The sequence below is a fragment of the Amborella trichopoda genome, chromosome 2 (genome assembly GCF_054954075.1).
Source record: "Amborella trichopoda isolate Santa Cruz 75 chromosome 2, AtrichopodaSantaCruz75HAP2 v2.0, whole genome shotgun sequence".
Taxonomy (NCBI): Eukaryota; Viridiplantae; Streptophyta; class Magnoliopsida; order Amborellales; family Amborellaceae; genus Amborella; species Amborella trichopoda.
Window position 1 is genome coordinate 45,338,334 of NC_142337.1, and position 72,089 is coordinate 45,410,422.

At 39.1% G+C, this 72,089-nt stretch overlaps 2 protein-coding genes and 1 long non-coding RNA gene across 6 annotated transcripts; 1 reads left to right on the top strand and 2 right to left on the bottom strand.

Annotated features, from left to right (window-relative positions):
* Positions 1-7,237: 7,237 nt before the first annotated feature.
* Positions 7,238-48,127, bottom strand: MORF9 (plastid developmental protein DAG). 4 transcript variants are annotated; one of them, XM_088860115.1, is made up of 5 exons: positions 47,683-48,127; positions 43,915-44,012; positions 43,769-43,834; positions 43,474-43,650; positions 7,238-7,458 (listed from the first exon to the last, which is right to left on the bottom strand). In XM_088860115.1, exons 1-4 carry the CDS (start codon positions 48,066-48,068, stop codon positions 43,475-43,477), a joined length of 726 nt encoding a protein of 241 aa, XP_088716241.1. In that variant the 5' UTR covers positions 48,069-48,127; the 3' UTR covers positions 7,238-7,458; position 43,474. The 4 variants fall into 4 exon arrangements, with proteins under 4 accessions (XP_088716241.1, XP_011625879.1, XP_011625878.1 ...); XM_011627577.3 differs by lacking the exon at positions 7,238-7,458 and adding an exon at positions 34,126-34,394; XM_011627576.3 differs by lacking the exon at positions 7,238-7,458 and adding an exon at positions 42,994-43,376.
* A 16,338-nt stretch (positions 48,128-64,465) lies between these two features.
* On the bottom strand, positions 64,466-66,083 carry LOC148783236 (uncharacterized). Its single transcript, XR_016050627.1, has 2 exons — positions 65,199-66,083; positions 64,466-64,970 (listed from the first exon to the last, which is right to left on the bottom strand). It is a non-coding gene; the product is annotated as an uncharacterized LOC148783236 (long non-coding RNA).
* Positions 66,084-70,246: 4,163 nt separating this feature from the next.
* On the top strand, positions 70,247-71,154 carry LOC18441006 (S-adenosyl-L-methionine-dependent methyltransferases superfamily protein). Its single transcript, XM_006851136.4, has one exon. The coding sequence runs from the start codon at positions 70,474-70,476 to the stop codon at positions 71,146-71,148; it is 675 nt and encodes a 224-aa protein (XP_006851199.2). The 5' UTR covers positions 70,247-70,473; the 3' UTR covers positions 71,149-71,154.
* Positions 71,155-72,089: the final 935 nt, after the last annotated feature.

Below are 72,089 nucleotides of genomic sequence, written 5' to 3' on the forward strand. Positions count from 1 at the left end.
GAGGCTAGGAAGGCAAGAATGTTTGAGAGAGGTTTGAGGCCCCATATCAGAGGGAGAATCTTAAGGCGACTCTCAATTGGTGGACTTGGCTAGGAAGGTGAAAAAGGAATGTGATGAATATCGACCAAGAAAAAAGAAGCGAAGGGCAGGACGTCCACCCTCTGGGGGTCCACGAGAAAAGGAAAGTTGAAGGAATGGCAAGGCCCAAAAGAACTCCCAGGGCAACGTCAAGCAGAGTCAGCTTGTGTATTGCACCTCATGCAGGAAGCAAGGCCATGCGGCTTCTGAGTGCTGGCTGAAGACCAAGACATGTTACAACTGTGGCAAGTCGGGCCACCTGATTAGAGACTGGCCAACATTATAGGATGAACCCAAACCTAGGACTCAGGTCGGGCCTTTGTACTCGTCAGGGAAGGAGCTAAAGCCTCGACTTCAAGGAACTAGGAGTGTGTTTTGATTGGAATGTAGAATCTAAAGTTTTGTTAGACCTTGTTTCCTCTCATTGTTATTCTAGTACCATATTTTGGCATATCTAATGAAATTTGGACCTTTACTACTTAATTGTGCTTAAATTGTGTGCAACTGATTTGGGGGATCCTTAGAGATCCTTTTGTATGATAATTATGTGAAACATGGTATGATTGTAGCGAGTGCTACGAGGTTTCTTGGGCATGCTTTGAGTATACTGCATGACCTTAGTTAATATTGTGACTGTGATAGTTAGGTGCCTACTTTGAGCATATTGTAGGGCCTGACCATGTGATAGTTAGGTGCGTGCTTTGAGGGTATTACAGGGCCTGACTTTGTGATTTGTTAGGTACCTACTTTGAACGTATTGTAGGGCCTGACCTTGTGATAGTTAGGTGCCTGCTTTGAGGGTATTGCAGGGCCTGACTTTGTGATTTGTTAGGTGCCTACTTTGAGCATATTGTAGGGCTTGACCTTGTGATAGTTAGGTGCCTGCTCTTAGCGTAATACAGGGCCTAACTTTGTGATTTGTTAGGTGCATGCTTTGAGTATATTGTAGGGCCTGACCTTGTGATAGTTAGGTGCCTTCTTTGAGCGTATTGTAGGGCCTAACTTTGTGATTTGTTAGGTGCCTACTTTGAGTATATTATAGGGCCTGGCCTTGTGATTTGTTAGGTGCCTGCTGTGAGCATATTGCAGGACCTGATATTATGATTGTATCGTGGTGCCTACTTTGGACGTATTGTAGGGCCCGACTTTGTGATTCTGTGGTGCATGCTTTGACTATATTACATGACCACGATCGATATTGTAGGCTGCCTGCTTTGAGCGTATTGCAGGACCTGACATTGTGATTATACTATGGTGCCTACTTTGAGCGTATTGTAGGGCCCGACTTTGTGATTTTATGGTGCATGCTTTGAGCATATTACATGGCCACAACCGAGATTGTAGGGTGCCTGCTTTGAGCGTATTGTAGGACCTAATATTATGATTATACAGTGGTTCCTACTTTGAGCATATTGTTGAGCCCGGCCTTGTGATTCTGTGGTGCATGCTTTGAGCATATTGCATGACCATGACTGAGATTGTAGGGTGCCTGCTTTGAGCGTATTGCACGACCTGATATTGTGATTGTACCATGGTGCTTACTTTGAGTATATTGTTGTGATTTTTTTGTGCATGTTTTGAGCGTATTGCTTGACCACGACCGAGATTGTAGGGTGCCTGCTTTGAGCGTATTGCAGAACCTGATATTATGATTGTAATGGGGTGCCTACTTTGAGCGTGTTGTAGGGCCTAACTTTGTGACTGATATCAATAGAAAGCCTGCTCTGAGCTTATGGCAAGGCTTGATCTTATGATGGATAGTAGTGAGGAGCTTCCTTCGGGCGTATTGCAGAGCCTAGTTTTTTTGCTATGATTCTATGATGTGTGTTTAAAGTGTATTGTATGATCGATGCTTGTAACGTGCCACACTGTGAGTATTGCCAGACCTTATTTACAGACTGATACTGATCGTTAGCTGAAAGTGGCTGAACTGATGAAATTGCTTAAAGCTGAATGGCTTGACCTATGTTTGTGTGTGTGTCAACTTTTTAGCGAGGGTTAATGAATTGATGGAATGTCTGAATGTTACGGCATCTGCATGTTTAGTGCATGACTCTGTGTGTGAAATGTGAAGTATAGACTATGTAATGCTGAGGATAAGACTATAGACAGTTGGATGAGACAGTAGTGGATGTGTGCGTGTCCTCCCCCAGTTGTTGGATTTTATATGTATGATTTTGGGAAAAAATCCTTTTTAAGGGAGGGATGATGTAAGGACCCCAATTTTCCTAGACTTAGATACTCACGGCAGTAGAGTGGAGGAAGCCCATGCCCGGCTCTAAGGAAGAAGGCTATCACCGTGAACGAATGGAAGTATTACCATGAGTGTAAGAGGCAGTGTCGCAAGTGTAGCACTGTGAGGAACATCGTCGTGTGGAGCATCGCTGTGTGGAGCATCGCCGTTTGGAGTAATGCCGCTTGAGCTAATGCCGAGCCTGAAGACGAAGGAGTATCGTCACTTGCGTTGAGGGCGCGAGTTGAGAAGCACGTGGCCACTCGTAGGAGGTGTATAGTAGTCTACGGAGTTTCTTCTCTCTCATATTTCCTCTCTCTCCCCCTGTGTGCCGTGGCAAAGGCTTGTTGTACCCACAATGATGCTTGTCCCCCATGCTTGCCCTTCTTTCTCTCCTCTTGCATACCACTTGTTAATTATGTGATGCCACTTGTTCCATGCTACCACCACTTGTCCATTAAATGCTGCCACCATATGTGATTATTTGTACACCCCCCACCTATGAAATGGGGTTTCTAGCTCTCTCACCCACATTCATCTCTCCTCCATTGGTCATTTGAGCTCTCCAAACCTTGTTCCGTAAGCTTGGACCTTAGCCATTGGAGCTAGGCAGTCAAGGTGAAGTTGGAGGAAGACTTTGGAGTTTCATTTGCAGTAGGTAAGTGGATCTAGCTTTCATTTTTTCTAATTTTTTTTTATTGCATGCTATTTAGATCATCAAAGTGTGAAGTCCAAGCATGAATATGGATGTGATGCTAAATATGTGTGTGAATGTATGACATTATGATCTGGTTGGAATGTGCTCTGTATTTTCCAGAACTGTAACTCTTATTCGTGAGATAGGTAGAGTATTGAAAATATCTATGATGGTTATGAAACTTGGTGGGAAAGAACCCTTGTAAGTCTATCTTAAGATGGAAAGTACTTGTCTTAATATCTATTTTAGTTTGGATGTTATTAGTCATTTTCTGAAGTATGTCAAAACTGTGAAATGGAATTTCAGGGAATTTACATACATTTGTGATGGACGTTTGACTAAGAAAATGATATCCAATTGGTCTCAAATCTCCACCATTTGAAATTTCTATGGGTCTACTTTGGGTTTGTTTCGTATGACCAGATGAAATTCTTGATATGGCTTGTTCTATGCATGTATGTCACAGTTAGCAGACTGTGATAATTTTCAGGAATGTTACGTCTGTTACACTAAGAATTTGAATAAGCAATTAGAGTCCAAATGACAAAAATTAATCTCCATTGGAAACATATGCGAGTCTAATAAAATTTTTGTTTTTTCCCACTACCGAAATTCTTTACGAAAATGAAGTTATGTTTCAAATTGGGAGGGTTTATCATTGTCGACAGTTTTCTTGGATTTTTCACTAATACTACTATGGTCACTGATTTTAAATAACCAAACGAAGTTCATTTTCTGCCAAACCACAGCGATTTGAAATATCTTTGAATAGGCTAAAATTTTCCTACAGAAACAATTTTGAAATTCTTCTTGGATTGAAAGTTATACTTTGTTTTACGAAGATATGTCACTATGGACAGATTTTATAAAACTCAAAATTTATGCCTCTGTCGCCATGGATTTTGAATGACCAAAAGGGATTCATTTTCTTCCAAACCACTTCCATTTGAACGGTTCATGAGTAATATTAAATTAACATGTTGAGCACTTTTTGGAATTTCTTCTTGATTATGAGTTATGAAGTAAATTTTAAAGACATGTCACTGCCTTCATTGCACAGCAGATTTCAGATAAAATATCTTCATTGTTTTGAACTTTTGAGGGGCCAAACAAGGTCCAATTTTTTACAAACTATCCCTATTTGAAAGATAGGTGTGTCTGGTGTAAAATTAGTTTCAGCACTATCTTCAAATTCCAAACGAATCAAACGTTAGGATCCTATTTATGAACAGATATCATAAACAACCAGTCAAAAGTCTCTCTCACCTCACTCCATCTCTCAAGCGTCACACAACAATGGTAAGAAAGAGAAACTTATATTAGGTGAAAACTTTCTCTTGTGTGTGTATGCCTCTGCTCTTCTTTTTTCTGCATACAATGATGGTACGTATATATAGAAGTGTGCCCCAAACATGGGTGGATGATCAAAAGTAACCCTAATCGCTAGAAATTAAGATTGAATTGAATTAAAAGAAATTAGAAAATAGGGTGCAAAATGACAGATTTGCCCCTTCCTAACAAGTTATGGAATTCCAAAATAGTCCTTATGTTGCTCTAGGACTTTCGTGATCTTGCATGGTTGATCTAGGGTTGTTCTGATGCCTAGTTGATCGTAAGATGATTGTTTTCTAGTAGGCCTGGACATGGCAATCGATTTGATACCAACTTTGAGCCATGGATCGTATTTTTGGTACATGATCATGCGACTTGAAATTTGAGTAGATCTTGAAACTTTGGATAGATAGTGTGTTTGTTCCTTGATGTTTTTTTGTGTTTTCTTCACTGAATCACACTGAGCATACCTCTACGATCACGAGGCACCAAACGCAGCTCAATTCCGTGGCCGAACGAAGATCTTGCAAGTTTAGAATTTTGGCCGTAATTAAGGATTCCGATGACAGAATTTGTAGTTTATTTGTTGGCTTTGTGTGCAGAATCCGACCGTTAATCATGTTCGGGGTTTGGGTCAGAGATGGCCCGAGGCCTTACGCCCGCAATGGAATTGGTCTCGCGTCAATTGGGCTTGCAAGCGGCATGATTTGTCCACTCAAGCGAGGCATAATGCTACTGAATTTCCTACACTTTCTTCACGGATCAATAATTTCTCTCTGGCTTTTCTTTGCGCTCGGGCATCGTCACGGGGCATGCCCCATATCAAATTGTTCGTCTTGACTAGACGAACATGCTCACCAAATTTGAACGCGATCTGACTTAAACGAGTGAGATATGAGCATCAAAAATTACTAGTCGTGACTGTCTCTTCAATGGTGTAATGTTACAGGGTGGCCGTACGGGAATAGCATGCGGCTTCTTGTGTTTCACACTTTCCCCCATAACGTCCTCCTGGAATGTCCCTTTGAGCTAAAACTTGATCCCTAGGGGTTTTCAACCATTCCGGATCCAATGGTGGTGATCCCACAGCAATTTGAGATGCTGAAAATGTAGCTCTAGTTATAGGGGTCCGTTTCAGGTTACTAGAGGCCGATTCTGCCGAAACTTTTTCTCAGTCTGCACTGCCTTAGACATCTTAAATGGGACGAAACTTGGCAGGAGACTCTTGAGAGACCTCATGAGTTCTAGGGCTATTATGAGACTGTCGAAATTCCCACTACTTGCTAGGCCTTTATTGAGCCGGGGGCCCCATGTTGATGAAAACTGCCTTTCAACATATAGCACCCTGCTATCCTACATTACCTATCTCCCTTATCCCCTCTTTCCGTCGGCCAGCCCTCGTTTGAGGAAGCCACTATAAAGGAGTACAACCGCGTCCACATTGCAACTTCCAGCGAGGGAGAATGAAGCAGCGAGTTGAAATGCCTGAGGAGAGAGTCTGTGATCCAACCGTGCTGGTAGACAGCTGGAGCGCTTCATAATTGTTTTAAGAGGGTAAACTGCCCGGGTATATCTCAAACCCCAAAACGACGAGGTAAGCGTCGAAACACCCCTTGTCATAAAATCACTCTCTTTCTTAGTTCATATCCGCACGTATGAGAGTATGCACTCAACGCATGCAGACCCTCCACGGTTGTTTGAGAGAGGATTTTTCTCACCATCCGCGCGAAGACAAATCAAGTCCAATCAGGCTCGGTAAAGAGAGGAAGATCAGCCGATGGCTTAGCCACCAGTGCAATCGAGTGGTAGAGGGATAGAGAGAGAGAGAGAGAATAAGATGAAAGGAAGAAAGAGAAAGAGGGAAGAAAGAGAAGAGAGGGACGAGCCGCCAACCCAATCGAGAGGGGGAGAGAGTGAGAGAAAAGGAGAAAGAGAGAGGAAGAGAGACAAATGGAGGAAAAGAGAAGGAAAGAGAATGAGAGAAAAAGGAGAAAGAAAGAGAGAAAGAGAGAGAGAGAGAGAGAGAAGGGAAGAGAGAGAGTGAGAGAAGAAGAAGAGAGGCAGGCCGACAGTTTAGCCACCTGCCCAATTAGGCTTAAGAAAGAAAGAGAAAGGGTGAGAGGGAAAGAGAAAGAGAGGAGAAAAAAGAAAGAGAAGGGTAGGCCGACAAGGTAGCCGTCAGCCCGATTAAGCTTTAGAGAGAAAGAGAGAGAGTGAGAGAAAAAGAGAAAGGGAGAGAAAAAGAGGAAGAAAGAAAGAGAGTAATAAGAGTCGATGGTGCAATTGAGTGGGTGAGAAAGAGGGAGAGAGAAAGAGAGAGAAGAAGAAGATAGGAATAGGGGTGGGCCAGTGGCTACCGATTAGGCTTTTAGAGAGAAAGAGAGAGAGTGAGAGAAAAAGAGAAAGGGAGAGAAAGAGATAGAGAAAGAGAGGAAGAAAGAAAGAGAGAAGGAGAAGGAGAAGGAAAAGGGAGACAAAGAAAGAGAGAGAGTGAGAGAAGAAGAAGAGAGGAAGAGGGATGAGTCGGCAACTAAGGTAGGCTTTAAAGAAAAAGAGAGAGGGTGAGAGGAAAGAGAGAGAGAGAGAGAAGAAGAAAGGGGAGAGGGAGAGCGAGGAGAGAGGAGAGAGAAAAGAGAAAAAGGAGGCTGGGCCGGTGGCTGTTGAACATGACAGAGAGGGAGGGAAAAAGAGAGAGAAAGGGGAGAAGGAGATACCTAGTTGTCACGACCCCGCCCCCTACTGTACCCGTCGGGCACGCCGAAGGACAATAGGGTGTGGGATCACGACCACAGGTAGCAAATGCCACTCAGGTGGGAGTACGCTCAATGCTTTGAAAAGAAGGAATCAAATCCAACCACGAAAGAAAACAAAACACAAAATACTTAACCACAAAAAGCTGAACAAACAAGTCCCAAACTACATATAATACTCCAAAATATTACAAAAGAGTCCAAGGCACAAAAGGCCCAACAACAATACATAGTTCCAATACAAAGTGAACTATATGGCCAAACTGCCATCTAACACATACAATTAAAAAGAAGCTTCCACGAGAAGGGAGTATAGGGCTCCAACTACGATCACCAGAAGGCCCTTCCAAAACCCATTGGCTATCACTCTACATAAAGGAAAGTTAAAAGAATGAATTGTAAAGCCCAGTAAACAGATCAAGGTACCATGCTTTCCTGCCTATGAACATTATCTCTCAATAATAATCAAGATGCCATGTGAGTCTTATAAACATGTAGTCATGTGCCCAAATCATATTTAGCAATGTGTCGTGCATGATTCATTTCATGGTGGAGCAATAACAAATTAGATATCATATCATTCTAGCATGAGCGTCAACATAGATCAACATAATCAGGCACATATATATCAAGCATAAACAAAATCAAGGGATCCTAATATCACCTACTCCCAAAGTAGAAGCCCTATCCATCAAGCCAATCAAATCCCGATGCTTAGAACTTCTACCATCACTCAAGAGGGAAGCACCACCAATGGATGACCCGTTGCGTAGTGCCTCACACACACACAGTCCCCAACGTGCTTTGGGGCTTTTGATTAGTGGTGGCCTTCCAAGACGGGACCCTCTCCTTGGTCTCTAGTTGGAAGGCGTTACACTACCAACTGATGACCCATTGCGTAGTGCCTCACACAGATTTTGGGGGTCACGACCCCCCCAAATTACTTCACATCCTAACTCCTTCTTATCATCGGGAGTCAAGGAAAGATCTCAACTGTCGGCACAACTTTCTTATCATTTCATATCTGTGGCATGTCTTATTACAACCATGCACACATATCATTTCATAGGCATGTCTTACTACAACCATGCACATTCATCATTTCATAAGCATATCTTATTACAACCATGCACATTCATCATTTCATATGCATGTCTTATTACAACCATGCATATTCGTCATTTCATAAGCATGTCTTATTACAATCATGAACATTCATCATTTCATAGGCATGTCTGATTACAACCAAGCACATTCATCATTTTATAACAGAGCATGTCTCATTATCATACATTCATTTCATAACATAGCATGCATTCATTTCATAGCAGAGCATGCCTCATTATCATGCATTCATTTCATAACAAAGCATGCATTCATTTCATAACAGAGCATGCCTCATTATCATGCATTCATTTCATAACAGAACATGCATTCATTTCATAACAGAACATGCATTCATGTCATAATAGAGCATGTCTCACTATCAGGCACAAATTTCTCATTAACAACAGATTATCATGCTCACATGTCAAAACAAGAGCATGTTATGCATATACTCACATGAAGCATCAACATATCCAAAGGATGCTGTACATATGATCGTATCATCAAGCTTATTAACTCAAGAGACATCATCATGTCAATATCATACAATATACCAATGCATTTGACATCATTATTTCATATTATCATGCTCATTAGCTCAAGAGACATCACAACATCACATTTCTAGTCCTTCAATATGAACACATTCCACCTTTAAAGGCATATCATGAGGTTAAAAAATAATTTGGTCTTGAGACCACTTTTATGACAATACAGGCTCATGAAAACACAACTTTTGTAAATGGGGTAACTCCAAACATTGGTCTAAGGTTTGTCAAACTGTTTGATGTTCTTGAAGGAAGTTCCTGTTTTTACAGCAAAAAATCAGGGTGACACCCTCATAGAAAACTGGTCATAACTTTCAAATCACAAAGAATTGCATCATGATTCTAAAGCTATTTTTAAAATAGATTCGTCTATCTATCATTTAGAAGTAGTTTAACCTCATTCTAATATGTCTTGGTTAGTGAAAATATCCACACAAAAATACGTTAAATCCCTTGAATTTTATTTCATAAATATGGCATGGTTCAATAAATGGTTAATAACTCCCAAATCAAATGAGAGATTAATAAGAGGTATTTCCATGATAAAATAGATTCATTGGGCTGCTTTTTCACCAAATTTCATGATCTAAGGAGATATTTAAGATACTCAAATGATCTCTCCAACTGACGCCTAATTTCTGGAAATCAAAACACATTTTACAGGAATTTCAGTTGCACGCACTCTCACTAACATTCACACCCATCTTCATACTTGAGTTTCATACTTTGATTAGGTAAGGGAACATGCATTAACATAAGCATGAAGATATGGAAACTATATTCAATTATCTACACCAATCGAAACTCTAAAGGGATCCACCCGCTTCACCTCTAATGCTAAGCTCCACAAGGATTGGGTTCAAGCTCAAGGGACAAGGCTTGGAGAGGTTTCAAATGCTCAAGGGAGGAGAAGAAGAATGTGGGTGGAAGAGGGTGGTGAGGAGAGAGAGAGAGAGAAAAAAAAAATGTGATGGGTGAGAAGGGGGTATAAATAAGCATTGATGGTGGTAGCATGCAATTGCCACATGGCACACAAGTGGGCATGCATGAGGAGAGAGGGAGCAAGCATGGGAGACATGATGATGGGATGGAAGCATGCATGTGCCACATGGAACTCATGCATGGAGAGAAAAAGCAAGCATGCAAGAGAAGAAGCACCTCTAGACCATCATACACCACCCGCGCCCAGCGGTGCGCTCATCTACCCTTGCTCTTAACGTGCGTCTAGCCATCTGCGCTCTCCAGCACGCTCATCCATCCACTCTCAACGGTGCAATACCTATCTATGCTAAATAGTGCAATATCCATCAGCACCATCGCCTCGTCGGTGCACTACCATTACCCTATAAAAGTCCCGTTCCTTACACTAGTGAAGTCCTTGAATCGGACCGGGGGCTAGGCTGAGAGTGAGGAGTTCCAAGTAGCAAGTGAGGGATTCCAAGTAGGAAGTGAGGAGTTCTAGGGGTAGTGGCTTATAGGGAATGTTTTCTCTCTCCTCTCTTTAAGTGAAAGGAGTAGAGAAAAATATTGCAAACCAAGGAAAAACCAAGCTATTGCACTAATTTTGGCTTTATGAACTTATGATCGCATTAGCCTTTTGAACTTAGGGTTACACATGATTATATACCAACCCCTTGAAATAAGGGTGGATGCTCAAAACTAACCTAAATTATTGAAAAATACATTTTGTATAATTTAAATTTAAATCCCGTTTTTGGGGCAAAATGACCATTTTACCCCTAGCCACAATCTTGGAAATGGCAAGATGGTCCCCAAAAACAGGCCATTGGCTATGGTAGTCATTCGAGACCCATTTCGGGCCTTTCGGGCAACCCTCCAGTGAAAAGAATACCAAGAAAGTGATGGTCTCGGCGATGCGAACGTTTTGACATATTTCTTAATCTTCTAATCAAAGTGTTGAGCTCTTGACAAAATCTGACAAAAGATGAAAATTTTTCGATCTTAGATCTTGTCCATTCCTTGACATTTTGGCCTGATCTTTCCATCATAGAACAACGGGGAAGCCACCATGATCGTTTGGTGACACGAATGGATCGATTTGGTGACTGGACCACCACTTTCGAATGGGGGAAGTTGTCGGAATATGGATTCCGATTGCCGAAAATACCTCTTTTTGCAATCTCAAAATGCAGCCTTTTTGGTCCTTTATCACATATGATATTTACTTTGGATCGAAACCCTCGACATCATGATCACAACGGACCTGTTTTCAAGTCGTTTCGAGGTCGGGTCTTCATGATATGACCGTTTGATCGAAGGGATCTCCTCTTTGAAAAAATCTCCAACACTAGAGTTTTCTTAAGTGACTTTTCTCTAAGATTTCTTCCAACTTGGGTCGTACCATGGGTCATGACACATATCAAACCATGTGTGCCGACAAGACAAAGATCTTCCTGAAATTTGGGCTTAATCCGACATAAGATGAAGAAGATATGGCCTTTTCAAGGTGATCCTAAAATCATATTACACAGTTTTCGTAAATAGAAGCTGGTTCACCGAGGGTGCACCAGAATAGTGTGCAATCATACCCTTTTTGGGTAAGGTTGCCACAGAATGGTCCAGAAGTTCCGAATGAGCTGAAATTTGATATCTGGGGGTTTGTAGATGTTCTGAATCCAATGGAAGTGGTCTATTATTCATTTGAAGCTCTGGTGATAGAGCTGTATTTATAAGGTGTTTTTTCAGCATGTTAGAGGCCGAATCTGAAAATTGGTTTTGCCTCTGATCTACCTTAACGTCATCGGATTGCGACAAAACTTGGCGGGTGTTCTTAGGGAGTCAAGTGCTACCGCCAAATTATTTTTGGAACCCATCCATTACCTCTCAAAAATTCACTCCAGATCAGGGTTTAGTTTAGTAGTGCTTCCGTGGTCCGCAAGCATTTTGGTAACCGCAGGCTTATGTCGCGATTGGCTTCCTTATTATTCGTATCAAGGATACAAATGTCGAAAAATATCCAAAACAGTGAGCCCACGTGCATATAAGCCCCCTAATGAGTAACTAAGAAGAAGATGAACAGAGAAATAAGAGATACGATGCGTATATAAGAAAGAGAAGACCTCTCAAAACTCAGACATCTCTCCGGTGTCCCCTCTCTAATGAGGTAACCGGGAACTTCGTTAAGGTCCCTAGAATTTGAGACCAAAGTCAAGAGAACTCCAAAGGATTCTAGATAGTGAGGTATGGAGCTCTAGATTGTCGAAAAATCACCTCTGAAGATGGAGAGTGAAGTCTGCAGTTCTAGACTATTACGAAATCACTTTCGAAGAGCCTCGTGAGAGCTGCTCAAATTTAGAAAGATAGATAGAGTATGAGAGAATTAGATTTATAAGAGATGAGAGAAATAGAATAGAGAGAAATAAGAGAGAGAAGAACGAGAAATAAGAGACAGAGTGGACCTAGGCCAGCTTGGGTTTGTGCATGCCTTTGAGGATCCCTTTTGAGTGCTCCTTAGAAAGATGTCTTGACCTTTGGGCTTAAGGTTGGGGTCTAGGTCTAAGATGAATAGACCTAAGTGGGTTAGGATAGTGTATGAGATAGAGTGTATGGTAATTTAAGGGGAGGTGTATGGTGTAGGGAGTAGGAAGTTGGGAATGCTAGGCAGTAGGAAGTTGGGAATGCTAGGCAGTAGGAAGTTTACAATTCTAGGTAGAAGCGAGTTTGAGATTCTAGGGAGTTGGGAATTGGAAGTGGGGGATTTGGAAGTTGGGAGTTGGAAGTAGGGAGTTGGAAGTAGGAAGTTTGGAAGTTGGGAATTGGAAGTGGTAAGTTTCGAAGTTAGGTGTTGAAAGTTGTAAGTTTGGAAGTTGGGAATTGGAAGTGGGAAGTTTGGAAGTTGGAAGTTGGAAGTGGTAGGTTTGGAAGTTGGGAGTTGGAAGTGGGAAGTGGGATGGCCAAAGAAAATTACCTAAAGTGGTAAAGCTTTCTCTCTCCTCTCTCTTGAAGTTAGAAGCTATGCACAATCAAAGGCTTGAAGGGAATTTTTTTAGTAAGCTTCTCAACTTAAGTTCACAAATAACTTGCGTTCCTTATATAGAGCAACCACAAAACAAGAGTGGATTGCTCAAAAACAATTAGAATTGTCAAAAATGCATATTTTATGAATTAAAATATTAATCTTGTTTTTAGACCAAATGATCAAAATACCCCTTTGATCTTATGAGAAAATGACGAAACCATCCCTCCCTGAGGGGTCGCTTGCTATTGCTAGACTTCGTGAGCTTTTTCGGACACTTGCGGCGACGATTCGGGTGATCGATCGTCGTAGAATCGATGCTTGGTCTACCATAAACATTTTGATTCCCTTTGATCGTTTTGAAATAGATTTTTCATAAGGGGCAAAAATTCGACCAAGTCCATAAACTTCGACCACCAATCCAATATAGTCCATGATGTTCTGAGTCCTCATTTTGATCACAAATTATAGATGACATTGTCATAATCATTTTGCACCAAATTTCGTCTGATTTCATCTTCGTTTTAGCATATCCCCAATTTGGGAGTCATTGAAAAGTGTGATTCTGACAATCAAAAAATATTGTCATTTTCAACCTTGAAATTCATGCTATCCGGCACTCAATTGAGCGCAAATATTATATCAAAGTGTAGGCCTTCGTGATGCGGTCATAACGAACCTATATTTGCGATGATCCGATATTCGAATCTCAAATTATGACTTCACGCAAAATGGGATGTCTTCTCTATAAAATTTTGATTTTCATATTTTGTAGCTCATCTTCTCTCTAGAAATTCTCTCGTCACAAGCCATATCATGAAGCAATATATATGTTAAAATGACCGGATCGTCGAGATCTATCTTCTGTCTAAATTTGTGCTTGTTTCAATTCAAAACGAGCTAGTTATGATCATTTAAAAATCATCCTGAGAGGTGAAGGCGCAAGTTACAACCGAATGCCCGTTGTTAGGGAAGTTACAAAGCTCTTGCATCTGAGGATAAGAGGACGGTTACAAAACCAAGCCAGCGGCATTACTCTTGCATCTGAGGATAAGAGGACAGTTACAAGCCAAAAGAAATGCCTGCCCCATGAAGAAGTAGCAAAACCACTTGGGGAAGTTAGCCTCGGCCCCACCAAGGAGAATGGTTACAAACCAAAAAAAAAAACCAACCACTTCCGAGTCAGCTTCAATTCATCTGATAAGTATGTCAAACATACAGGGCAGACTTCACTGGAAAGGAACTGGCTTATGATTGAGTGCATACCCTGCTCACAGTGGATGTTGTTCCACAAAACAATGTGGACTTCACGGTTGTGCTGGAGGACTTGGCTTCCAACACACCGCAGCGGCAAGGCCTCCCTGTTTGCCATCACTCGCCGTTTGATGTCATCCTCATGCGCAACACAATGACGCATTCTATCATCACCACGGGTAGGCTAACACCATGCGGGACTGTCGTCGCAAGCCTCATGCCCCCAAGCATGGCTATCGCTATGTGTGACCCAGGGACATACGAATGCGACGCTGCATGTAACTTAATGGCATGCGTGACTTTGAAGCACCCCAGTTCCCAATGTTCCCCATTTCCGGGGGGCATTGACTAGTCTTTGGTTACCCCAATAGTCACCCCTCACCAATGGTACACCTTCCTGCAATCTTTCACCTTCCCACAACCCTCCGGCTTCCTATCGGCGTTTCCCCTCTCCGTCAAGAATCCACTCCTGTTTACAGAGAAAATCCTTCCCACCTTCTGCTCGTTGCTAGAGTTGGCAAAAACCACCGAAAATCCTTGAAAGCTTCCCTGCTGCAGATTGCCCTTATCCCTGGTTTCCCACTTCAGCAGTTCGCCAAAGCTCACTAGAATATTTCTAAGTTTTCGGTGAACTCAATGAGGCCACGTCTCCTTCTCCTCCAACAACTACAGAGCTAACAAAGCCCTCTGAACTCTCTACTACCTCCCCTTTAGCAGCAGAACGACCGGAGGAGCACTAGAACTCCGGCAGGGCACCTCTGCAAATCTTGCTAAGGCCCCGAGAAACCTTGTTCCTTGCTCAAAAAGCCTCAGCACTTCCCGAAAAGGTTCACAATCACGCTACGAAGCTTGCATCTACTAAAGCTCTCCAGAAAAATCCCTGAGGACCTAGCCCCGCAAGTTTTGGCTAGGAAATGCTAGCCAAAAAACCCTCACTAGAAAGCTTTGGCTCTCTCTCTCTCTCTTAAAAGCTTTTTACTGTTTTACCCTTCAGTAAAATAGTAAACTAGGGTTTCTCCCCTTTTTATACCCTGTGGTACCACGAACTGCGCCCCGACAAACTCATAATGATGCTCCAATCCCCAGCTCTTGATGGTGATAAGACCAGGCTGGGGCAGGCCAAGCTCGAGACCCGAAGCATCATCGTCGCGTGCCTCATCAAGACTTGTGTCGCGTGCCTCATCAGAAGGCTAGTGCCGTGTACCCCATCAAGACTTTTACCGAGCACCTCGACCATAAACTATCACCGCGCATCTCATCTAGAGATTATCACTGCGCGCCTCAACCAAAGACTAACGCCATCATCTTGTCCAAAGATTATCGACGAGCACCTCGACCAGAGACTATCGTCACGTGCCTTGTCTAGAGACTATTATAGAGGTTATCACCATGCATCTTGTCTAGAGGTTATCATCATGCGTCTTATCCAGAAGTCACTGCCACGAGTCTCGTCCACAGATCACTGCCACATGGAATGTCGGGGCCTACTACCACGTGCTTCACCAAGGGATCTAACGCATCACTTGGGCTTACTGATGCATGTGCCACTCCACACTTGCACTCCCCTCTAGACCATTGTCATGCCTCTTTAGGAAGTTCTTTCCCTGCATCACAGTCTTACTCCTTAAGGAGTCCAGTCTCTTGTGATGGCCCTATTCCCCATGGAGTCGCATGCCTTCACCACTTAATGGTCCGCATTGCATGACCTTAAACTGTACATCCATGGTCCGCATTGCATGGCCTTAAACTGCACAGCCATTGTCTGCATTGCATGACCTTAAACTGCACATCCATGGTCCGCATTGCATGACCTTAAACTGCACAGCCATGGTCCACATTGCATGACCTTAAACTGCACAGCCATGGTCCACATTTCATGACCTTTAACTGCACAGCTATAGTCCACATTGCCATGGTCCACATTGCATGACCTTAAACTGCACAGCCATAGTCTGCATTGCATGACCTTAAACTGCACAGCCATGGTCCGCATTGCATGACCTTAAACTGTACAGCCATGGTCTGCATTGCATCACCTTAACTGCACAGCCATGGTCCACATTGCATTATCTTAAGCTGCACATCCATGGTCGGCATTGCATGACCTTAAACTACATAGCCATGGACCGCATTGCATGACCTTAAACTGCATAGCCATGGACCGCATTGCATGACCTTAAACTGCATAGCCATGGTCCGCATTGCATGACCTTAAACTGCACAGCCATTATCTGCATTGCAAGACCTTAAACTGCACAGCCATGGTCCGCATTGCATGACCTTAAACTGCACAGCCATGGTCCACATTGCATGACCTTAAACTACACAGCCATGGTCCGCATTGCATGACCTTAAACTGCATAGCCATGGTCCATATTGCATGATCTTAAACTACACCGCCACGGTCTATGCTGCATGACCCTAAACTGTATAGCCATGGTCCAAACTATACGACCCTAAACTATAGCAGAGGTCTACTTACACGACCTTAAACTACACAGTTCTGGTTGCATGGCCTAAAATTGCATAATCATGGTCCAAGCTATATGACCTTAAACCATAGTGTGTGTCCTGGCCGCATGAAGTTAAACTACTTTGCTCAGGTCTAGGAGGCGCGACCTTAAAATATGCCCCCATTAGCCACATACCCCTTTCACGTGCATCTTCGAACACGCTTTTCCTAACCACCCATTTGTATGCGCGTACCCCTTTCATTTCCCTAGTGAGCCTACTTAGGCGCATACGCCCTTTACATGCATCTCCATGCATGTCTTCTTTAGCCGGTTCATTCGTGTGCGCAGGCCACCTTCACCATTGTCCATCATCCCCCAATGAGTCTTACCCATTCTCATCAAATGGCAAGCCACCTTGGCACCCGTATTTGCCTCAGCTAGTGGGTCGCCACCTTTCACCTACCATCCAATCAACTCTTCACAAACAACTTCATGCCATCCTCCCAAGTGAGTCAAAGTCATCACTAGGCTCACTTTGTGGCCTCTACAGACTGTTATTCCTTACTGCTACGGTCCAGCTGTATGACCAAAACTATAGTGTGCATCCTGGCCGCATGACATTTAAAGGCTTCGCACAGGTCTCGAAGGCACAACCCTAAAACATGCCTTCTCAAAAAAAAACGGGCATGGTGTACACCTGGACAAGGGAATGCCATGAGTAAAAATGATGGATGGGCATGGTCATAAAACCATGAGTAAGAGAGTTCAGTGGAATACACCTAGACAAGGGAATGCCATGACTAAAAATAATGGATGGGCATGGTCACAAAAACATGAGTATGAGAGTTTCGTGGAAAAATAGAAACCCAGGCAAGGTGAAGACATCAAAAAGGCACCGTAAGAAAAAATGGATAAAAAGGGAGGACATGATCACAAGGTCATCGGCAAAAGAGCCCAAAAATAATAGAAGTTGGTGAAAACTGTCTTCACGGTGCCACTTCTCTTGCTCAAGTGAAAACCCACGAAAGGGCACTTAGACCGACAAGACAAGCTGACACATGACTACCACCTCAGCTGACATTCAATTTTCAAACGGTCACGATGCTACTGAGGTTTGCATGGAATCCTCAAAAGCCAGCATCCAGTCGTAGGCCAGATGGCTCGTCAGGGAGTACGAGCTCCACAAGATCTCCACAGTTTCCATGGCTCGTTAGGGAGTGAGAGCCTCACAAGATCTCCCTAGTTTCCACTGCTCGTCAAGGAGTGAGAGCTCTACAAGATCTCCATGGTTTCATGGCTCATTAGGGAGTGAGAGCCTCATAAGATCTCCCTGATTTCATGACTCATTAGGGAGTGAGAGTCACATAAGATCTCCTCAGTTTCATGGCTCATCAAGGAGTGAGAGCCGCATAAGATCTCCCTAGTTCAACAACAGCAAGAGTTCTTGAGGGTGAGGACGATGACTAAAAGATCCCTCCGAAAGTGCTAAGAGCCATCCCAAAGGCAAGAAACTGACGAAGCCAGGGTCTAACCTGCTACAAGCTTCAGGGTAGTTTTCGCCAAACCCGTAGCCTACATGGGACCAGACTTTTGGGTTGGGTCAGAAGCCCCCGATCACTAGACGAGACCTACAGGAGATACCTTGAGCATAAAAAGCAAACATGGTATAGCAGCAAATAACATCGAGTGAATGTTCATAGCATTTGGCCTTGATAGAAGGCCTGGTTCTATACGAGGAGGTCTTGACAAAGGCCTCATGCTCCAAACCACAGATGGTGTCTTGAGGGTGTGGACTCTACAAAGATCCCTCAAACTTCTCAAATGACTACACTTCTCGATTCTCTTGAAGCACAACATTCGGTGGGGCATGCTGTTGAAAGATATTTTACATCAACATGGGGCTCCTGCTCAATAAAGTGCTAGCAAGTAGTGGAAATTTGGAGAGTCTCAAAGGAGCCTCAGAACTTTCCAGGACCTTCATGAGGTCTCTTAAGAGTCTCCTACCTAATTTCATCGCATTTCGACATGTCTAAAGTAGTGCAGACTGGGAAATAGTTTCGGCAGAATCGACCTCTAGCACCTCGAAATGAACCCCTATAACTAGAACTACATTTTCAGCATTTCAAATTGTTGTGGACTACCACCGTTGGATCCGGCATGGTTGAAAATCTCCAGGGGTCAAGTTTCAGCTCAAATGGACATTCCAGGAAGAAGTTATAGGTGAAAGAGTGAAACAGGAGAAGCCGCACTCTATTCCCGTGCGACCACCTTGCAACACTACACCATTGAAGGGATAATCATAACCAGTGACTTTTGATGCTCATATCTCACTCGTCCTAAGTCAGAACGTTCTCAAATTTGGTGAGCATGTGCATCTAGTCAAGACGAGCGATTCGATATGTGGCACGCCCCGTGACGATACCTGAGCGCAAAGAAAAGCTAAAGAGACGTTGTTAATCCGTGAAGAAAAGTACAGGAAATTCAGCAGCATCGTGCCTCGCTTGAGTGGCCAAATCACGCCCCTCACAGCCCGATCGATGTGAGACCAATTCAATTGTAGGCGTAAGGTCTTGGGCCATCTCTGACCCAAACCCCGTACATGATTAACAGTTGGATTCTGCACACGAAGCCAACGAATAAACTGCAAACTTTGTCATTAGAATCCTTGATTCCGGCCAAAACTCCAAACTTCCAAAATCTTCGTTCGACTATGGAATCAAGCTGCGTTTGGTGCCCCGTGATCATAGTGGCATGCTCAGTGTGATTCAGTGAAGAAAACACAGAAAAACATCAAAGAACAAACACACTATCGATCCAAAGTTTCCAGATCTACTTTCAAGTCACATGATCGTGCACCAAAAACATGATCCATGGCTCGAAGTTGGTATCAAATCGATTGTCATGCCAAGCCCTACAAGAAAACAATCATCTTACGATCAACCAGGCATCAGAATGACCCCGGATCAGCCATGCAAGATCATGAAAGTCCTAGGGCAACACAGGGACTGTTCTGAAATTCTATGACTTGTTAGGAAGGAGCAAATCTGTCATTTTGCATCCTATTTTTTAATTTCTTTTAATTCAATTTAATCTTAATTTCAAGCAATTAGGGCTACTTTTGATCATCCACCCCATGTTTGGGGCATATTTCTATATATACGTACGATCATTGTACGCAAAAAAAAAGAGGCAGAGGCATACACACACAAGAGAGAGTTTTCACTTAATACAAGTTTCTCTTTTTTACCATTGTGGTGTCACATTTGAGAGAGAGAGTAAGGTGAGAGAAGCATTTTGACCGGTACCTCTAGGATTGAGGTAAACCTTTTCTCTCTTCTTTTTCTTTTCTTCTTCTCTCTCTCTTCTCCACTCTCTGCTCCCTCTTCTTCATCTAAGTTCCTTGCAGAGGTCGTGCATAGTAGTGGCAGTGTCGTGCATGCCTCTCCCTTGATCCCACAGGTTGTGAATGGCGATGGCAATGCCATGCACGAGTCCCCCTCCTCTTCTATTCATTTGTCTCTTTCTTCCAGTGAAGTTTGTAGACAGCGCTGCCTATCGTTACCCACAGACATAGCTGTGACGTCTCGGCGAAGAACCCAGGTGGAAAATTTTGTTGCTGCTTGCAGGGGTCTTCCTCGACTGTGTGTCTAGCGGACATGGTGATACTTATCGCCGCCCACTAGAGGCTCTGGGGACACCCATTGTCGTCCGCGACCTTCCTCTATGCGATCGACGCCCATCGCCATTCTCCCTGCTTCCCGTGCCTATTGTCGTGCGGCCTAGGAGAAGTTATTGTGGTGTGCCTCATCAGGAGATGGCGCCGTCCACAAGGGATGCGCCATCTCCTTGCATTGCCCACCGCGATGTGTATTGACGTTTGGGCATCCCCTTCTCTTTGCCATCTCGTTCTCTCCTCTTCACCTCTTTCTCCTCTCACTTGATTAAGGGTAGACCAGCCTATCACCGATGTGCCGACCTTGGTTTCGAGTAGTATTACCGCCGTGCTGGTCCTAACAACCATGCCCGTCTTGCTACCGCTCTGAGTCGGTAATTTCTAGTTGTCATGGTAGTCTCACCCCTATGTTAAGCTCTCTTCTCTTTTATATCTTTCACCGAACCTTTCACTTCATCACCTTCTCATGTGAACGTGCATTGCCCTAAGATAAGGATGGGTCCCTTCGACCCACTTGTCTTACAAATTAACCATAGAAGTGTTGTGTAGAAAAATAAGAGGATTGCAGGTCAAGGGAGGCGATTCTGAATGAGCTCATATAGCTGGAGGGCTATCTTCGTAATCTAAGAGGGCACCCACACGAGCCAGCCCGAGTAAGTCCCAAACCCACCTAAAATACCTCTCTCATTAGTTGGTATACCTACCCTTTCCCTCGACCAAGGTTCCGAGAGAGTGATATCAAATATTGGGTTCATCAGAAACCCGAGACATGTGTCCTCAGATCACCTAGATCCGAAGGGCAAGATCGAGGCACCTAACCAGCCGTCTCACCATCAGAGGTGGGCCAACGTCATCTACTGAATCAAAAGTAGCGCCGAGGGACTAACCCCGTTTGCATCTAAAACTTGCGCTCCAGATGTTTACACGCGTCACACGTGCAGCACACCACCTCCCTCAAAATTTGAGCACGCTACCTGACACTTGCGGCGTGGCCTGTTGCCACGCGTGTGGAGGGTGACCGTTTGCTGTCCCACTTCCCTTCACTTCGCCGACTATTACAACCTCGTGATGCCTTGGGTTCTCACCGGTGTTTCCTCTCCTCCTCGGTAACTCACTCCTACTCACTGGGAAACCTTTCCCCATCTATTCCCTCTCTTTCACCAGTGATCAAAGCTAACGGAAAGACACTGGAATTCCTGTAGAAAATCTCATGTGACCCTGCGGGTTTCCCTTCTCCCTTCTTCGCACTCCTTTATCTGCCGAAAAATTGCAGAGTTTCCAACAGAGCCACTGTTGCTTCTCCTTCTTCTCTCCTAATAACCAGAAGACTGTCAGAATCCCCTGAACTCTCTGCAACCTTCTTGGCAACCACAAAACGACCAGAAGATCACTGGAATTCCAGCAGAGTACCACTGCGACTCTTGCAGTTTCGCCAAAGTCTCAGTGAAGCCCTGAGAGGCTCATTGTTCCTTGCTCAAAAGGTCTCAACACTTTCAGAAACGTCCACAGGCACGTTGCAAAGGTTTGCGACCTACTCAAGTTCACTGGAAAGCTCCTAAACTCCTGCACTCTATGAGTTTTGACTGAAAATTCTTGTTAGAACTCTCTTGACAGAAGCTCCGGCTCTCTCTCTCTCTCTAAAAAATTCCTTCACTATTTTACCTTTCGGTAAAACAGTAAAATAGGGTTTTTCCCCTTTTATACTCAACAGTGCCACAAAGTGCCCCCACGAGTTTGAAATGACACTCCAATCCTCGCCTCCAGGTGGTGATAGGTCCAGGCCAGGGCAGGTCTAGCCCGAGGCCCGAATACGAGTCGCTGCAGCCTGTGCCTCATGAACCTGCTGCCATCTGTTGCTATCATTGTGCCTTATCGCCGCACGCTTCACACAGAGCTTATCACCGCACGCTTCACACAAAGCTTATCGCCACGTGCTTCACCAAAAGCTATCATCACGCGCTTCACCAGAAGCTATCGTCGTGCGCTTCACAAAGGGCTTTTGCCACGCGCTTCATCAAGGGGCTATCGCCACGCGCTTTGCCAAGAAGCTAATATCCCGTGCTTCACAAAGTGTTATCCCCGCGTGCCTCACCAAAGGCTTAAATGTCGTGCGTCGCACCATTTACATTTCCTATGCTAGTGGCATGCGCATGCTATAGCCCTGCCGACTGTGGATTTTTCTCACTTTCGCCAAATCGTGACCTGTCATCCTCATAAGTAAGCCACTACTTTGCATCCCCATGGAGTTCATTCCTTGCACCATAGTTCTCACTCCTCAGAAAGTCAAGTCTCTAGTCACGGTTCTGTTCCCCATGGAGTCACATTCCCCGCACGACCCTAAATGGCATGGTCCAAACTATATGACCTTAAATTGTAGCGGAGGTCTAGTAGCACGACCTTAAACTATACAGTCCTCATTGCATGACTCTAAACTGCATAACCATGGTCCAGCTGTTTGACCTTAAACTGTAGCACACGTCCTGGTCGCGTGACATTAAAAAGCTTAGCACCATGGTCCAAACTATATGACCTTAAACTGTAACAGAGATCTAGTTGCATGACCTTAAACTGTATGGTCCTAGCTATAAGACTTTAAACTACATAGCCATGGTCCAAGCGACAAGACCTTAAAACTATGATGCACATTGTTTCAAGACGTTAAAACGACATGACAAATAGTCCATGCGCATGACTTTAATCTACAAAATGGACGCACCTCCCTCATCCCCAGCAAGAGTCACATCAGTATAGCAGCCCATTATCCCAGTGGAGTTAGGGTCATCCTTATCTCTTCAATCCCCAGTGTGGTTACACCTGTGCTCCGGTCTGACATTCTCAGCAGATTTACATGCGTGCTATTGCTCATTATCCCCGTGGTAACATGCTTACACCTTCAATCCCCTTAGGTCAATCACGCACCAAGCCATCCTATCCCCAGTAATTGGGTTACTTTCCCATGAGCCATGGAGTTCCATCTTTCACCTTAGAGAGTCATACTTGTCCCCTAATCCCCAGTGGAGTCTTCTTCTCCATCTATACCTCTTGTTGATACTAACCATCGTTATCCCCTAGGGAGTTGAATTGCTATCCACAGACCTAATCCCCATGGAGCTTCACCTACATGGCAACCTACCTAAAGTGGTCTAGGTGCACGACCCTCAACTATAGTCCAAACTATAAGACCTTAAATTGTAGCGAAGGTCTAGCTGCATGACCTTAAACTGCATAGTCCTAATTGCATGACTTTAAACTGCATAACCACGGTCCAAGCTATTTGACCTTAAACTATAGTGCACGTTCCGACTGCATGACATTAAACTGCTTTGTACAGGTCCCGAAGACATGACCTTAAACGCTCCCTCACATATGTGCACACCCCCTTTACGTGCATCTTCATGCATGTCTTCCCTAACCAACCCATCCGTGAACGCACACCACCTTCATAAATTCCCCAGTGAATCCATTTACTTCGTCATTGTTATTTATCATCCCCTAGTGAGTCTCACCCATGCTCACAAAATGGCGAACCATCCCATCCATACTAGTCATAAGCTAGTGAGTCGCCACTTTTCATCTTCCACACATACAGCATCCATCTTTCATAGGTAACCTCGTGTCATCTCTCTAAAGTGAGTTCAAACCATCATCATACTCACTCCATGGCCTCAACAGATTGCCATCCATCCTCACCATGGTCCAGCTGTAAGACCCTAAACTATAGTGAACGTCCTGGTCGCATAACGTTAAAAGGCTTCGCACAGGTCCCAAAGGCATGACCCTAAACATGTCTTCACAAAAAATAAAATAACGGGCAGGGCATGGTGTATACCCGGACAAGCGAACGCCATGAGTAAAAATGACGGACAGGTATGGTCACGAAACCATGAGTAAAAGAGTTCCGTAAAAATAAAAATATGGCCACGTTGAAAACCCAAAAAGGCACCGTGAGCAAAAAATGATGAAAAAGGTGGATATGGCCGAAAGGTCGTACGTAAAAGAGCCCCGAATAAAAGGAAGTTGGTAAAAACCATCTTTACGGCACCACTTCCCCAGTCCAGGTGAAAACCTGCAAAGGGCGCTTGGACCAACAAAAAGCAGGTTGACGTAGCATCACAGTCTCAGCCCTCACATAATTGCTAAACAGGCATAATTCTAACTAACGAGGTCTACACAAAATCCTCAACTGCCAGCATCCAATCAGAACATAAAATGGCTCACCCAGGAGTGAGAGCCTCATAAGATCTCCCACACGTTAACACCAAAAACAAAAATAAGTCCCTGAGGGTGCAGGCGATGATCAATAAATCCCTAAAAATGCTAAAGATGCTCACGAAAGCAAGAAACTGACAAAGCCAGGGTAGAACCTGCCAGAGACTTTAGGTTGATGCCTCGCCATGAGGTCGCCTCAACAAAATCCCTCCCAAGTCGACAGGCCCAAACCTTTGGGACAAGCCAACAAAAAGCCCCTGACTGAAGCCCACAGGATGAGGGCCCACAGAGGTACCTTGATTATCAAAATCAAACCTGGTATAGTAGCAAACAATGCTTACCGAAGGCTCATAGCACTTGGCCTCCAGATAGTCCCGATTCTGACAAACAATGTCCACACAAAAGCCTCAGCGGTCAGAATCTCAAATAGTTCCTTGAGAGTGAGGACTTCGACAGATCCCTTAAAAGTCTCTTCTCTACCTAAATTCTCTACGAATGGACCTGTATATTGCATCCAAATGTCTGAGCATCCTAGTTACAGCATTACATGGATCTCCTTAGCATTCACGTGGTCCTGTGGCTAGGAAGAAAAAAGAAATAAAGGCAGAAGAAATTTTTCAAATGTTGCCCTTCTCGCTTCTCTTGAAGCACAACATTTGGAGGAGCATGTTGTTTGAAGACATTTTTTAGCAACATGGGTCTCTGATGCGAAATAAAAAAGGGAAGTCGATCAATAAAGCTTGACAAACAGTGGAAATTTTGATAGTCTCAGAATGGCCCCAAAATTGGTCAAGATCTTCATAAATACTCCAAAACATCTCTTGCTAAGTTTTGTTGCATTTCGACATGTCTAAGGTAGTGCAGACTAATAAACAATTCCAGTAGAATCAGCCTCAAGAACCTTGAAAAAGACCCCTATAACTGAAACATTACTTTCGATACCTCAAACTACTGTGGAGACCACTGCCATAGGATCCGACACGGTTGAAAATCCCTAGGGGTCAAAGTTCAGCTTAAACGGACACTCCAAAAAGAAGTTAGGGATAAAAGATCAAAACAAGAGGAGCCGTACACGATTCCCGTGCAGCCACCCTGTAAGTAATCACCATTAAAGGGGCAGTCACAAACAGTGACTTGCAATGCTCATATCTTACTTGTCCGAGGTCGAATCACACCTATATTTTGTGAGCATATTAATCTCGCCAAGATGAGCGTTTCAATATGTGACACGTCTTGTGACGACGCCCAAGCACAAAGAAAAGCTAGAGAGAAGTTGTCGATCCGTGAAGCAAGTTGCAAGACAATCAGCAACGCCTCGCTCGAGCCGTTAAATCACGGTGCTCGCGAGCCTGGTCGACGTGAAACCAATTGCATCGCGTGCATGAGGTCCATGGCTACAACTGGTCCAAACTCCACGCATGATAAACAGTCATATTTTGCACATGAAGCCAATGAAGTGGTTGCAAATTTCGACGCCGGAATTTCAAATTCCGGCCAAAACTTAAAAGGTGTGAAATCCTCGTTCGAGCACGAAATCAAGCTGTGTTTGTTGCCATGCGACCGCGACGGCATGCTCAGTGTGATCCAGTGAAGAAATCACGAAAAAACATCAAGGAAGGAGCACACTATCGATTGGAAGTTTGCAAGATCCATCCAAATTTTAACTTGTATGATCGTGGCCTAAAAACAAGATTCATGGCTCAAAGTTGGTATCAAACCGATCGCCATATCGATTCCTACAAGAAAATGATCATCTTTCGGACAAACGGACACCAGAGCAACCCCAAATAATCCATGAAAGATCACACATGTTATAAGGCAGCAACAGGGACTATTCTGGAATTTCTACAATTGTTAAGAAGGGGCAAATCAGTCATTTTGTACCCTATTGTCCTATCTTATTTAATTCAGTTAAATCTTAATTTTCAACAATTAGGTTTAATTTTGATCAATCCACACATGTTTGGGCAAAACTCTATATATATCACGTACTCTCATTGTACGAGGACCGAACTTTGCTTAATAAAATCTCCATCTTTTCTCATTGTTGAGTCACGGCTTGAGAGAGAGAGGAAGGAGAGAGAAAATTTTGGAACGGTACCCCTCGACTTAAGGTACATCTTTTTCTCTAGCTTCTCTTCTTTCTTCTCTTCTTCTCTTTCTTCTTCTCTTTCCTCTTCTTCGTCTGAGTTTTTCTCAGAGGCTATGCGTGGCAGTGGCAGTGTCGCGCATGCCTCTTTCTTTCTTTCTTTCTTTCCCCCTCCTGTGGTTTCACAGGTCGTGCATGGCGATGGTAGCGCCATGCCGAGCTTCTTTCTCCCTCTCTTCGTTTGTCTCTGTCTCTCAGCGAGAAATGCAGACGGTGATGCCTATCGCCGCCTGCAGGGGTCTCACCCTGTTGGGCGCCTATCGCAGACAGCGATGCCTATCATAGCCCGCGAAAGGTCACGACAATACCTATCGCTGTTTGCAGGTTTCTCTTGCGCCCACTGCCTATCGCAGACGGCAGTGCCTATCGCCGCCCGTAAAGGGTTGCGGCCAAGCCTATTGCCGTCCGAGAGTTTCTTCGTGCACTCGACATCTATCACCGTATGCAAGCTTCCTTCGTGCGCTCGATGTCCATCATCGTCTGCAAGCTTCCTTTCATGCGCTCGGTGCCTGTCGCCGTCCACAGGTTTCTCTTGCATCCCACGCCCATCGCCGCGCATAAGGAACTATCACCGCATGCTTCGCAGGAGGCTATTGTCGCATGCTCCACAAGAAGCCATCGCCGCTCGCGAAGGGATGTGTTCCCTTCTCGTGTTGCCAACGGCGATGACTAACATCGTCTGTAGTTCACTGCTCACCCTCTAACTGTGAGCAGCAATGTCCAGCGCCATCCAAGGGTCGCGATACTGTTACTCCATGGCTGTGGCTGGCAATGCCTAACGCTATTAGGACCCCATCTCTTCGTCGTCTCGCGCCTTCTCTTCATTCTCTTCTCTTCTCACGTCACTGAGGGTAGGCTTAGTCTAGCACTGCCATAGCGATCTGGCTGTCGTGCAGTATTGCCGTCATGTTGGTCTTGAGTACCATGCCCGTCTTGTTGTCACACTAGATTAGGACAGTCATATCAGCCTTGGTTTCGAGTAGTATTGTCGTCGTACTAGTCCTGAGTACCATGCACGTCTTGCTACCACTCTGAGTCGGTCACTATCCAGCTATCATGCTAGTCCCGTCCCTTCATCAAGTTCTCTTCTCTTTTCTACCTTTATTTGGACCTTCCATTTCATCACCCTAATTTCACCATATGAATGTGCATTGCCCTAAGACAAGGGTGGGTCCTTTGGCCCACTTGTCTTTGTAAGTTAACCATGATAATGTTATGTAGAAAACAAGGAGATTGCAGGTCAAGGGAGGCATTTCTATCGTGATCTAAGAGAGCGTCCATGCAAGTCAGCCCGAGTAAGTCACGGACCTAGGTAAAGTTGGTTCCCACCTCACATATCAAATTTCTCTCTCACTAATTGAGCACCTACCCTTGTTATACGAACAAGGTTCTTGAGACAGCGATCTCAGTCCCGGGTCTTTCGAACCTGAGACACGTGTCACTCGATCACCTAGATCTGATTAGGCGAGATCAAGGCATCCGCCCAGGGGGTTTGGAAGTTGGGAGTTGGAAGTAGGAAGTTTGGAAGTTGGGAATTAGAAGTGGGAACTTTGGAAGTTGGGAGTCGGAAGTTGGAGGTTTGGAAGTTGAGAGTTGGAAGTAGTAGTTTTGGAAGTTGGGAGTTGGAAGTGAGAGGTCGAAGGGAAATTACCTAAAGTGGTAATATTTTCTCTCTCCTCTCTCTTGAAGTTAGAAGCTATGCACAATCAAATGCGTCAAGGGGCAAAAACCCAATTTTTTTATTATGCTTCCCAATTTAGGTTTACAAATGATATAAATTCTTTATATAAAGCAACCACAAAACAAGGGTCGAAAACAACCAAAATTGTCAAAAAATACACATTTTATGAATGAAAATATTAATCCCTTTTTTACCAAATGACCAAAATACCCCTTAGATCTTTTGAGCAAATGACAAAACCATTTCTCTTTGAAGGGCCTCTTATCATTACTAGACTTCGAGAGCTTTTTCCGGCACTTGCATAGTTGATTCGAGTAATTGATTGTCGTAGAATCGATGCTTGATCTATCACGAACATTTCGATGTCCTTTGATCATTTTGAAACAGATTCTTCATGAAAGGGCAAAAATCCAGCTAAGTCCATAAACTTTGACCACCCATCCAATGCGATCCATGATGTTTCGAGCCCTTAGTTTGATCACAAATTAAAGAGGACATTGTCATGATCATTCTGCGCCAAATTTCATCTGATTTGATCTCTGTTTGAGCATATCCCCAATTTGGCAAGTCGCTGGAAAGTGTGATTCCGACAGCCAAAAAATATTGTCATTTTCAACCTTGAAATTCATGTTATCCGGCACTCAATTAAGTGCAAAGATTATACCAAATTGTAGTCCTTCGCTATGCGATCGCAATGGAACTATATTTGCGATGACATCCAGATCTCAAGTTATGACTTCACGAAGCATGGGATGTCTTCTTTTAAAATTCTGATTTTCATATTTTTGGGCTCATCTTCTCTCTATAAATTCCCTCATCACAAGCCATATCATGACACATGCCTTATGCCAAAAAGAGAAGGTTGAGACCTAGCTTATGTTCGAATTTGAGCTTGTTTCAAGTCAAAACAAGCGAGTTATGAGCATTTGAAAATCATCCCGAGAGGTGAAAACATGGAAACTAGTTCAACGAAGGTGCACTAAAATGTTGTAAAACCCACCATTTTATGGTAATTTGGGCCCAGAATGGTCCTAGAAGGTCTGATTCAGCCCAAATTTAGTCCCTAGAGGTTTTTCGATGTTATCCAATGGCGGTGGTTTGGAACTGTTTTGAGGCCCTAAAAATAGGTTTGTAGTTATAAGGTTCATTTTCAGCATGATAGGAATTGTATCTACAAACTGAGTTTCGCTCTGTTTATATCAAAATTTATCGGACAATCACGAAACTTTGAGAGAATCATTCAGGCATCCCAAACTACCCTTTTTATGTACTTTGAAGCCGTTCTAGTACTCTTTCTAATGTTGCCTATTTATAGGGTTGTCCTTGCAGTGTTCCTTATGGTTTGGTAGTGTCTTATGTACCGGCGAGACCAGGTTGCAATCTGCTCTCTTTTTATTCATACGGGGGTATAAATATGTCAAAAAGACATATAACAGCAGCTATTATGTGTACATGTTGTGGGGTCGCTATGCTAATGATTTGGCTCTTACCCTCAACAGCCTCCAACCCACACGTAGGAGTATGTTTTCTTCCTGGCTGACCACCAATAGGCATCGTCCTAACCTCCGCCAAAGTTAACCCTAGAAACCTTCCTCGGTGTACAAGGTCCCATGCCTCTCATGCCCAGGGTTAAACGGGTATGTGACTCATAAATCTTCATTCCAATGCCTAGACCGCTCCACTTGGAATAAGTCATTTGGGTATTGTGAATCATACCTCATTAGTCTTGCATGGACCACACTCCTATGGTTTGGTGGTGCCTTATGTACCGGCGGGACCAGGTTGCAATCGGCTCTCTTTTTATTCATATGAGGGTATAAATATGTAAAAAAGACATATAACAGCAGCTATTATGTGTGCATATTGTGGGGTCGCTATACTAATGATTTGGCTCATACCCTCAACAGCCTCCATCCCACACGTAGGAGTATGTTTTCTTCCTGGCTAACCACCACTAGACATCGTCCTAACCTCAGCCTGAGTTAACTCTAAAAACCCTCCTCGGTGTATAAGGTCCCATGCCTCTCATGCCCAGGGTTAAAGGGGTATGTGACTAATAAATCTTCATACCAATGCCTAGACCGCTCCACTTGGAATGAGTCATTTGGGTATTGTGAATCATACCTCATTAGTCCTGCATGGACCACACTCCTATTGGAATATAATATCACTATTAATATCAATTATTACCAGCTCTCAATGCTTCGAAGGCCAGACTTAAACATAAGTCCATGCATAGATAGGTCTCGAGGGTAGGTGCAACTTTGGAGAGCTCAGCAAGTATCCAATATTGTTTGCAAATAGCCAGCCCGCATGTCACAATACAATGTGTACTTTGCTCTGTGACGGTTCATTCTTGCGATGAGATTTTTAAATATGAACCATTATGTCTGTTTTTGTGCCCTCCAACTAGACGATTGTATCTGATGAATGTTCTATGACTATTGAACGAGTCATGAGGCGTTATGTTTCAAAATACCAGAAATGAACAGTTGCAATGCATCAAATGGTCATAACCCACAACTTGAAAGGGCATTTTCTCTATCTAAAAATGGGAGTCAAATCTTTCAATCTTAAATTGATTTTTGACACAAGATTAATTGCTTTCTTTTGTACTTTCTCTTTATAGAAAAAGGCAAATGTGGTGCTTTACGGCCTAGCTTTGATACTTTAAACAGGTGAGATAAGTGTTCAATCTTCTATGGAAAAAGTTTATATAAAGATGCTACCTTATAATGTAGAACTACGGATGCCTCTCAAAAATCCATCGAAAAAGGTAGTTTTAATGTTGAAAAACCCTTTGATTGATCATCTCAACATCGAGATGTATGACTATGAAAAATTAAAATATTTTAAGTCTCAAAAATAGTGCATTTTACAACATATTATCTACACCGTCCATTTTCAAGATTTTCATATGTTTATAGATCTACTTGATTTTAACCATTTTTTAAATTTAAAATTTTATAATTATATATATAAAATAGATTTTGAGATAATTCTAAAAACATTTTACATCAAAATTATATACCATGATAAAATTTGAAGGTGCACCTTACCTCTACACCTACGGATGCATCAGTATGCCAACTGCACCCATCTTCTATTTTTAGGTATCCCAATATCAAATTTGTCCGGAGGTCTTTATGCAACTAGGGGTGGCAGCGGGTCAGATAAGGCTTGGGTCTGTCTGGATCTAGACTCAGACCCAAATAGTATTTGGGGCTAGCTTTTGGACTCACACCCATCCCGTCGGATCCAAAAGTTGGACCCATACCTGTACCAGTCGGATCCCAAGTCTAGTCGGGTCTATTGCTACCCTCACTATGAGCTTCTTCTTTCTTTTTTTTTTTTGCTTTTTTTCTTACCGTCATATATCCATATTATTGCCAACAACGTCACAATCACACGCCATTAGATTTCAAGCAGTTTGATTGTTTAACAGCTTAAGATGACTATGGGTTTTAATTGTATACGATCCTTAACACACCAAAACAAATAGAGCTTGAAGTATTTATTTCCAACAGTTTATAGATACAGGTCGAGAACAGGTAGGATCCAACCAAACCCAGATAGTGTTCGGGTCTAGGTTTTGAATCCAAACATGGGTCCAAATATTGGACCCATACCACCACCCGTGTCGGGTATTACCCGGGGGCACTAGGTCAGGTCTAGGTCCATTGCGACCCCCTATATGCAACTAATTATAATCGATAGGTGCAAATGTTATCTTGAGATGGCACATTTTTGTGCTTGAAAATAGAAAGATCTCTCTTCAATTGTATTTCTTACCATATGAGGAAAATGGTCAGAATCCGTAGCCATCTTTAAGTTAAATCAAGATCCTAGTTTCACGAAAGAAGCTAAATTTGTTGAATATCGTATGGAAAAATTTTAGGGCAAGCCTTTTATGCTTTTCCTACCGCATAAAACTCATATATTTCCTTCTATCTAACCGTCCATTCTGAATGGACGGATGAAACTACTATAATCGTCATGTCATGTCTCTACATTATTTTATTTTTAATTTTTTTACAAAATATTTTGGCACCAAATTTTCAGCATTCACTCCTATCTTAAACTCGCACTTGTAAAAATATAAAAGAATATTTCTAATAAAATAAAATAACCAAAATACTCCTAAAAGATTTGAGGGGTATTTTGGTCATTATATTTTATCAAAAAATTCGTTTAAATATTTTTTTATGTTCGCTTCATTGAGAACATGGCACATACCAAATTTTATATTCACATAATTTGTAAAAGAAAAAGTAAAAATAAAATGCTCTCAGGCATCGTATCTAGATCAAACGGTCAATGGCCAACTTGATCTAAATTAACCTGCTGAATGGGGGAAAGCATGTATCTTTTATGCTGTAAGGGAAAAATAGAAACCTATCCAAAAAAAATTATCTACTGCAACTATTATCAATAGTGCTTTCTATTCGTTAATTTGATAGTAATAGATTTTTTAAAATATATGGTCCTTTGTGATAGTGATGTTCCAATTCGTTATTGAATATGTGGATCTCTATTTTGGAATAATCCACTTTTGTGTTGATGATTTGCTCAAATATTAATTAGGAGAGAAATGAATTAGATATTAATTCATCTTTCTTTGCATAAATTTGATAGAATTGACTTAAGTGAAAAGAGATTTGTGAGATTGAATTTTTGCTAAATCGAGTTAAGAAAGAAAATAGACTCAAGGAACTTTGACCATCATTGAAGAAGGTTGATTCCGTTATTGAATTGTTTAGTGGATATTATATTGAGATGCTTTTTTGTTGAACTTCAATTAATTTGAATGATTCTCTTGACTCAGCAAGATTGCCTTTGTAGCTGACTTATTTGGATTAGTAAATGGAATGCACTAATATTAGTTTCGATTGTCTTTGGAGGAAATTGATTGGAAGTGGTTAAATTTTATGGGAATGTCAATAAATAGTTAATTTATCTTTTGTACATGAAAGTCACAATCATTATTGCTCTTTAAATTTCAAAATGTGCTGTTGTAAGAATGTCATTAAATAGACATAATGTACCACGAAAAAATTTTTAGACTTCGTGACTTACCCCAAACCACCCTTTTGAAATTTAAAGGACAAGAAATTTAAAAGACAAGAATGACTATGACCTCTATGTACAAAAGATAAATAGTATCTTCATAAATAATCCCTAAATTTTCTTGCTACTAGGTGAAAGTTTTGTGCTATTATACATGTAATGTTGCACATGATAAGGGACAATTAAACCTCATAATGACTGCTTTTGGGAAACCAACCATAGTTTATTTGTTTATTTCAGTGTAATTAAGGGAACTAATTTGTTTGAGGTCGTCATTGATTTTTTTATAAAAAATCAACTACAAAGAGACGAACGTAAACATCAAGTCATCAAACATTTTTCGCCAAACCAAAAAAAGTAATATGCAATGGCGACTTTGTTCGAATATGGCAAAACATCTTCTAATGAAATTTTTGAGGTAGGCTCTAATTTGATTGTTTAAAGCCTCAGTTCTCTATAAACTTTTATGTTTTTATGAAATAAGATCTAAACGTTTCAATTTATTTATCATTTTTATAGATGACACATTTCCAAGCAAGCTTTTAATTGGAAATATACGATATGTAATCAAATTTTTTTGATGTGAACAGCTAAATTGGTTAAACAATTTTACATATAGAAAAAGTTTACATAGAGCCGAGGCTCTAAACAATCAAATCAGAGCCCATGTCAAAAATTTTATTAGAAGAGGTTGTTTTGATGCTCAAATATCCTCAAATTGATCATCTCAACATCAAGATGAATGGACACAAGAAAAAAATGGATTTCAAGTTTTGGAAATAGTACACCTTGTAACGCATTTTTTGACCGTTGATCTTCAAATTTTTCAACTTTTCATAGATCTACTTGATCTACACCATTTTAAGCTTTAAATTTTATAATTAAAGATGAAAATATATTTTAAGGCTATCACAAAGATTTCCAGTACTGAAACCATATTTCTTAACACTATTTGAAAGTGGGTTTTAATTTGATTGTTTAGAGCCTTGGCCCCATACAAACCGCAACCTTTACATATTTAGATGAGCTAGACATATAATTTGTTAAATGTTGGTTTATTGAGAAGCCACCCAAACGGTATTGTTCCCAAAACCTAGTTTTACATATACTAGAATCTGCATAGGTACGATTTGATGCACAATCAGGTTTTGGAAATACCACGTCTCAACCGATCCATTAACTTGAACCTGAAAGTATTAGCACTTGAAAATATTATAACCCGTAGAAAACAATGATGATGAGTAATAGAACCTAGAAATAAGAGATACAGACAGAAATCCCATTCATAATTTTGGCCATGAGTTTCACATTCACCTAGTAGAAGCAATCCAATATAGGTAATCCAATTACCAATGACTCTAAATGTAGCGAAAGACCCCTCTTCACTAGGTAATTCTTTGGCATTACATGATGTCCCATTTGGGGAGAAGCCATAAACAGTGAAATGAACTATTTTCTTGGTAATATTACTTGGAAATTGGTGAACCTAGTACAAAACCTATGAGATGTAAATATTCAAAAGCCAGTACAATGTTTATGGATCCATTAGAAAGTATAAAGCTAGTTAGTAGCCAAAGGGTTAAACAAAAGGAGGGTATAGACTATTTGGACATGTATGGCCCTATGGCAGGGACATCTATTGTATAATTGCTACTAAGAATAGACTTAATTAACCATTTGAAATACACTGAACGGATGTAAAGACTAGGGCCGTAACCCAGTGCTGGCCCACCTAAGCAAGGTCTCGGGAGGGGTGGGCTGGAAATGGTCATAACCTTTGGCTTCTGCATAAAGTAGCCGATGTGAAGATTTGAACCCACGCCCTTGCGCTGGCTACCCGAGCCTTTTACCGTTACAATAAGAATACATTAGATGAAGAAGATGTATAGATTTGTGATGCAAGAGCAAGAAACAAAAGTTTATAATTTGGGTAAATGACTACGTAAACTAAAACAGGCACCCGAAGTTTGCCAGCGCATTTTGAAAAATAGTTGTAAGAGAATTGAGCTGGATAAATGTGTACACAAAAAATAAAAAGATTGTATAAAAGGAAACCGCTTACCTTTGATACAAAGTGGTCACAATTCCTTACAACCATTTGATGTAATGTGAAGTTTGATAGCCTTCACCTCAATCCTCGAAATTGCACAAACAAGACTTGTATTGAATTCAGAATTAGAGTTGGGACAGAGTTTAATGATTTAATCATGGGTTGAGGAACCTTACAAAGTCCAGAGCCAAGGGTAGCCTACGGTCCATTCTAAGTTCTATACTTGTATGATTTTCAAGGGATTTTTATTTGCTTGAGGTTTATGGATGGATTGGGCAAATGTTATTCGGGTTTCTTAATGTCTCGAGGACCTTGCTAAGTACAACGCAAACTGGGATAAGGTGGGAAAAGCTCGAACTAATGATCCTAACCATAGTTGTTGGAAATGTCTAGGAATCCGAATCATTTTATGAATCGAAATTGAGAAATCATGGTCTTCTAGAATATTTTTGCCTTAAGAATCGTTATCTGTATAATAGAAATCACTAGGAACGAGACTCCTAGTTTTTTATAATCGTGTTTCGACTGAAATAGATCCAAGTATCATCCACATGTGGAATTGAGATTTTGTCATCCTTGGAATCGAGATTCCCATCTCTTTAGAATTGACACTCCATGAGTTAAGATTCATTAATATGCAGAATCCTGATATCTATGGAATCGAGTTCCTGACATATGTGAAACAAAGATATATTGTTGTTTCGAATCGTGATTCTAACATATTTAGAATCAAGTTTCTGAAATATATGGATCAGAGATCGATGCTAGTTTGAGATCGAGACTTACAATAATATAGAAGACTATGGAATGTGTTTGACGACCCCTACCAGGAATCGATATTTTATTTTTATGGAGAAGGAAGCCACAAGCACATATGGAGCCTCATCAACTTTAGAATCTATATTGAATATCTCTTATTAGAAGGTTTCCTAAATTTTAAAATGATTGTGTTGACTATTGAACTTAGGGTCATTATATACAAAAGACAAACATTTCTATATTGTGATTTTGACTTCATTATTATAAAGACAAAATAAGATTATATCTATGCCATGGTTTTACTTTTAATTGAATGTATTATATTGACTAGTTATATTTTAAATTTAAAGTAAAAGTCATTTAGGGTGGCATAACTAAAATAATTAAACCATACAACCACTAGAAGCATTCGAAGGTAGATTTATATTCCAATTGATGTGGAATCAAGATTTAATTCTCGCTAGAATCCAGATTCGACATATTTGAGAACATCTACCCACAATTAATGTGTTCAAGTTTCTAAAGATGTGTTGGATCGAGATTCCGAAATTAAGGAATTGAGTTTCCTTGGTTTCAATAAATGGTTTCTAAAGATGTATTGAATCGAAATTTCGAAATTAACGATTTGAGTTGCCTTGGTTCCCAAAAATGGTTTCTAAAGATGTTTTGAATCGATATTCCGAAATTAAATAATTGAGTTTCCTTAGTTTCGAAAAATGATTTCCGTAGAAATTCCTTAACGGAAACTCAAAATCGGGTTTCGAACTTGAAACGTGAAATCGATAGAGAGATTCTAGTAACTATGATCCTAACCCAAAATTGTCTCCAAAAGGGGAATTTATAGATGAAAAGGGCTGAAACAGCCCTCCAGCAAGTGGCAAAGCCGCCATCTCATTGCAACATGGTGGGCATTACGGTGCGCTCCGTGTCATGGGTCGTGGTGGCCCTAGATGGATAATGGCCCTCAAAAAGGACCGTTTTGGGCAATTTATGGGCCCATGTCATATGAACAAGGGTCCATGTTAAAAACCCAGATAAAAATGACCTACAACGCATTTTGTGTAGCGCGCGATCCACGAGGAGTGGATTAGAATTTCCGTAATTCTAATTGGTCGTAACTTTTAAGCCTTGTAATCGAATTGAGTGATTCTTGGACTATTTAAAAGCTTATAGAATCCTTTACAATTTAGAACAAAGTTTAATCGGTTATAGAATCCTTTACAATTTAGAACAAAGTTTAGTCTAATTCGGTTTCATGGTTCTTGTTTGTACAACTAAAGTTTTTAATCTATTAGGCTTGAGGGGGTCTAGGTTGACTAAGGTAAGTTGTTTTATACGTTTGGATCCAAAGATTTCAAGGTTTAGGAACCCTTACTTGACATTTATGTTCCACATCGCGAGTGAGATGAGAGTCAAAGAAGTAAAAACTCGAGACATAATAAAATAATTTTAAAGTTCCAAAAAAATAAAAAATAATAAAAATTTGACCATTAATGGCCAAGCACTCATGACTTCAACTTAGACCTATTGCTCAGGGTCACTCATTCAGAGGTCACCTATTGGGATGCCAGTTCACCCTAGGCTTCAAGTTGGACAGAGAGGAAGATGAATAGCCATTCTCGGATGTCATCATTACTAACCCACTCTCACATGTCAGTTGTTATTGGGATCGAATACCCCTTTTCTGATCCCACGGTTATTAGGGTTTGAGTTTGAAATTCGATTGAAGTGGAGATACGGAGATTTTAGTTTGAAATTGAATTAAAGTGGAAATATGGAGAAAGGGAAAGCTTTGGCTGATGGAATGCCCAAAGCGCCCCTAACTCTAAGCCTTTTTGAGGCCTCTGGTGATTGAGGAGGTTTGAAAGGTTCAACCGGTATGGAAGACTAGGAAGATAGTTTTCTCTTGATCAAACTCAAAATTCAAGCAATCTCTTTGGAATCCAGTTTGTAGGTGACTTTTCAAACTCCTCCATTTTTCCAATATCATTTGAGAAAAGGTTTCGAAAATGGGTGAATGTTTAGAAAAAGACACTGGTAGTGAGTTCCAATTTTTTTTTTTTAAAAAAAAAAAAAAAAAGAAACCAAGTTTTTGAAAAGGCAAATAAAGCACTGACGTTAAATGGAACTTGAAATATTGAAAAGTTGGAACGTCCAAACTAGGTTTATCCCTAAATTTTCAAAGGGTGCAGTTGGCATACGGATGCATCCTTGGCGGTTGAGGTAAAGTGCACCTTCAAATTTTATCATGGTATATATTTTGATGTAAAATCTTTTTAGGATTATCTCAAAATCTTCTTAAGATTATCTCAAAATCTATTTTTATATTTAATTATAAAATTGTAAATTTCAAAACTGGTTAAAATCAAGTAGATCTATAAACATATGAAAATCTTGCAAAATGGATGGTGTAGATAATATGTTGTAAAATACACTATTTCTGAGACTTAAAATATTTTTATTTTTCATGGTCATACATCTCGATGTCGAGATGATCAATCAAAGGGTTTTTCATCCGATGGATTTTTGAGGTGCATCCATAGTTCTAGATTATAAGGTTGCATCTTTATATAAACTTTTTCCATTTTCAAAATCACTTATGCACCTTAGTTTTGTTTAACAATCTTTGAAGTTCTTAAAAACTTTTGAAGATTCTATGTTGTAGGATTGGCTTTAGAGTTTAATCGCATGGTGGAACTAGATATTTGAATGCGAATGATTAGTTAACTCATTTTATTGAGGGTCAACTTTGATGAGACCTTGGAACAGGCATCATTGAGTACTCCTTGTCATTGGAAAATGACCTTTACTTCACCATCTTAGAGTTTTCATTAGGCCTTTGTCTTGGAGGGCGTGAGATATCGTCCTGATACCTTGAGGTCTCAATTTTGCTTATCCTCATATTCCCCTTTGCTCCTAGGTTGATATCCAACATCCCTTCAGCGACGTCTGGCTTCGCATCCTCATTTGAGTTCTTCCACTCTCCGGACTTGGTTTCGTAGTCCATTTGACTCGGTCATTGTTTAATTTTCTCCTTTAATAATTTTGTTCATTGATTCCAAAGTTTAAAGAGTTTCATTTTGTTGCCTACCTTAATGTTCTCCAAATTTCTTTAGATCTGGGAAGATCTTTACAATTTTAATAAGTTTCCCTTTGTGGAGCACAAGAAAGTAAAAGGAATGGTCGGGCCGGTTGCGTTTATAATATGACCCTTGCCCCAAACCATTTTTGGCACCCAGATCCCACACTACCACTGGTTCTTAACCAGCGATTCTAGAGACATATGAATGATAGATGGTCTGGATACCATTGTGCTTGTATGAGTGCAAGTCCAAATGTGGAGGGTATCAACACCTCGCTTGGTTCTTCTAAATAGAGGAGTGATCACCCAAACCCTTTCCACACGCCTCTTTCCGCTTCGATGTAGGGTAATTCAGAGGTTATCCCCATTATGTGTTACCCCTTGATACTTGTTTCTTGTCTTGGATGGGACCCTCAGACGAGGAGTATAACTGGACAAGGAGTCTGAAATTGGCACTTAGGCCCACCATGGAGTATTGGGACTAGTGAAACAGGGGTTGGACCTCATCAACTGCTCCTACGACATTATGATCAGCTGTTATGGGGGTAGAGACCTCTTAGATATTGGACGAACCGTTTAGGTCAAGGGATATCCATTGGCGATGTGCCCCTTACTCTGCAAGATTCTAGGGCTTCCATCTCTGGTTCACTATACTTAGCTCGGTTGTCCATGGGGTGCTGTGAGGGTGGTTTTTGGAGCAACTCCAGAAGGTCTACTTTATGTTCCAAAGGGGGTGGGGTGTTCGGGTCAATGACACATATGCTATATAATGTTTTATCTCTTCCTCTCACTTACGAGGCTTGTCCATGGGAATCTATGAGGGTGGTCCTCCCAATAGCTCAAGGCCTTCCTGTAGGTGAGGCTCCTAAGTGGGTAGCAAGACTTTTAAGTCCTCACTAGGAAGGATGAGCGGGCTCAGGTATTCGAGCCCTAAGTCTTTAACATTAAAACGTCATCACTTCTATGTTGGTCTGTCTTCGGTTGCCACAAGACTGGTTGTAGACTTGTCGCTGTCTTGGCTTCCAAAAGGGAATTAGTGTTTAGGACAATGCTCATTTCCTGATTGGCCTTGCCTTTAACTTGGACACTGATGCTTCCTTGTCTATCAAGTCTTCAGCTGTGTGCCTAAGGCTATGGCATCCCGTGCCTTTTCCTTAACACTGATGATTCCTTGTCTATCAAGTCTTCAGCTGTGTGCCTAAGGCTATGGCATCCCGTGTTGTGGGTGTGATCACTGTTTACAAAATCGAACCAAAACGGTTAACCGAACATGGGCCCGGAAGCGTTTAACAGGTCTAACCGGTAAAGCGGCCGATCCAACTGGGCGAGTCTCGGGCGATCAAAAAATTGTTAAAAATAATAAAAAAGATACAAAAACATAATCTACTAAAATATGAAAAGCATATAAATAAGAGAAAAGTTTTACTAAGGTTGCAACTTTAAAATATAGAATCACAGATGAACCGCAAAAATCTATTGGAAATATTTTTTTAATGTTGAAAAAGCCCTCTAATCGATCATCTCGACATCAAGATGTATGAATATGAAAAAAAAAAGTTTTTGAGTCCTAGAAATAGTGCATCTTGCAACACACTATCTAGACCGTCCATTTTTAAGATTTTCATATATTTATAGATCTACTTGATTTTAACCATTTTTGGATTTTAAAATTTTCTAATTAGGTATGAAAGTAGATTTTAAGATAATACTAAGAATTTTTTACAACAAAATTACATGTTATGATAAAATTTTAAAGTGCACCTTAATTGGATTGTTTAAGGTTGCAACCTTATAGAAACCGCACCCTATAAATAATATGATTAAAACAAAACACATTCAAATGAATTTGAAAATTAATGAAAAAAAGGATTTTAACAAATTCATTTGTGCCTAGAGGTATTTTTTAAATTTTAAAAAAAAAGATAGAAAAATATAAAAGCAAATATTAATGACCAAAACATTTTCTAAAATATGCATTACAAACCAAATTTTTTATTTTTGGGAATTTATATACATTTTTTTGAATTTTTTGTAAAACACCGGTCAATCACCAGAACCGCGCAAAACCAGAACCGCCAGTGGCTGATTCCAATCTAACTGGACGATTAGCGGCTAGATCACTCGGTTTTTCCAACAATAGGTATGATTCTGTTGTCAATAGCCCCACTTTGATGTGTCCTTAATTTGATAGGTGGGAGGTGTGATTCTGTTGTCAATAGCCCCACTTTGATGTGTCCTTGATTTAAAAGGTGGGATCCCCAGCAACAGTAGCCACAGAGAAGGACATGCTTATGCTTTAATAGTGGCAAGACTTTGCCTGATAGTTGCTCTAAGGGTACGAAACTTTCTCAACAAGCAGTATAATTTTTTTGTATTCTTTCCCACAACCCAAGGCCAGTTTCTTTGATATGGTCCACACCAGCCTATTAATAATAAGTTAGTCGATCTCGCCATTGGGCAAAGCCATGAGCTTACCGATTTTCCTTGAGTGCTCAGCTAGTTTATGGAGTTCCATTGATCTAGCACCAGTCGAGTGAGAAAGATGTTCTAACATAAGCATCAAATGAGAAAGATGTTCTCCCGCAGCTCACACTTGTTCATGCATCTCCTTGACTTCCGGCCCACACCTGCCCAAGGGCAAGAAGAACCTAGGGGCTCCCCGATAAGAGCTACCTCCTAGGGATTTTGTATGTCTCAGAAGGTCTGCGAGGACTAGAAAGAGAGAAGGTTCTTCAAAAAAAACTGGACTCCGACGGTAAAGTGAGGCTCTGCAAAACATGTGTTGGGTTACCCCAACATAACACCTAGATGGTGATTGTACTTCGAAAAACACAGATCTAAAGTGATAAAACAAAAGTCGAATTGAACAGAACTACTCGGAATGGAGATTCCAAGATCAAATTCAGGCCAGAATGTGTCCTCATAAAGCACAACTAGATTGGTGGGAGTACCCCTGGAAGTTGAAGCACAAGTTGGATCGACAATAATTGAGGTGGAAGGCGATCAGTTGGTGGGTGGAGCTTAAGGATTCAAGACCATCCAAAAACAGGGGAAAAGGGGGCGGGTGTGGTTTACAAGGCTTTGGATTACAAAGATTAAGACATTCAAGATTCGTGGAAAACTGCATGAGTTTCTCGAGGGACAAAACTCAGGTAAATGACCCTGCAAACTAGGTGTCAATTCATGCCATTCTATGCCTGGAATTTCGACCCTTGAGATCCTTATGGCAAGAATCATGCTACCATTTAAACCCCCAAGGGAATGGCATGATCCTGAGACCAATAAGAACTGAAAATAACGCATGAATGCCATGTGGAGTTTCAACTAAATTTGAAATCAGAACAAACTACAAGTCTCACCATGGATAGCGATGGAGGCCTCTTCCTAGGACAGGTAGGCTTAGGAAGACTTGGGTAAATTTGCAGGTATTCCATCTTGATTTTCAATTCATTACATCATGCTCAAGTTAAAGATCATACTAATGCTTTTTCTAGCCACACAGCTACAGAAATCTAAAGCAAATCAAGCATTAGTGATTTGCAACCAATACAATTAAGATGAAAGAGCCAATTAAGAACCGCAAGAGTCTCACTCACATTAGCAAATATGATTTCAATACTTAAAACCATTTGTGCATGTTGCTATACACCCAACCCATAGAACACCCATAGTCATAGAAGATCCATGACAGTGGTAAAGGAGGGTAAGAAGCTGAACATAAAAAGTTCGTTGAAAGTAGCCATTTTCTAAACTCCAAGATCAAAGTCCTAAGAGAGACTTATTGAAAAAGAGAACAATGAAGTTCCCCACAATGGCAAAGCATTCAAAACTATGACCACAGTATGAATTTATCGAGAAAGTAAAGGAAGACAGTCTAGATTCAAGAAGTCACATATTGTCACAAGAGAAAAATACATAAGCAAATAACGGTAGACCATACAACTTAGCTATATGTCCTCAGGCAAAAAAAAAGGACCCTTATAAAACAAACTCATAGTTACTGTTTTCTCTGAACCATAACTACACCACAAGCTAAATCAGACTAAATATGAACATGGACCAGCAGGAACTCCAAATCAACCTAACAACATAGATTGAAGCAACCCCCACATAGTGGCATGAGTTACTGCAACTTACTCAAGCCACCGAATGTCCCCCATCAACCCATAAAACAATTGATTTCCACTAAAGAGATTGAAGAGTTATTTCAGCCTCCAATATTTGCAACCAAACCATTGATATAAGATCCTAGTTATATTGCAGAAATATACTAGTACCCTGCAAGTGTATCATTTAATAAAGAGGAATCAGACCTCAGAGAAGTTCAAGGGAAGGGCACCAAGTTTCACAAAGAGTACTTGAAAGCCTCAGTTACCTCATTCTGAAGATGAATCAGACTGAGGCACAGTCTGTCTAGGTTTTCTTCGCTCTGGAGGGGGAGCGTCTCTTCGCCTTTCATACCTTCGACTTTCATATTTTGAATTGCTGCGTTGCTTGGGTTGATAAGTAGGATATGTGCAGGGAATTATCTCACCATTTATGTACTTGTCGCCTGAAAAAGGGAAACAACAACAAAAGGGAAACATTAAGAGACGAGCCCAAATCCCATAGTAGTGCAAAATGCAACAAAGCCTAAGGCATAGACACCCATAAGCATCCAAGATTTTCACCTCCATAATCCTTGTTTTTCACGTCAATGTATGAGTCTGGTAAAACCCAGAGAACTCCAGGCAATCCTGTTAAGTGACAACACAACACAATCCTCAGATACTCATAATGAAGTTAGCTTAAATATGCAATCTCTGGTAAAACTTACCCTTAAACTTCTCTGATGTTTCTTCTGAGACAGTACACTGAAAGCCAGTATAAGTGGTGGTACTAAAAGCATACATGTTCTTCTTGGCTTCCTCCATACTGCAAACACAAACTGTCCTTTGAGCAGGGCAAGTAAAGTTTGGGAGAAAACATTAAAAAAAGAAAAGGGGCCAGATTCTATGATATACATATCAGATATTAATATTGTTAAACAGACACTTAGTCACTAAATTTTTTATACATAACAAACCAATGATAAAACAACCATCACCTAACAATTAGTACTACAAAAAAAAAAAACTCACAACTAGTAATAGCAATAATTCAACATCAAAATCACCCTCAGTTTTACATATTCAGCAACAATTTATACTGCCAATAAAAAACACAATCAATAGAAAGAGAATCAAAAGTTTCCCTCTAATAGGAGAATTACAGAGATTGCAAAATAGCCCCAAGTCTTAAATCTCCGTCATAGGGAACCTAAGACCCAGCCAGAAGTCCTAGGTGAAGGAAATTCCTCATAATGTACATTTTAGAATATTTAATTATTACTGTTCAATTAAAAATTTATCAGCTATTTGAGAAAAAATGTTTTCTCCATATCAAAATAAGAAATTTAACCAAAAACATTTATACTATGGATAAGGAATCCACTATCAGTCTCAGCACAAGAGAAAGAGATTTGGTCCTTTTGGGCTAGAGTTACATCATAGTTGCGCAGAGAATTCCAGCCAAACAAGTTGAAAAGGATAAAATGAAAATGACATGAACAGCTGAAAATTTGCTGATAAAGTCTATCATCTCTTGCTTTGCGCTGCATGCTAAAGCTCAAGTCATTGGCTTCTCGAGCAAAAGCAAAGGAAAACTAATAACATTGATGTGAATGCCACAATTGGAATGGACTATTACTCAAAGAAAGACCAAAACAACTCAAAACGTTTTAGCCCATCCTTGTCAAGTATGATGACTGTGCCATAGACCCGAGAAATACCTACAAACTATCTCAACCTACCAAATGTCAATCCTCCAAACCTCAAAATCTTCAAAGAAAAAAAGAAAAAAGAGGCAATCAAGTATTCTATTGCCCTAGCAAAACAAAACATACAATGAAGAATGGTATGAAATAAGGGCAGCAACGGGCCGGGCCAGGCCGGGGCGCCTGGCTGGGCAAGCCTTGGCCACAGCCCGACCCTTGTCCCCATAAGGCTGGGCCAAAAACAAATGAAGAGAAAATAAATAAACCCCGCCAGCATTGGCCCTAGCCCGACCCAGGCCCTATTTTTATTAGGGCTGGGCTGGACCATACATTGCCAGACCTAGTATGAAAGATCAGACATTTAAAGGGAACTTAGTATTTTATTCAATTCAAATGCTCCCAAAAGTAAGAGGGAACAAATCCCCCTTAAATATCATCTGATAAAAATGAAGGAAATATATTTAAGTCAAAAAAAAAATCCAAGTTCTACAAGAAAAAGAAAAAACAAAAACAGAAAGAAGAAAACATTGAAATCAATATCATTTTAAGTAAAAGCAGCATTACATGGACATCAGCACGAATCTAGTACAAGTTTTTCAGTTTCCAATACTTCGGCCCAAAAACCCCGTATGGACCCAACATTTCTATAAAAGTACTTATATGAAGATTTTTCATATATTCTATGTGTGTTATATATGAATTTAAGAAAGATTACAAAAAATTAAAACTAAAACTTGAAAATTTGTTTCTTACAAAAAAATAAAAACTTTCTTATTTCTATTTTGCTCCTTTTTTTTACAATCTGTGATGCTTTTTTTTTTTACAAGTATTAATTAACTAAACACATACCAAATGTATTGGTAGCTTCTCGGTAAATCTTGCTTTTAAGCCAAGTTGAGGGACCATTTTCACATCCCTATAAAGAAGTTAAACTTTCAATAAATCAACCCTGTCTCAGTAGGGGAATTTATTGTTTAGCTTTCCCAAGAAAGTTTGTCATTTCAAGCTAGAGTAAAACTAAATTAACATATTTTTCTACCACCATATGGTCAGAGTGTATGTGACAAAATGGTTACCCTTTTATTAGGAGGTTGTCGGTCTGTTTCCACCATGAGCACTTAATTCTTTTTACTTTTTTTTTAATACCGATACTGCATCTTTAGATGACGACACATATGACCAGAAATGTCAGGTAGTATCTGATTCTTAAGTCCCCGACACATACGAACAACGTGCCCAGCCTATATCCGAGAGTGTCATCAGGCAACACCAAATAAAGCCTGGAGTACCCAGTAAACATTGACTGCAGTGTGCATCATCATTGTAAATGGAATAAAAGGCATTACTCAAGGCACACATTAGACCCTGTTAGTTGGAATCTTAATCATACCCATTAGAAGACAATTACTAGATATAGACCCTGTAATTTATCAAAGCTCATTCAATTTAGTGCTTCACAGTCAAAATTTAAAGCAAACCATTTTGAGAAACCATGGAGTCTTTACAAAAATTTTGGATAACTTTATGAACAATTGAACAGCAAAAGAAAATCAATCATTTTTAGATAAACCGTATAGTTTCACTTTCTCTAAAGAATTTAGACATTCCAATCTGATTTGCTACAAAACAAGTATTTCCTTTTTCCCCCGAAGTGAGAAATATACCATTCATGTACAAGAAAATTGAAATAGAAATGGAAATGACACGCCCCAATATCCATCAATATTTAATTTTAAGCCGAATGTATGAACAAAAAGACCTCAAGGAACACATTAGTTTTAGTTAAAAAGGTCAAAGTGGAAAACTAGAAGCCAAAACCACTGTAAATAACCACTTAATTCTCAATCTTGCAAGCATTTTCAAGGTTGTACACTAGAGGTAGGAGAACCAGGAATGCAAAATATGGGTATTCCCATAACAAAATTAAACTATGAATACTCTGTGCCAATTTAGAATCTTTTATCTCCTCCATATGTAAAAAATTACAAAAGCATGCTTCTATACTTTTTATACCGCCACATATTTTTAGAATAAAGCAATCCAACTAGTATGGAAGGCACTGCACAAAAGATAGAGAAAGGAAGCTGTACAAAATAAGTTTAGTATACATCATTATTCCAGTTTCCGAACTTGCATATTTGTTGTCTTTTATATTTGTGCATATCCCACCACAAGCTTTTGGTTATTACAAGAGATAAAGAAAACATTAAAATGAGTGAGTTCCCAGGAAAGAAATAGTTACGTGTAATACATATTCATCTCATGATTTGTCTTCAAAGTTACAACAAACATTTTACTGATACTGGAAAATAAAAAGCAAAAAAAAAAAAAATGGAAGAAGAACAGTAGAGCACATAACATTTTTCTTCCATCCAGTGAACTAACAGTTATAGGGGACGACAATAAAGCGATATCATCAACATTTCACCACTATCTTGATAGCCTACTAACAATTATCCCAGATAGAAATCATAAATCTTCCACAGATTCAAAATACAGTAGGAAGTGGGATTTTTGTTTTTTGAGAAACACTAGGAAGTGGGATTTTTTTTTTTTTTGAGAAACAGTAGGAAGTGGAATATTTTAAGTACAAATCTAGAGGTATCTGAAAATTGTAATTGTCCAACAAATATTACAGAGCAAGAGCATCTCGGCATTTTGCTAAAGCAAAAACTAGAGATAACCAGCACATTTCTATAGAAGTCGCAATTGTTCCAAGACCAATAAAACAAAATAATCAAAGAGAGTAAAAAGAGAATGAAGCGAAATGAAGACGAAAAGGAACCAGACCTTCCAAGAACGGTGGCAAGAGTGTTGAGATAGGTCTCGATCATCTCCTCTCTGGTAGGCTTCGGGTCTTTAGGGAACTCCATGACTATAAGCCAGTGGTTATAATCACAACCAGGAAGAAGAATGGTCTCTCTTGGCTCATTGCTACTACTCCTTTTCGAAGAATAATCGCCATCAACAGTGGCTCTAACCATAAGACCATTAACCGTCTTGGTCTGAAAGGAGGCCAGAGGCAGCAGCTTCAATCCGAAGGACGAAGGACGGAGAAAGCGAGAAACTGGGACTAAAGTTGAAGGGGAGGAAGACCTAGGATTTGCTGCTGTAGATAGGTACGAAGGGGAAATTAGGGTCTTAGAGAGAGAAATTGCGGAGACTGAAGACGCCATTTTAGAGAGCTTGGAGTAACCAGGAGAAATGGAGAGGAGATAAATGAGAAATGGGAAGCAATGAGATAAGGTGGGAGGAGGATATTTATAGTGGAGAAGGAAAGCAAAGACAAACAACCCACGCCGAGTGATATTTTTTTTGCGGTTTAGGGTTTAAGGAAAACGGAGCAGGAGCGATATTTTGGTGGATCCAAGCCAGTGTAGGAAAATTGTTCAAATTCTACCCTCGGTTAGCCCGGTTAAATCTGAACCGGCCTTTTATTTTGAAAAAGTTTTGGAAAAAAATTATATTAAACTCAAAAAACTAAAGAATTTTGCTTGTAATGTATTTTTTAATATTTTTCATCATTTTGAAAAAGATTAAAAATTGTTTTAGCAATTTATGCTTATTTTTACATTTTTTTTCATTTTTTTTGAAAATTTCAAAATACCCTTGGATGCAAAGCAAATCGACAAAATCTATTTTTTTCTATTAATTTTTAACTTCATTTGGAGGTGCTTTGTTTAATCATGCTTTAAATATATTTTTTATATTTCATTAGATTTTTTTAAAACATTTTTTTTTACCGCCCAAGACTTGCCCGGTTAGGACGGTTGAACCAAACTGTTAACAGGCATTGAACCACTTCCAACCCCATGTCTATTTAACCGTTCCGATTTGATTTTTCGAACACTAATCCAAGCAATCAATTTTCGCATCAGATTTCACAAGAATATCGGAAATACTATTTTCATATGAAAAGGTAAGAAATCCAAAGATTACTCTCCCACATATCTATTTACTCTCTCGAGCAATTCTTCTATCTTCTATATACATAAAACTTGAGGAGGGTCGTAGCCAAGTGTCGGCCAAGAAATCCATATCAGGTTTGGAGTTTGGCTTCGATGTTGGTTCGAATTAATATCATTTGAAGTGGACATGGCGAATAGAGAGAGAGAGAGAGTAAGTAGAGGACGAACACTATAGGGTTTCTTTGGGGCTTTCGTCCTGCGAAAGGAGCCTTGGATTTGCAGGATCGGGTTAGGGTTTGACGACGAGGATCAAATAGCGAATGTAAAGAGAGAATAAAAATATAAGAAAAGTTAAAGAGTCGTTACTTTTGATTTCCTATTGAGAAACTAGCATTTGCAGGGCGGATCAAGGGTTTTCATAAGCAAATGCTGCATTAGAAAGAGAACAGGCTACTGCTAAAAGTGGCGAAGGTTCTTTGTGCTTTGCAGCCGCGGAAACGTGTATTTGCAAGTTGTATCTAGGGCTTTCATTGGATCATTGATGACTATGGGGAGTAACAGAGCAAAGAGCAGAAATCCTTGGAACAGGAGAAAAACAAAAGCGAAAAATAGCACAAGGTGTTTCTATCTCATTATCAGAAGCTCCAACAAGTTTGCAAGTCTGATTGCATGTAGACATGTAGTTCAACCTCATTGGAAATACATGCCATGGTGAGAGAGAGGTGTGGTGGGAGAAGTATATGGGGATGTTGATGGTGAGGAGGATGGCGGTGTGGTTCCCGTGGTGCAGGGCGGTTTGACCTCTCAGGTGGTTTGCTTTCAGATGCGCAATTTTCTATTGTGGGATCGTTTTCTCTACCTCGAATGATATCTTTGGATTGAGTGATTGGGCCAAAAGATGCTGACGACTGCCTTATGCTCCAAAGGTTGAAGTCTTGGGTGAGAATAAGATTGCCTTTCTTTTGCTTGATAAAGAGGATGCTTTAGCTGCTCTAGTTAATCGTTGTGTCAAGATTCGAGGGAAGCTCTTATCGCTAGTTCAATGGAAATCGTCATCCCACTCTTCTTATCTACGTAAGGAGAGTCTGTGGATCAGATGTTAAGGTATACCACTCCATGCATGATCGGTGGATACATGTCGTAAATTAGCTAATAACTGTGGCGAGTTTTGTGATGCTGACAAAGAATCGCTTCAAAGGGTTGATCTCTGTTTTGTACAAATTCGTATTTGGAAGTTGTGTGGCGCTCCAATCCCAAAAGTGGTTAAGACTTTTGGTGGGCTAAGGGTCCTTCTCTATAAAAGTTTCTATAGAGGAGAAGAGAGGCACTAAGTTATTACCAGTCAATAAGGCTGCCGAAGACAATGGAGATTGGCGGGAGGTCAGTTGCCGGCCATCGGAAAACCATGCTTTTCAGGGAGACTTTGATAAGGTGGTTCCTAACCAGAGAAGATGGTGGAATTCTAAGAACAAGAGGAGGGATTTTTGAAATTTGAAATTAATTAAACGATGGATTCCAGTGGGGCGTTTCACATGTCCTACGACGGAAATGGCATCTACGGTTGTGAAAACTGGTGACGATTCACGTGCTGAGGGACTACGTGATGATTCATATGCCGAGGGTCCACGCGAGATGCTGAATTCACCGAATAAGTTGAGCGCGATTGATAGCACGTCAGTGCTGCACACCGAGGCGCCGCCCTCGGAGATGGGTTGCGTGGAGATGTGCCCAGGCTTTTCATTGAGGCATGTCTTTAGGAAGTGACCGCCTTCATTTTTCTTCCTTTTAGAAGGTAAGCAGGCGGTTACGCAAACCTGTAAGTCCTCTCATAGCCTAGTTGTGTGGCTTCTGACCTTGTTGATGGCAAGTCAAAGTCGGTGCTCTGCGTTGGCCTTCAATCTATTGCTGCCAAGATGTATCCTCTATTCCATCGCAGTGCTGCTAGGAAGGCTCGTTTTGCACCCAGACCGGTGTTTGATCCTTGTCAGTTGACCCTTTAGCTGTGGTGATGGTTGATGAGGCAGAGGATAGTTGTGACTTGAAGGAGAGAGAATTGGTTTCTGATATGTTGGAATAAGGTCCTCAAGTTGACGGTATTGGTGGGCTACTTGTTGACGACCCTGGTCGTGCATTGGTGGAAACAGCCATCTCCACCCCTCTCAATGTTATACAACAAGAGGATAGGCCATTGCTTATAAACCTTACTGCTGCTCCCTTAGATGGGGTTAGCCATTGTCTGTTGTGCCAGCTGGTCGACCTGTGGAGCTATCCTCTGGAGGAAAATCACAGAATGGGGAGGAATTTCATCCAGGGTTTCTGACTGTGGCATGGACTTTGATGCCCCTATTGATGTTGTGCTCAAAGAAATTATCGCGAAAAAGAAAGGTGAGAAAAAAGGGAAGAAGGATGCAAGTCACAAAAGTATGTGAGCACGGCTCAGACTCCGGTGGCTGAAGTGCATAAGTCTAAGTCTAAGGGCAAATCTCCTATGAAGGGTATCAGGTCTTTGGCAAGGTTGCAGGCTCGGGGAGTGTTGCATGCTCCTCTGATTGCTAGAGGTATTGTTATTTCTGATGAACAGGTTGTCGAGGACAGCTAGGGGCACTCTTCAGATGGGGAAGAAGCTCTGGACAATGACTTGAAGATAGTTATTGAAGAGGTTGTCTTTGGTGCGAGTAGGGATGGTCCAGGTTCATCCTCCTCTTCTCTAATCTCATGAATATATTGCCATGAAATGTTTGAGGTCTGGGTGACCTCAATCATAAGAGAGGTGTTCGATTTTTTGTTTCTCGTTTTAGGCCTGCAGATCTTATTTTTCGAGAAACAAAACTTCCTAGTCCCACCATCTTTGGTGTCAGGGAAATTTGGGGTCTTCAGTCTGTTGATTTTCTAGGTATTGACTATGTAGGTGCTTCTGGGGGATTGTGGATTTTGTGGGATCCCATTGTTTTGCTCTCTTTTTGCTCTGTGAAAAAAGAAAAAATTTTTATGGTTGGTTTATTGGGGCCTGGTTCTGACTTTCATTGGGGCTTATTAAATGTTTATGATCCTCATGCTTTGGCTCAAAAAGAACTTTTTATTAATGATATGTTTGATTTCATTAGTAGTTTTTCTTTTCCTATCTGTTTGGGAGAGGATTTTAATTTCATTAGGTGGCTTGAAGAAAGCAGCTATGGTGGACCTATTACGTCTGTCCTGCGAATGTCTAATAGATTTATTGAGTCCCACGCCCTGATAGATTTGCCCATTTCAAGCATATCGTTTACTTTGACTAATGGCAGTTCCTCAATTTATCCATGTCCAAATTGGATAGATTTTGGTGTATGGGGAGTGATTAGAATTCTTTCCCTTTGCAGCGATTAGGGCTTTACCTAGACTTTGCTCTGACCATACTCCCATTCTTCTGTGTTGTAAAGCTCATCCTATCAGTCCCAAACCTTTCCGATTTGAAATTGGGTGGCTTGTTGAAAAAGGGGTGGAAAACATTATTAAAAGTGCCTGGGAGAACTCTATCTCATTTGGCTCTGTTGATTTTCAACTCCATAAGAAGCTCTTAAGTGTCAAGCATAAGCGTATTGCTTGGAAAATTGATAAGAGTTACAATGTGAAACATAAAATTGATGAAGTTATTAAATGCTTAGCAAATGTGGATGCTAGCATCCAAAGTTCAAGAGTACTATCTGAGGAGCAGGTGTTGGAAAGAAGCTCTAAATCAAATGAATTACAAGAGCTCCGTAGGATTGAGAAGAGGTATTGGAAGCAGAGATCCAGGGTCAAATTGTTGAAAGAAGGTGATTTAAATAAGAAATTCTTCCATGCCATTGCAAATGATAAGAAACGTCAGAATGATGTCTCTGGGCTTTTGATTAATGGAATTGATCCAGATGATGACAATGGGATGTCTATTGCGATTGTCAACCACTTCAAAAGAGCTTTCACTACGGAGGTGGGGGTTACTCCGCAGTTAGCCAGAGTGAGTTTTAAATGCATGTCGGATGGTATGATAGCTCTACTTGAGAAAGAAGTGTGAAGAAGTGAAAAAAGCAGTCTTCTCCCTCCCTGGTGATAAGGCACTGAGCCCTGATAGTTTCCCTCTTTTGTTTTCCATAAATTCTGGAGTCTGGTTTATAGTGAAGTGCTGGAAATGGTCCATGATTTCATAAGAAGAGGTGAACTATTTAGAGAGGTCAATTCCTCCTATATAGTGCTTATTCTCAAAAAAGTAGTCATTGCAAGCCTTTGTGATATGAGGCCCATAAGTTTGCTTTCAAGCCTTTATAAAATTATTACCAAGGTATTTGTAGAACGACTAAAAGTAGTCTTACTGGATATTATCATTGGGCCCCAGTCTGCATTCATCAAGGATAGGCTGATTACTAACAGTGTTTTGGTTGTATAGGAGTGTATTCATTCGAGAATTTGGAGTGGTGAAGCCGAGGTAATGATTAAACTGGATATGGAAAAAGCTTATAATAGGGTAGAATGAAGCATTTTGTTAAAGATCATGAAAAACATGGGTTTTGGTGAGAAGTGGAAAAGCTGGATATATGGTTGCATATCCTCTTCTCACTTTTCTATCATGTTCAAAGGTAGCTCGACTGCTTTCTTCCGTGCATCCAGGGGCCTCCGACAAGGTGACCCCCTATCCGTTTTATTATTCACCATTTACGCAAAGTGTTTTAGTCGATTTCTGCGCAATGTAGTAACTCGTGGACATTTTGTGGGTCTTCACTTGCCTAATGATAGTCTTTGCATCTCGCACTTACAATATGCTAATGATACTTTGCCTTTTTGTGAGGCTAGCCTGAGAAGGCAGCTAATACTGCAACTTTTTTGAATTGTTGCAAAGTAGCGTTAGGGCCCCTTTGTAAAGTCTGATGTGGTGGGTATTTATTGTAATGAGTCTTTGCTCTATGAGATTGCTGAGACAATGGGTTGTAAGGTGGAAAGCTTTGCAACTATGCACTTGGGATTGCCAATTTTAGATGGGCGATTACCTTTGGCTGTCTGGGATAAAATAATCCAAAGAATACAAGTCAAGATTGATTTGTGGAAGTACAAATATCTATCTTTAGGAGGTAGGATTACTTTGATTAAAGCTTGTCTGTCAAATTTACCTATTTATCAGATGTCCTTGTTGCAGATTCCTCCTAAGGTGGCCAAGAAAATAGAAGCTTTAATGAGGAATTTTCTTTGGGGCTCGTTTGAAAACTCAAAAAAGTTCCATCTTCTGCGATGGGATAGAGTATACACTCCTAGAAAGGAAAGTAGACTAAGGTATAAGGAGAATAAATTTGGTTAACCAGGCTCTCCTATGCAAGTGGTGGTGGAGAAGTTTAAACCTAAAAGATCAGTTGTGGTATCAAGTTATTGCTGCAAAGTATTGTAAAGATATATATAAAATGTGGGTTGGACTAAGAAATGATACGAGGGGAATGTCATACTTCTATAGATCCATTAATTCATGTAAATCCTTGATACATCGAGACATTCACTAGTGCTGGGCGATGGACTTAATATATCATTTTGGCACTATAGTGTGTAGGGTCTTCACCACTGAAATATCTCTTTCCTTCGATTTTTCAGCGTATGGATAACTCCAATGTTGTTGTTGCTGATCTTTATGATTGTAGAGGTACTAGGTTTTATGGAACATTGTTCTTCCTTATAATAGGATCTACGAACAGATTTTTTGGGAATATGTGAGCTTGTTATCTCTCTTTCAAGAAGTCTATATTCCGCAGCATGCCTCAGATGTAGTCATTTGGGAGATTGATCCAGATGGGCTGTACTCGGTGAAGTCTATGTATAAGCTATTGTTCCATGACCATTGGAGATGGTCAATGCCTAAAATTGCCACTATTTGGTATTGACCTTTACCTTTAAAGGTTCAAGCCTTTCTATGCCTGGCGGTGCAAGATAAGGTACTCACTATTGACAATCTCATTAAAAGAGGTAAGCTTCTGCCTAATATTTGTTTGTTGTGTAAGGATAATGCTAAAATAGGTCATCACCTGTTTCTTCGTTCTTCTTTCACCTACAAAATTTGGCGGCGGTTTTTTTATAAACTTGGGGTTGCTATGGTGATGCCTACGGAAGTGATAGGGGTAATCTCAAAATTGTCAGTCAATATGCTTCCTAAAACTATGACGGTTATTTAGCAGATTGTGAGAAGTATTATTCTATGGGAAGTCTGGAAGGAAAGAAATCGACGCATGTTTGATGATCTACGTGCCTGTTGAGAGAGTTTTGAAAAAAATATTACCTGTTGTGTGGCTCTCATGTTCTGTGACGAAGGTGAGGTGTGATGTTATGGAAGTGGATGTCAAGAGAAACTCAGCAAATCTTTTTCAGTTGGGTTCTTTCAAGTGCAGATCGAAGGGTACATGGATGTCACCTCTGGAATGAACCTTTAAACTTAATTTCGATGGTAGTTTATTTGGGAATCTAGGGCCTATCGGGTTTGGAGGTGTGATGAGAGATTGGAATGGAGCTATTGTTTTCTCTTATGCAGGTTTGTTGGGGAAAAAAAACAGCTAACCATGCAGAGATGGTGGCTCTACTTCATGGATTAAGACTTTTTGTAGATAGAAGAGTGGGACATTTATGTGTGGTGGAAGGGGACTCATTGAATATCATCAACTGGTGCAATGGGGTTCAAAAACTACCTTGGGACCTTCGGTTCTTTTTGTTGCAAATATGTAATATGTCCAAGCCCTTTGCTTTTTCCTTTGTACACGTGTTTCGTGAGGCCAATATAGTAGCAGATCATCTTGCTAAAGGTGGCTCTACCTTAATCGAGACTTTGGTCTTGGACTCTGTAATTTCCTTTTAGTCTTTAAATAATAAAGCGCTTAATTCTTAGAATAAAAAAACTAATAAAATTGCTTTATACAGTGCACACATTCTATGTTTAGCTCACGTGGGTCACCAAACCTATACTAAAAATGTCTATGTTCCCTCACATATTACATGAGCTGTCAACTAAAAGGAAAAAGTTTATATAAGGATGCAATCTTATAATGTAGAACTACGGATGCACCTCAAAAATCCATCGAAAAATGTAGTTTTAATATTGAAACTTTGATTGATTATCTTGACATCGAGATGTATGACCATAAAAAATAAAAGATTTTAAGTCTAAAAAATAGTGTATTTTACAACATATTATCTACACTGTCCATTTTCAAGATTTTCATATGTTTATATATCTACTTGATTTTAACCATTTTTGAAATTTTAAATTTTATAATTAGATATAAAAATAGATTTTGAGATAACCCTAAGAACATTTTACAACAAAATTATATACCATGATAAAATTTGAAGGTGCACCTTACTTCTATAGCTACGGATGCATTTGTAGGCCAAACTGCATTCCAACTAAAAACTGCATCAAAATTTTTTAAATGATTTTTAATATTTTTATTTTCAAATACTCATATTACCATACATATGATAAAATTTCTTTTAAATCTATAAATGCTTTCACATCTACTTCTTGACGGACCACAAATACAACGTGCTCCTAAGGGCGCAAGATGAATCACTCTGTAAGATCATAAAAAGCTAGCATTTACCGCAAACTTACTTTCTACTTCTTCCAAAATAACCAATATTTTTTCCACTAAAAGACAATATACTCTTTATAATAGAGTACATTCATAAATTTTATAAACCATTAAAAGGAACACAATCAAATTTGATTTTTATATGAAATAACTATTTTAAAAAAAATTAAGATCATATAAATTATATTTTATTTTAATAAGCATAAATTCAAGGAAAAGGTCAAAGTAAAAAAAAAGTTATTAAGCTCAATAAAATCATAATTATAAAATTAATTTATATTTAAATAATACATTTAATTAATTGACAAATTAATAATTCAAGTTATAAGTATTACTAATAACAAAGAAGTACATAATATTTTGTTTAAAATAAGCATTATAATGTTATTTCAAATTAATTTGCTATTATTTTTATATATTAACTTGAATAATCAAAATAGCATCAAAGTGTAATTTAACTCTCTTTTAAATTTCGAATTTTTACTAAAAATTCAAAGAAATTAATTTTTTTATTTTGGTATACTAAAATTATAGTTTGGCATTGAGAAAAATATTTCTTAAATTACAGTATTAAAATTATGCTTTCTTTAACCAGTTTTACTTATAATTATTTTTTAAATAGCATTATTAAAATAGTCCTAATAAGTGATAATTTTTGTATTGAAATAATGTCTAATTTATATAAACTCTATATTCACGTTAACTTCTTTAAAATAAGTTTCATTGAGTGGGTAATACTGAGTAGGTAACACAACATAGTGCCACACAAAAAAATGATGCATTGCACTACTCTAGGAAGTAGTTTACTTAAGATTAATTATATTTTAAATTAATTTTAACACAAATTGAGCAGGTAGCACGGCAGTCTGTGACATAGTATAAAATTTACCAGCAAACAACACCAATAAAAATTAACCGCATTTTAGAGAGAGGAACAAAAACAAGAAGGGAATCACAAGAAGAAAGAACAAAACACACGTATACGAGTATTCCGACTCGGGCCATAAAGTCAAGAGAAGAAACAGCACCCACAAATGGCCTCTCTCTCTCTAAAAAGAACTTTCTTTGTTTCATCAAAATTTAATCTCTGTTTACAGTGTACCAATAACCTTTTTATAATAGGGTTCCTTTCCAAAACTTTGTAAAAGAGATATTTTCTTCCTTATCTATTAAGGGTGTACGCCTCTTAATGTTAGGATGCGAACCCTCCAAGCAACCTAAACAAAAACATGACTCTTATCCTTTAGAAAAGATAACCGATTAGGTCTCCCAACTCCTATTGCAAAACATAACTTCTAATCTCAAGTCCAACTAAATTTTCAAAAGATAAATCTAAGAAATCAATTCATGATAGACCTTTCCAAAAATAAAATCAACTCAAGATAAACATACATGACTCATTGTTTTTCGTAGCTTTACACAAAAAGATAACACTCCCTTTAAAATAGAAAACAAAATATATTTCCTAAAAACTAAATATTACTACTATTTCTATTTCCCATTACCATTCCATATCCTAATTCAAAGATAAATTTTCCTTAACTACATTACTGCGTAATACATTACCTGCAAATGGATTGTTATTATGTTTGGAATAAATATGGGAAATGCATTTCCAAAATTTTACCAGCACTTGTCCATAAACTATCATTTCTTTCTTTTTTGTCACAAAATACCACAGAAATACAGAATTAAAGTTACCATCACACCATTCCAAAAAGATTTTCTAATAATAACATCATCATCATTCTAAAAAGATTTTCTAATAATAACTTGTACCATTCTAAAGTCATCATGACACCATTTCCTACTTATTTTGCATGCCTTTTGCACTTATATAGAATCACATGTCTTCTAACATGATTAGACTTTGGTTTTAACATGATAAGTAATTGGAATAATATAATTGGAATAACATGTTTATATTTATAGAAGTCTTTCAAATGTCGCTCTATATAATTTCAAATAAACAATAAATTTATGATACCAAATTCAAAATCTTTATGGTAGTTAAAAAATTGGAAGAAGTTTGATTAGTAAACGAAAAGGTTTGGTAATTGCAGTAGAAGACTTTGAGGCATTGGAGGAGATCAAAGAGGTATCTTATTTCAATTGAGCTTTTACTAATATCTTATGAAGATTATGTTGTGCGAAATTTTTTATTATGATTGTGTTATGTAATTCTCATCGACTACCAATTATTATTTTTATTATTTTTGTTTTTATATGAGAGCTGATGGAAAATGGATGTGTGCATGAGAGTGTAGAAATGGATGTACACTGATGCAAACACTTATGAATAGAAAATGAGGACAACAACCCAAATTCGGGATAGAGGGATGTAGAAATGAATATGTGCAAACACTTATGAATAGTGAATGAGGAGTGCAACGCAAATTCGGGATAGAGGGATGTAGAAATGAACGTGCACAAGATAGTGTAGAAATGGATGTGCGCAGTATGTGCAAACACTTATGAATGGAGTTTAGAGAGAGAAAGTAGAAATGGATGTGTGTAGGAGAGATTGAGATTGGTGGGAGAATGGATGGGCATAGGAGAAGGAGAATAGCGGGAGATAGATGATTTTTTTTGGTAAAAGACGCACGTACTTAAAATAACCGTTAAGCGCATAATTCTTTTTTGGTAAGAGACGCGTGTAGTTAGATTATATGTTAAGCGCATAATTCTTTTTTGGTAAGAGACGCATGTAATTAGATTACATGTTAAGCGCGTAATGGATTTCACAGCGATTCTGCATGTAATGAATTTCATGTATTTTTGAGAAATCTTATGTAATTTATTTCATGCAATAGTTGTATAGTATATATGATGCAACAACCTTAAAAAAGTATCTTATGGCCAATTGTTTGATCTAAATTTTAAAATATACACTCTTTTCATTCTAAGGAACAATCACAAAAAAAAAAAAAAACATTGAAAACACAATCTAAAAAGTATTTTTTTAGCCTAATTAACATAGGACGTTCATTTTGGTGAGATGCTTAAATCTAGGCCTTAAAAAGATTTTCATTTCCAAATTTTTTGGATGGCTTTATTATCTTTAGATGAACAATGTTAAAAAAGCAAAAAAATGATTTTGAGTTTATAAAGGCTAAGATCTTGACATTCGCAAAATGAACGGTCTAGATTCAATTTTGGAGGGAACTCATTTTGACCATATCTAAGGTTCAAATTGAACTTTTTTTTTTTGGAGGGATTGATTATTGAGATGAAGAGAGTGTGTGTGCAAAATTTGAGGTAATACAAATATCACAAACATGGTTTTCTATAAGTGTCGTTGTATTATACTATGATACAACCATTCGATTGGATCATTACTCTTCCTTGTAATATGTTTCCATATAATAGATTTTCAAGTACCCAAACAGCTCCCAAAGGAAAAACTTGTATCCACGTAAATCCAAAGCCAAACTCCTATTTTTTTGCACCCATATAACTCCAACACAAAATCTAATAACCTTTGCATAAGATAAACAATTGCATTTCTAAAACAAAACCTAATCTATTCAACGGACTCTATCACCTAATTAAAAACGATGACTAACTCTTGCCAAATAAAAACAAACTTATAAAAATTAGGCTTTATCAAAACTAACCCCAAGAATATTATTTTTAATAATTAACTCTAATAAATAAAAATAAAAATCTACCAAAACTTTAAAAATAAATGGGTTTTGATTTGCATCATTCACCCCTGGTTAGAAAAAGTTCGTCATCAAGTTTTAAATTGCGCTAAGATGAAAGTTGTATTATTCCCGCCATCTTCTTCGATCCAAATATTGTAAACACGATTCTAGAACCTGTGGGTTACGCTCTATTCAAAAGACAACGGTCATGCACCAAAATTGATAAACCCTTGAGGAATGGGCCATTGTATAGCCAAATGAAATGTTTATGCTTAGCCGTAACATCCTCGAACTGAGAATGTTCGATGACTAATTTAACCTCATTTATAGATTCTCCTTTGAGTGCTTCTTTTTTTTCTTCGTTAATTAAATCAATAGGCTTGACCTCCTCTGGAATAACGGAATCTAAATCCTCCTCGTGAGCCACTAAAGTTTGCCTTAACCCAAATCTCCTGAACCTCATCTATAAAGTTATTATTGAGAGTAAAACAACTTTATTATTATCTTTCCAAATAATATATGTGTTCCTCCTCCCATCACATATAGCTCTACGATAATATTGTTATTGTCTACCCAATAATAGATGACAAGTATCCATGGTAACCACATCACGCCATACATGATCATAATATTTCCTTTCCAATAGAAAAAGAAACATGACATCTACATTCTACTCGTACCTCATTACCTTTTTTAGACCAAGTAAGCTTGTATGGTTAGGGATGTTTCTTTGTTCCGAGCTTGAGCTTTGTGACCGCATCTTATGAGATTAAATTCTCATAACTCCCACTATAAATAATTAGCCTGAACACCTTGCCTCCAATGGTACAGGTGGTGTAAAAAATATTAGTCATTAACCAATCCTCTTGGGTTTTTTGCTTGGGTGTTAGTATGCTCTTTCGAATAACTAATGACTCTTCAACATCTCCATAGACAAGATCATCGTCAAATAGCTCCTCATCATAAACTGGATCATTATATACCCATAAGCATCATCTAAGTTCTCATCTACAATGATGAGTTGTTTGTTTTTATCAAGACGGCTACCTACAATCTCCAACCTTGTGACCCGCCTCCCTGCACTTGAAACAACGGAGAGTTGAGCTATTACACTGAACTCTAGCCCCTGGACCAACAGTATTTGGGTGATTAATAGGTGTTGCAGTAGCATCTCTGCGGCCCCCAGATGATACCTCTTCAAGCCTTGCACTGCGATATTGAAATCAGCCTGTTCGGAGACCCAAATCTCCTCTCGTGGTGGCACTAGCCTTGCTCCTGGACTATTTGTCTCTACTGTTAAAGCTCGTTGATATGGTTTTGATACAGTCCATAAAGAGTATAAACTTAGGACGTTTTGAATTGATTGTCACAATCTTGCTATGTATCGAGCAACTACCTACTCTTCAATCTCAAATAAGTTGTTCCCTGTAACTAATTGATGGAACTCCTCAATATAATTACTAACGGACCTCCCTCCTTGAAGAAGGGTATGAAGTCACCGAAACATCGTTTGGGTATAGTTAAAGGGCAAGAATTGCTCCCTTAACTTTTTCTTCATCTTTTTCCAATCATAGATTTTCGACTTTCCTTGTCTGTCCTGAGTCATTTTCAATTGCTCCCACAATGCTGATGCACGGCCCTTAAGCTTAATAGCCACAAGTTTAACCTTCCTATCATCAAGCACCTCTTTATATTCCAAGCTACGCTCGATAGAATCAATCCAATCAAGAAATTCTTTCGCTTGTAATCCTCTTGCAAACTCTGTTATATCAACTTTAATACCAAGATCTCAATATCTGTTATCCCCAACATGGGGCTTCCAACACAGAGCGTGTGCATGAAACGAGTTCTCAAAAGCAACTTCCGACTCACTACCAGTGTGTTGGGGATGGATTTTGTATCAAGCGCTGGGTCAATTCTTCTACTTGCCTTCTCAAATTTTCGAACTCTATCTTACGGAGGTCCCACTCTCGTTGGATCAAATCATTCCCGAACTTGTTGTCGTGGACGTCCACGAAAATGATGTGTTGCCAAGAGCACACGATCGCACAAGAGTTTAGCTCTGATACCACTTGACGTAGTATAAATTTACCGGCACACAACATCGACAAAAATTAACCTCATTTTAGAGAGAAAAATAAAAACAAGAAGGGAATAACAAGAAGAAAGAGCAAATCGCGCAAATACGAGTATTTCGACGTGGGCCATAAACTCAAGGGAAGAAACAACACCCACAAAAGTCATCTCTCTCTCCAAAGAAAACTTTCTTTATTTCATCAAAATTCAATCTCTATTTACAATGTACCAGTGACCCTTTTGTAATATGGTTCCTTTTCAAAATTTTCTAAAAATGATATTAACTTCCTTATCTATTAGGGGTGTACGCCTCTTGATGTTGGATGCAAACCCTCCATACAACCTAAACAAAAACATAACTATTATCATTAAGGAAAGATGACACATTAGGTTTCACAACTCCTACTGGAAAACATAACTTCTAATCTCAATTCCAAATAAATTTTCAAAAGATAAATACAAATAATCAATTCAAGATAGACCTTTCCAAAAATAAAACTAACTCAAGATAAACTTACGTGACTGATTATTTTCCCTAGCTTTACAAAAAAATAACACTCCCTTTCAAATATGAAAGGAAATCTAGGTAGTAGGGAGTTTGGGGTTCTATGGAGTAAGGGATGTCAAGGGTAATTTTTCTCTCTAGGCAATTGTTTCTCTATTTGAGTTTGGAATTGGGTTAGAAGCAAGAGAAGGAGCTCAAATTCTTATTGAATTATCAAGCTTTTCAATATATTTCCAAAACTCCATTACAAAATGGCTTGATTCACTTATATAGATCATCCATGAAACATGAGTGGATACTTAAAAACTACTAAAATTGCAATTACACAATTAATTGAATAAAATATGAATCCTCTTCTTGTCTTTAATGACCAAATTTGCCTCTTAGCGCTTTTTATAAAATAACAAAACCATCCTTCCTTGAGGGGCCTTTTGCTATTGCTAAGCCTTGGGAGTTTTTCGGATACTTTTGATGGCAATTCAGACGATCAAGCACTGTAGAGTCATTGCTTGCATCATTATGCATGTTTTGATGTCCATTGATTGACTTGAATCAGAGTTTTGAGGAAGATCCCAAAATCCGACTAAGTTCATAAACTTTTGAATCTTCGACCACCGATGTAACACGATTCGTGATGTTTTGAGTTATCTTTTTTATCACAAATTGAAGAAGACTCCGTCATGATCACTTTGTGATAAAAATGGTCCGATTTGGTTTTTGTTTGAGCGCACTCCGAATTGGGGAGGTCGATGGAAAATGGGATTCTAGTGATTAGAAAACTTGCCCTCTTTAACCTCAAAATTGCATGTCTTTCGGCCTCCAATCACGCACAAAATTTATACCAAATAGAAGCCCTTGGAAGCACAGTCGTAACAGACCCATATTTGTGACGATCCGATATCGGGATCTCGAGATATATCTTTTGAATAATGAGATGTTGCACTTTAAAAATCTAAAAATTAATGTGTTTCAAACCCATCTTCTCTCTAAAATTTCTCACGTTTCGAGCAACGTCATGAGACATTCCATATGTCAAACCGAGCGGCTCGACGAGATCTTGCTTGTATCTTAATTTGAGAGTAAATGGCCTTGAAACGAGCAGGATACGACCATTTTAAATTCATCCTGAAATTGAAAAGTACATTTTCCATAAATAGAAATTGTTTCACCGAGCTGCATCAGAATAGTGTAAAACCCACCCATTTTTGCTAAGTTGCGCCCAAAATGGTCCCGATGGATCCGATCGAGCTAAAAATTGGTATTTGGGTGTTTTTGACGTTTTGGATCTGACGGCAGTGATCTGGTGCTCATCTGAAACCCCGATAATAGGGCAGTAGTTATAAAGTCTTTTTTCAGCATGATAAGAATTGTATTTGAAAACTGAGTTTCATTCTTATTGGCTTAAAACTTGTCGGATCGTAACGAAAGTTTAGAGTGTCTTTGGGATAGAAAAATACCATTTCATGAATTTTGAGGCCATTCTAACACTTTTTATGAGATTACCACAACATAGGCTTATTCCTACAGTGCTCGTAGTTCGTTGGTGTTTTTAGCACCGGTGGAATCAGGTTGTGAATGGCTTCTTTCCTATACATCCCGGGGATACAAGTACATGAAAAATAATGTATAACACATGTACCCGGACTCAATGGATAACATTGGACCTGGGACCGTACCCGTACCTGAACTTAGATCTATTAAACTAGTTTTGCTCGTGTTGACCTGACCCGAAAATATAAAATCACCCAAATAATAATAATAAAATTATGTTTTATGGTAAAATTTTTTTTTTAAAATCTTCATTCATTTTCACTCTCAAATAAAATAAAAAAATAATACATCGTTCATTTAAATACAAATGCAGCAAAATTCTAATGGCTCACGTTTATTTAAATACAAATAATCCTTGCATCAACATTTCTAAACAATCTAATGGCTCATGTTTATATACAGCTAAAGTCATAAAAAAAAAATGTACAACAATCTAATAAGAAAAGCCCCTCTCTTTCTCTCTCTTTCTCTCTCTATGTACGTGTGAATCAGTAAAGATGCCAACTTTCAACAAGAAAAATAAAGGGAACCCGGAAATGAAAAACATGGTAAGATATCATCTCCAAAAAGATTCTCATGAGACATAGGCAATGACTTTCTCTCCATCAAGAGAATTTGGCGAAACAATGATGGCCATTTAGGGTGCCCAGATTGTTGTCTATGAAGACTGGTTGCAAAGAATCCATTAGAACAAAAACCCAATGTTTCTTCTTTGACAAGCAATTGGGTTTGGTTCCTTCAAAGGCACAAACGGAATGGGCTTCTCTTCGAGGAAAACCAGTTGGGTTATATAGTGACAGATCGTGAATGGGTTTTGCATCTGCCAATACCATGCATCTCCTTTGAGATTCACATGAGAGAGAGATTTGAGAAAAAGCGAGAGAGATTAAAGAAAACAGGGGGAAGAGAGAGATTAGAGAAAAAGAGAGAGAGAGAAACACATTTGAGAAATAAAGAGAGAGATAACATACTTTGATTCGAAATAGAGAGATATTTGAAAAAAACCAGTAGAGAGAGAAAAAAACCCAGAGAGTAAGAGAGCCCTTACCGGTCACCAACGGTAGTGAGACCAGCAGAGAGACTGTCGATCGTCATAAGAGACGCAGAGGCAGGGGCAGCATGGCAGTCCACATAGGGTTTGGAGGTTTGGAAAAAAAAATGAAATCAATTTAGGTTTGAGGGTTTTCAATTTTGTTATAAATATTAGAGAAAATGACATACATATCCGTTATATTTTACGTGTTATTATAAATGTACCAAATAGTTTCCATTCATGTATGTCCATTGTTTACTGTTTATAACATAATTTTTTTTTAAAATGACAACTTTATCTTTTTTCGGATGTTGAACATCCGAAAATTATATATATACCTATTTTTGGATGTTAAACATTCGAAAATTATATACATACCCTTATTTACTTTTTCGGATGTTGAACATCCGAAAATAGGCCGAAAGTTCATATTCCCATTTTCGGATATTGAACATCCCAAAATATGACATTTTCAGATGTTAAATATTTAACATTTGAAAATGGTTTCGGATGTTAAATGTTGGACATCAAAAAATATCACATTTTCGGATGTTCAACATATGAAAATACGACTTTCTAGAAGGTCTCTATAAGTTCACGGTCATTTTCGAATAATGAATATTCGAAAATTACATTTTCAGATGTCCAATATCCGAAACCATTTTCGCATGTTCAACATCCAAAAATGTGTCTACGAAATGTAAAAAATGAGAATGTGAACGTTTAACTTTCGGGCTATATTTAGATGTTGAACATCAAAAAAACCTTTCAATTTGGATGTTAACACCCAAAAATGGGAATGTGTACTTTTAGCCTATTTTCAATGTTCAACATCCAAAAAAAGGTAAAGTCATCTTTTTTAAAAAATTACGTTATAAATGGTAAAAAACATACATACATGTAATAACAGAAACTATTTGGTACATCCGTAATAACGCAAAGTATAACGGATATGTATGTAATTTTGCTTATATATATATATATATATATATATATATATATATAAAATTTACTTTATAACTTATATTAACATAAATTTAATGGGTCGGGGGGTTCAGCCATACTATCCAGACCTGGTTCAAGAGTACCCTCCGAGTCCCTGTTCGGGTATGGGCAATTGATACCAAGAGTTTCTTATGACATACTTGTAATTTACTTTGTGCATTGTATTTCTTTTATTTTTCTTTACAATGAAAAAGGGTAGGGCCCAAATCCCCACTTATTTGCCCTAAAAAAAATTAGTTAGATGTATAGACACTTAATATTAAAGGCTAATTTGATGTATACAAAAATTAAATTAAATGCAACGTATGATTTAAAAGAACATAACAAAATAGAATATATAGAAAGTGAACGTACACTATGCTCCCTCAAGAACATAATTTACTTACTACTCCCTCGGTGAAAAGACCTACTTGGGAGGATTTTGTTAATCTAAAATTTTGGGACCATTTAAGAATTATAGATGATTATTCTCAAAGCAAATTTAATATCTAAAAATTAGATCTCACAATTTAAAAATTGGATGGTCTCTATTCAATATTGAGATATTATTCTTCTTAGGGCATAAAGGATACAATTCTTCAAAATTTAGATCCATACCCAGACCTAGTTCGAGAGTACCAGCCGGGTCCCGATTCAGGTACGCGTCCATTGATAGCCCTATGCACATGGAGTTTCTTATGACATACTTGTAACTTACTTTGTGCATTGTATTTCATTTATTTTTCTTTACAATGTAAAAGGGTAGGGCCCAAATCCCCATTGATTTATCCTAAAAAAAATTAGTGAGAAGTATAGACACTTAATATTAGAGGCTAATTTGATGTACAAAAATATTTAATAAAATGCAACGTATAATTTAAAAGAACATAACAAATTGGAATATATAAAATGTGAACGTACACTATGCTCCCTCAGGAGCATAATTTACTTACTACTCCCTCGGTGAAACTACTCCCTCGGTGAAAAGACCTATTTGGGAGGATTTTGTCAATCTAAAATTTTGGGACCATTTAAGAATTATAGATGCTTATTCTCAAAAAAAATTTAAAATTTAAAATTAGATCACACAATCTAAAAATTGGATGGTTTCTATTCAATCTCAAGATATTATTTTTCTTGGTGCATAGAGGATACAATTAGGAAATTATTTTTATTGAGGTTAATTTATGAATTGAAGAGGTTACATCCCCACAATTTGAAGTCCTAGAATTAATTCTAAATAGGGTTTTACCTAAGGGAGTAAATGGACATTCTACTCCCCCACAAGTAGAATATCTTTTGGCATATAAAATAGGGTGAGGCTTGTATAAGGTGTCGCCTTATACTATATAAATAAGGCCTCTAAATTTTGACAAAAGGTATAGTCCTGATCAACGCTGATTACAAAAAATTTAAAGTTCCAAAAATGGCCTACATCGACCCGAAATATAAATACTTGAAAATCTTGGAAATAAACTATCTAGAAAACTTATTACAATATGAACTAATCCTACAACATGAAATTCTTTTTTTCTTTACTTCCATTCATCTTGAGGTCGAGATGATCAATTGGAAAGTTACAACTTTAAACCTCTATTGTCTACTAGATTTTTAACGTACACCTTACTTGTATGGTAGAAGGTTGCAACTTTATATAAACTTTTTCCTATAAAATATCACAAACAATTTCTAAAGGGTGCGCTTTCTATAGAGTAGAGGATCTAAACAATCAAAGTAAAGTACACATTTCAAATGGTATCGATAAAGGTAGTTTTATAGGGTGTGTATGGTCATTAAAGGCCTTATGAGTGCCTGTAAATAAAATTATACAGTGGAACATGAAGTCAGTGGGAGTGTGGCCCCATGTGGACCATACTAAGCAAACATTTACTAAGCAACCAATATTTGCTGATATTGAAATGTGCTTAACATGCTATGTCGGTCTGGTTGAGGAAAACCCATGTTACCTGGGCATAGAGAAACAAACCGATGATGGTTAGATGAATTGTCCCTTGATGAAGTCAGAGTATGCATAGAATAGTGAGTCGAGAGAATATGTGATCCTTGTATGTGATGGAGATCTTCAGAGATAAGGCCAAAGCTTCATCACATTGATAGCCATTTTCAGGAAAGCGAACTACCTTTCAAGGTGAAGCATGTGTATATGCGAGAGATACCCCCTGTGCACCATTGAGCAATGGATTGCATGAGGTCAGGATGACCTTGGTTTCATCTCCAGGGGGAATCTGAAATCCATATATTAGGACTGAAACCCCTTGCCTATTGGTTAGACTTTGGTGACCCACTAATGATCCGCTGCGTGGACTATGAGTCATATCAAAGTATTTAATTGTGTTTATTTTAATAATATATGATTTTTAGATTGTTATTTGAATTTTTTTGAATCTCTGGATATTTTATTTATCAAATTTGGATTTATAAAAACAGAGATATTGATTTTATAATGACTTAAATATTCAAATAATGATTTTATGATTTTTTAAAATAAATAATAATATAATTGCATTAGAGGCCTAATAAGACTTTTGAGCCCATCATAACAAATTGGGTGGAGCCCATTATGTGCCACATTGGATGGGATGCCCTAGCTAGGACTCTTTCTATTTTCTTAATCAAGCTCTAAAGCTTGAGAGATAAATATGTGTTGTTTTAAGAAAATTTAAGCCTTGAAGAAATTTTGAATGATATTTTGGTATATATGAGAAGGCTTATGCATAAAATAAAAAAAGATAATATTATCATATATGAATTTCTTAATTGAATTAATTTATGGGAAAATAGTTTAGAAAGTGGGGGATAATGATTACAGCACATTCCATAGGATATTGATGACCCATCTATGGAATAGAGAGCCCATATCTCTCACCCCACAAGTTACCTAAGATCAATGATGTATATTCAATCTCACATAAGTAGCAAGCCAAGGAAAAACTTAAAAAACCTAAATTTGTTCAAACATTATAAAAAAGGGAGTATCCAACCTAAAATCTCTACACCTAACTTTCAATCTCTCTCTTACATCCCACAAAGGGGGCCATACCTCACTCAAGGAATTCTCTCTTATTTTGAAACTCATTTTTTTTTAACGAAAATTATTGCGAATATAGAATGCACTACAAACCAATTCTTATTTTGGAAACTCTCTCTCTCATGAAAGTCCAAAGGGGGGTATGCACCTCTCATAGTCATTTGACTTCTTCTCTCTCCCATCTCTCAACTTTGAATTTATGGCTAAGAGTTTCAGGGTGTACCAAAAAGAGAATCTACATCTCTCAAACTAGGTTATTAAAGGGGACTCACTTAGGGTTTCAGTTTTGTGATCAAAAGGGTTCATGTTCCATTGGCTTGGCTTGTCCAAATTTATTTTTCCAGTTAAGATTGAAGGTTGGCTATTAGATCCTACGCCATCGAAAGGTGGTGACTCGCTGTGGGGTGTAAGAAGCCATGTTGAGGTAATCTTCAGCACCCACTTTTGTTTCTTGCTTATTCGTTTATTGTGTTCTTTATTCCCTAGCATAAGTGTCTTTTTTCTTTGTTATTTTGAATGGCTTCAAGTTCTTAAGATCCTAGTTATATTCTTTCTTTAATTTTTATTTGAAGTTGTTTTTATTGTAAAAAGACGGCTTGTAAGTGGTCTAAGCTGAAAAAAAAAAAAAGAGAAAAAGAAGAAAATTAAAAGAATATATTCTCCGGCTAGATCACACAAATCCTTCTTTCAGGTTTCAATACTGTAAATCTTTGTGATAACCTTAAAACATATTGTTATTTTAATTATAAAATTTAAAGCTTTAAAAATAGTGTAGATCGAGCAGATATAAAAAAACTTGAAAATCTTGAAAATTGACGGCCCAAAATGCATTACAAGATGCACTATTTTCAAAACATGAAATCCATTTTTTCTCATGTCCATGCATCTTGTTGTCGAGATGATGAATTTAAGGGTATTTGAGCATCAAAACAACATCTTCATGTGAAAATTTTCAGGTTACTCTAATTTGACGTTTAGAGTCTCAGCTCTATATAAACCTTTTCCATTTCTAAATTTCACCAAAAATAAAAGACATTTATGTCTTCCCCTAATTCATGTCACTATTTTTCCTCATACCTCTTTAGATGGCTCCAAGAGCTGGTTGTTTCCTTGCAAGTAACCAGCTGGTTCCCTTTTGCCTTTTTCCATCCAAATTAGAGCCTGCCCCCTCGATCATATCAGTCACCCTCCACCATAGTTTCTCACGGACTTTCCACTTTTTCGAAGACACCTCCCTCTTATCTATGTTATGTCTTTATGTCCATGGACTCAATTTCTCATTCATCTCTCAACCGAATTGCATACGCAGGCCTTATAATCGCTTCCATTGCAGCCCTTCTCGCCATTACCAACCCCAGAACATGCAAGCCCTCAATCTCCTTTCCTCATGCTTCTTGCCAAACAAACCTGCGCAGGGTTACCACCATTGAAAATAAGAATAAGAAGCTCTGGTCAACAAAAGAGTGGAGGAAAAGAGTGGATTCATTCAAAGAGTTGTTTCATAATCTTACCGCTAATGGCTTCCTTAGCAATGATTCTAAGGTTTTGTGTGTCTCAGCTGGTGCAGGCCATGAAGTAATGGCCCTAAAAGAGATGGGTTTGAAGAATGTTGATGGAGTTGAGATTGTGGGTTCTCCTCCTCTGGTGAAAAGAGCTGATCCCCATGACCTTCCATTCTCTGGTGGGGTTTTTGATGTATGTTATAGCGCCCATTTGGCTGAGTCTCTTTTCCCATCTCGATTTGTTTCTGAGATAGAACGCACTGTTAGGCTAATGGGTTTCTGTATTCTTACTGTGGAGGCTTGTTCTGATGAGAAATTGGCGAGAGTTACAGGTTTCTTTAGGAATTCAAACTTGGTTTTTGTTGGTAATGTTACTTTGGGTGAGGATGAACTCACCCAGATGGTAATGAGAAGAGAAAGTTATTCTTGATGTAAATTTGTGGTCTCATCACTTGGGTACTTATATCCCGTTCTACTATTATTATTTTTTTGTTCGTTTCTTTCCTTCTGTTTTTGCTTTGCATAGTATTTAAATTGAGGAATTCTCTTTAAAGGATTTGCATATGGTATGTTTCTGAATTTCTGGATATGTTACTGGTTTAATATCTGATATCTGGTGTCTTTTTTCTGATGCCTAATTTTCGTCATAATATGTTGGCAATATATGGTATTTCTAGTTTATCAGTCCTGCTCTTGTTAGTGAAATATCCATTAACTGTTCTGCCTCTGATCTTAGATGGGATTGTAGTCATACTTGTCGTGTGGATCTTTATTTAGAGCCATATAATCATCTTAAACATGTATTCATTTATTTACTGATGGACGGGTTTTTTTTTTTTTTTGGGAATCTTTAAAGGGGATCATGGACTTTCGAAGGTTGTGTTCTTAGGGAAGACATTATGATACTCTGGTCTTGCGCACTCTTCTCAACAACTATTTCAATGAGGGGCCAACTAGATGCTCCCAAGGGGTGGTTGTCTTTGATGATGTCCTTTTAGTGATATTTTCTTGTCTTTGGCTATTCCCGTTTGACTAAACGGAATTAACTGTTTGGGAAAATCCATGTAAAAAGTTGAAACAAGATATTACAATGCTTTTTCTAGTATGTAGCTGTATAAAGTATGCTTGTGGGCAGAAGCATTCCCATATTTTGCAGACTGCATTATTGTGTAGGTCTTAATGTCTGGCACATGTCAGACTCCCTTGCATGTGCCCACTCTATGCACACATATGAACTAGAAACGTTCTAAAATTCGGTTGATCCTCATGCATTATGAATTTGATTTGATTGTCAATCAAATATCGTTTGATGCTGGTTCTTGTATTCTGGACTTGAAATGCTTTCTTTCTTCTCCCTAACTCGAGAGGTAC

Excerpts from the sequence above, each read along its gene's own strand:
- MORF9 (XM_088860115.1), bottom strand. The coding sequence starts at position 48,068 with ATGGCGTCTTCAGTCTCCGCAATTTCTCTCTCTAAGACCCTAATTTCC. Across the intron at positions 44,013-47,682 it reads CTTGCCACCGTTCTTGGAAG|TATGGAGGAAGCCAAGAAGA; the intron begins GTCTGGTTCCTT and ends TTGTGTTTGCAG. Across the intron at positions 43,835-43,914 it reads AACATCAGAGAAGTTTAAGG|GATTGCCTGGAGTTCTCTGG; the intron begins GTAAGTTTTACC and ends GTCACTTAACAG.
- LOC18441006 (XM_006851136.4), top strand. The coding sequence starts at position 70,474 with ATGTCCATGGACTCAATTTCTCATTCATCTCTCAACCGAATTGCATAC.